The 72089-nt window shown below is 38.9% G+C and overlaps 1 protein-coding gene across 5 annotated transcripts; it reads right to left on the minus strand.

Moving 5' to 3' along the window:
- Positions 1 to 2303: 2303 nt before the first annotated feature.
- Positions 2304 to 52794, minus strand: LOC115435371 (myelin-associated glycoprotein-like). 5 transcript variants are annotated; one of them, XM_030157732.1, is made up of 13 exons: positions 52732 to 52794; positions 32150 to 32280; positions 28288 to 28395; positions 26236 to 26311; positions 24825 to 25193; positions 22535 to 22831; positions 20602 to 20859; positions 12382 to 12642; positions 9116 to 9424; positions 7031 to 7130; positions 6323 to 6419; positions 5974 to 6027; positions 2304 to 3282 (listed from the first exon to the last, which is right to left on the minus strand). In XM_030157732.1, the coding sequence occupies exons 4-13, from the start codon at positions 26279 to 26281 to the stop codon at positions 3124 to 3126; spliced, it is 1950 nt and encodes a 649-aa protein (XP_030013592.1). In that variant the 5' UTR covers positions 26282 to 26311; positions 28288 to 28395; positions 32150 to 32280; positions 52732 to 52794; the 3' UTR covers positions 2304 to 3123. The 5 variants fall into 5 exon arrangements, with proteins under 5 accessions (XP_030013592.1, XP_030013591.1, XP_030013590.1 ...); XM_030157731.1 differs by lacking the exon at positions 52732 to 52794 and adding an exon at positions 43219 to 43332 and having other exon boundaries at positions 32168 to 32280; XM_030157730.1 differs by lacking the exon at positions 52732 to 52794 and adding an exon at positions 43219 to 43332.
- Positions 52795 to 72089: the final 19295 nt, after the last annotated feature.

Consider the following 72089-nt stretch of genomic DNA (forward strand, 5'->3'; position numbering starts at 1 on the left):
TTACATAATGTTTGTGCTACAAATACATATTGTGTCATTTATTGACCTTTGTCACACTTGTTGGAAATACGTAATCCTCGCAGGAAAAGGACTTCCTGCCAAGTTTCAACACAGTGAGACCAAATGGATAAGAGTGTACACAACCTGCCTGACCGATTTGCCAAATATTACATTTGCTAATGTTGCAGGGCTCGTTGAAGAAAACCCCATTACCAAAAAGAGCGATATCAATAAAGGGTAGATATTTTTGGGTGATGAATTTGTCCAGAAATATGAAGTTAAGCAGAGAGTGATCAGGCTGTTACTGAACTGCTGGCTAGAATGACAAGTCATTAGTATGTTTACTTTGACATAATTTGTGCATAATGTACAGTTGACCTGTACTAAAGCATCATAATCTGCTTTGAATGGAGAATTATGGCAATTTGTCCTGTTTAAGGTTGTCTAAGTCTTCTACGTAGCGACAGTAATGTTAGCCCAATGCTATCATCAGTTAACCTTTTTTTCAGGTAATGTCCTTTTTCTGAACAGAAATAACACAGTTCCATGAGAAAAGGCTAGGAACAGCCCCAGGTTCCAGGTGGTGAACAGTGATTCCCGGCACGTAATATTCAGATGTGAAATGTCTGCTGCAGACATACATACTGCCCTTTTAATCACAAACTTTGGTCCCTCATCCCACAGGATCGCCTGAATCCATTTCCGCCTAACCGCACTGTCCACAAGAAAAGAATGAAAGGACAGATACGGCAGCTTTTGGGCAAAACAAAAGTGACCTGGAATGCTACAAAAATCTTGTTCTTCGCTTGCACCATAGTTGCCCTGATAGGCGAGGAAGTAGAATTCTGCGACGATTGTGTATTTCTGGTCAAAATTACATAAGTTGAAAAAAAGGTCTACTGTTAGCTACATCCATGTGTGAGCTAACACTAGCTTGTCTTACATATTGTTGCTTTTGTATTGGAGCTCCAGAGCAGGGATGTACTGGAGCACCTGAAAGCAAGCATAAGGATTTTCAAGCAAAAATTATGAATTTCACACATAAAAATCAGTTTTTAGGCGAGTATCACAGATGAAGACACCACAATAGTCATTAGCTTAGAAATGGACTTAGCTGTCAACAAAGAACCAGCTCAAATGATTTTGTTATGCAAACAGTTTGTGACATTTACAGCTTTACAGTTGCGTTAGCTAACTAAAATGCTCTTGTGGTTTTACACTTCACACTTTTGTCCAAATATGGTCCCCTCTGGGATCTGGGAAAGCAAAGATAGTGACGGCTAAAACTCAAGTCCTTTGGATGATTTTTCACTCTTCCTACAAGTTCTTCACAGCCTTTTCTGCTCCATTGCAATGGATATATTAGCTACCATTAGCTTAGAAATGGAGTCAGCTAATGTTGAGGACAAAGGACCAGCTCACAGTACAACACACACTCCAACACAAACTTCACATTAACACATGCAAATCTTACACATTGAACCTTTAACCCCTGATAAACTCTGGTATATGATTTTTATAGAAAATATCTTGGGATTTCATCCCTGACTATTGTTTTAAAGGAGAAATGGCACATTGTGAATCAAGCGGAGTATTGTGTAAAAAAGTTACTCCATGCATGTAAACAGAGTTTCACATAAACTTCTCAATTGAAGACCAAACATAGTTCCAGGTATTATATTCCAAGCTCATATAAAGACAAAGTTCAGCCAGACTTTTCCCTCCTGTCTTTTGACCATAACATTTTCCTGCTGGAAATATAATCATGCAGGGTCTTTGCTGTACATATAGCTTCCTTTTCCCCATCAATATACATTTTATTAATATATATTATTGACACCATCATTGTTAAGTTAGACAATTAGTGAGTTTTGATATTACACCAGGGGTCGATCAAATGATTCTGAAAGCAAAACCAGCTGGTCAGCGTCACTTTTTGCCCTTTAAACATTTGATACAACCCTGTAATAATAATAAAGTATCATCAACTTCTCATGTGAAGTGATGCTTGAATTTTCCAAAGACCTCAGAGATCAGTGTCCTGCGATCTTTCAGCACAATTTGAATACACACACACACATTTACACACACCCACATTGTCTATAACAGATATAACACTTTGGCCGCTCACCCAAGTATATTGTGCTTTAGGTCTGAATTTTTCAAGGTTAGGAGATGCAACACTTGCTTTAGAGAAATGGGGGGATTTTTGAAAGAAAAATACATTTTGTTGTGGTCAAAGTGTTGGAAAGTTCCCCCCAAAACTCCAAATACTCTACCAAAAAGATGCTGGAGCTTAGCTGTGACTGTTCAAATCAGGACATTTTCTGACAGTGTCATAGGCAGTTCAACACTTAAATTTACAAAACATTGTCACTCATTATCTGTGACAAAATCTCAATATATTTGTCATTTATTATGAAGAGGCTACTGAGTCACAGCACATATTAAATGCAATTATGTGGAAACAAAATACTGAGATGAGTTTCCATCTCTCCCCTCATTCCGCTATCTGTTTGGGTTGTAATTAGCTGAACAGAAAGAGGGCAGAGCCTTCACACTCAGCTGCAGACATAAAGACACACACATAAGATAAAGAAACAAAAAGCCCATTACTCCTTGCCCTGATGCTTCAACTGGCAGCAGACACAGTGACAAACTACAAGAGACAGATGTAGACAAATAGTGAGAAGGATGCAAGCACTGAGTGGATGTCTGTCACTTGACGTCAACAATCACACAGAGTAACAAAAGGATGGTTTCTGGTTTACATGGCGTGTTTTAGAGCCCATTTACTACAACTGAGGATGGAAAATTAAAAGAACTTTTTACATTGTCCAGAGGATTTGGCTCCGACCCAAAAGAAAGTACCAGTTTTCCCAAACCGTGGCTTGTGAAGGGGCGTCCAGTGGAGGGAGGGGCAGCATGAGGGGGGAAATATTGGTATCAAGAGGATCATACGTGACAAATCTGAAGAAATGAGAAAGGAGGAGTCATCAAACGTGAAGTTAAATCCAGTACAGGAGAGGGGAGGTTATTACAGTTTATGGGGCAGAGGATCTGTGTGATACAGGGCTTGCCACTGCGTCTCGCATAGCTGAGGGATCAGGGAAGGATTGCGATTCATTTGGCTTTGATTTCCGTGTAGTTGCCGCCGTCATCCCCCCTCCCTGTGGCCCCCTCCCTGGACCTGGCCCCGATAAACTCCAGAGCAGCATAATTCAGCTCTTGCCTCTCCAGTCCTGCCATAGAGCCCACAGGTTGGTAATCCCCGTCTTCTCCCTGCAAACAGAAGGGCCAATCAGTGCGACACAAATCACTGGCGAGGCGTATCAGACACCATACCGAGGAGATGTTAGTTGTTACTGGTTGACATACTGACAAGGAGATGTTTCCTGTTAGGTTAGCCGTTTGTGTTAAAGATGTGGCAGCCGTGCAGAAGGCAGTTTTGGAATCGAGCGGCAGTGTACAGAACATAGAAGCTGATATGCGAGCGGGGGTCGTATATGTTTGCTCACTGGATTTTCTTTTCGGGAATACGAGTTAACAATAATTTGATTTTCATTTTAAAACACAAAAATCCTTCAAATATACAGTATTTCTCTTAATCATAAAGTGAAGGCTGAAAAATAGAAATCTGTTTTTGAAAAGTAAAGCATTTAGAAAACAGAAATTGTTCGTATTCTGATATGATGTGGTGAAATGTAGTTTTGAAAGGAAAAAGCTCCAACAAGGAAGGTACTCGACTGAAAAAAAAAAAAAAAAAAGAAAGATAACTCAAAGGCACCCCAAAAGGTTTAAAAATTTAATATGTACAATTTGGGTGGGCTTGTCTCCTTACTTAAAGTTTGTGCTGAAGTCTGTTTTGTGTGGGAAGCCAGGCTTTTTTTTTTTTAACATTAACTAACTCCATTTCTAAGCTAGTGTTATACATTGTTGTTGTTGCTGTAGAAGAGCTGAAGATTTGCACTAAAGGGCTAAAGGAGAGTATAAGGACAACCCGAGTTCTCTACATAGAAATCAATGTGCAGACTGTTTTCAGGCAACTGAGAAAATGCATGCAGAGAAATGGAGTTAATAAATGCTAACAAATGACCAGCTCCAGTGGTGTAGTGGTCCCTGGAGAAGTGGGAATACTCAATTTTTGGCTGCTTCTTCTTCTTCTTTTTTTTTTTTTTTTTTTTTAAAGTCCAGAAAAACGCCATTTTAGGAACAGTGACATGTCAGACTACTCTATTTAGTTTACCCAAAAGTCTGTCAGTAGTATCTGCTCACTATTATAAAATGATCATGGCTTGATCAGGAACAGTTTGTAGGTTTTACTGGTCGCATAAAGCGGCTGCATGAATGTAAATGTATTCAATATGAGGCAAACATAGGATAACATTAGTCTTTCATAACGTTAGCCTACTCACAGTTTACCTATTGGTGACAAAACCTCTTCTCCTCTAAATGTGTAGTCATATGTCCAGTAGTTTAAAACAGTGACTCATTCTGAAACCACCTTAAAACTTACCTCAGAATTATGTATTCCATGAAAGTAGGTTCTCTTGATATGTTTCACTCATCTGAAAGACGTTTATTCTGCCTTTTTTGTTCACATTTCCAATAATCACGCATCTTTCAACAAGGCGTGCAGTGACCTGTCAATCAACTGGGGAGGAACTGGCACCTGAGGTGTCCAATCAGGTTCCAGATGTGGCCGGTGCTAATTAGCAATAGTTTCCTCGGCATGACCCGCCCTACTCTGCCTCTGATTGGCTCATCAGTCCTCATGCCAAAAGTTAACCAATCTAATCAGTGAAGGTACCAAGTACTAGCCAATTAGAGGCAGAGTAGGGCGGGACATGGCTTCACCATCCTAGGGGGAAAAAAATGGGCAATTTGGCTCAGATACTACTGAATGGTGCACATCAGAGGGATTTAGAAGTGGGTATATGCAATGCTGACTGAAAAATAAGTAGGTATATGCCGTATACCCCCATATACCCTGGACTACACCACTGACCAGCTCCCAACATAAAATAGGCTGAATCACAGACTTCACATAGGTTGATAAAAATCCTACACATTGAACTTTTCTCAGACTTGGTCATTGGGTTACTAAAGTTTTTCATAGTATTTATGACAGTAGTTAATTAGTCATCACTTAGTGAGAAAATTAATTTTAAATTTATTGGGAAAATGTTGCTTTGGTTAACTGTATAAGACTCCATCAGTTGGCTTTCCCTTCACTTTTTCATCCTAAATTATGTAAAAGAAAATTCATACTGTCATTTACTTTGGATTGGATTTGGTAGCTTTAACACTAAACTGTCTATTGATGCACTTCATTATGGGAATAATTAACACAGAAGTATTGCTGTAGCAGCTGTTCCACACTCATGAGACTGTATTTGAAAGTCACTTCCAACTTTCAAACAGCTGTTTCAATGCAATTACTATAAACTGTTAATTGCACACTTGAAACACATGGGCAGCTGGTATTACTGCAGTAAATACCCAGCTATGGTTTTCTGTAGTTGCACCTTCTTCCCTGAGACACACACTTTTATTGTCTTGCAAAACAATGTATTGTGATGTCTGATGTACTACATGTATTGCAGTCAATTACATCTTGCTCTGCTTTTTTTTTCCAACACAGCCTCATCCTCATTTGTGTTCTTGACTTGTAAATAACCATATCTGCACACTGGTCAGAGAGCATGAGAAAATAGGCTTATTTTTGAGTTTTCTAGTGATTTTAATGTTTATTCTACAAAATGTAGGATGAAAATCAAACCATTTTTTCAAAACAAATTCATTCATCCATTATTAAACATGAAAACATTCAAGATATGTGTTTGTATTTTAAAATGAAAATGATATAATGGCTCATTTGGAAAGAAAATCCAGTGGCCAAATCATACATGGACCGAGGAGATGCACTTTTCAGGCTTGTGTTTTTAATGGGGATTCGTTTAGGAACCTTACCGTAGTCTCTTCTAGAATGGAGTTAAACTTTGAGCCCAACAGCTCTGTCTTAAGCTGTGCAAGAGTTAGGGGAGAGAAAAAACAGACAGAAAAACGCAGAGAAGCGATGAAAGCAAGAGAAAACAGTGTTTGGAAAGGTCATGCTTGGAGCTACTGTTCTAAACTGGTAGTGGGTAGATTCCTTCTAAGAACAAAATGCTTGTATTACCTCGTTTTCAGAGGTCAAACTGGGGTCTCATAATTTAAGACTTGGCTCATTACACAGAACTATAACCCCGAACAGTTTGAGAATGGTCATCCAGCCCATTTACTCATCATAATCATGATCATTGGCATCAGCATTTCTCACCACTTTCTTCCTCAGATTTTGTTTGTCCTTCTTGACTGCGCTGTAGTACAAAGCTGGGTTCTCCAGGACCAGGTCCTGCCTAGGGTTGCCATTCTCTCTGGGGGACGGAGTCACATAATCAGACTCTCGACTGCCACTAACGCAGGGCGACACGCCAAGCCTGGGCATCCATTTTAAAACACCAAGCTCTGTCAGGTTACGGTGGAGGCCAACTGTGGCTGTGAGTGACGTGGTTATTTTATGGGTTTAGTTGCCGAGCTTGCACCCACTTCAGGGGTGATTTACCAAAGAAAGCTTGCAAATTTGGGGGTCCAAATATGCCTTGAGGCTAAAATGAAGCACCTTGGTTAAGAGGGCTACCTGGGTTGTGTTTAGCATAGCAGGTCAAGGATACAGAAGCAGTGAGAGCAGGGAATCGCCTGCAAAATACAAGGTTAGTCCAGCTTGCTAACCCACTCCTTAAGGCAGCCCATGTGGATCTCCAAGGATTTCAACAGGGACTTGTCCTGGCAAATGAACTGAAATCGCTCTGGAGAAAATGATTCTCACGTCCACATCAATCCCACATTCACTCATATACAAATGTGCATCTGTGTGTTTTAGAATGGATGACTAGGCTTAAGTGTTTCCTTGGATTTCAGAAAATACTTAGTGCGGACTACATCTGCCTTGCATTGGCCTCTCCGTCTGTTAGTCGTTGATACTCACTTCTTGTTGTTGTGGCCAACGTATCGTACCGCTGCTATGATGAAGGCTATGACGGCCACTCCTCCGATGGTGCCAACTATAACTGCCATCATGTACTTTTCTGAAAATACATGCAATTAAACCAAGAAAATGAAAACACAGTTATTATTGAGACATATTGGAAGAGAAAGGAAAAAATGTGGCACTTCAAACTACCTTCATATATTTACATCATAGTGTAGTTTAATACACCTTTAGCCATGTTTCAAACATGAGAACCTAAACTAGAAGGTGGAAATGCACTTTGGGGTGTGGCTTTCTGTGCTGAACTTTTACGAGCACTTGGGGCATTTTTTTTTTTTTATAAAACATAAAAAAAGTGTAGCTGTACATGCAGTTTTTCATTGTGTTTCAACCAATTACAGTGGAGTTACAGAGGAAACGGTGAAGGACTTTCTTCAGTGTGATGTTACTAAGAAAGACTCAACAATGGGTCATATTACACCCGTACACCATACATTACACCAGTCATGTATCTAGGAACAACTTGGGGTTTAGTGTCTTGCCCAAAGACACTTCAAGGGGCCAGGAATTGAACCACAAACCTAGTTTACCTGCTCAACCTCCTGAGCCAAGAACGTAGATGGACAGATGATGAATTCTAGTTTTCATTCAACCATTTATTGAATTTTCTGAATGATCAAATGCAAAAATCACCGGTGGAACCTGCTACTGTTTTTTGTTAGGACAGGAACTCATTTGTTAAATTTTTCTAAGTTTCAAGAAGATGGTGAAAACACAATCAGCGGTGAGAGTCTGTGGGTCATTTTTAGCTCCTGGGACTAGAGCTCAAAGATTAAAAGATGCGGATATTGTGGGTGAAAATGCTAATGTTGCTAGTCAGTGTGATCTTGTTTTGTTGCAGTGGCAGACTGCAACACAGTGTATTGAGCTATATCAGATTTTAGCCAAAAAGGCATCAATTATTTCAGTTTTAAAATACACATCCTGGGAAAAAAAAGACCCACACTTTAATATTTATTACCCCCACCCCCCAAAGGAAAGGCAAGGGGTATTGTTTTTGGTTCGGTTTGTTACTTTAGCAGCAAAACTATTGGTTTAATTTATACCAAATTGGGTTTTTAGATTGCCAGTGACCCAGAATAGATGTCATTACATTTTAGGAAAGGTTGGTCAAAGTTCCAATTTTTTATGATTTTTTAAAATCTTCCCATTTACTTATAATGGGCAAAAAATATGCAAGGAGCAGGGTTTGTTGTGTCTGGCACCACTTGTTTGGACTGTTTTTAACTTTGATCATGGCACACATTCATCATGTCATCCTTTCAATAACCTTATGCAGGTCACATTTATTTCCATCATCTTTTGGACACATAGTGTTGCTGAACCCAAACCTGACCAACTGAAGGAACCCCAGATCTCAACACTGACCCATAGACTTGTACTGTAGGCACCGGGCATGCTGGGTAATCACAACATTCACCATTTTTCTCACCACAATGGACCCATCACTCTGGACTCATCAGGCCAAATGAACTTTTTCAGTTGAAACACAGTTAGATCTTCTTACTCTGTATCAAACTGATGGTTGTTTAAGAAAAGAGAAGCTGCTCACTGCAGTAATTAGGGCTAAAGTAGGACTGTCCAAAGGAAGGATCTATGCGCTGAGTTAAATCCAGGCGGAGATCTTTTTTTTTGACCAAGATTGGTGTGAATATAACTTAACTTACAGGTGCAGTATCACATCTGTACATGCTCATGTGCTTAGCGGATGTGAAGTTTGTATTAGAGCCTCTGGTGTCCTAGAAGTCAGTTGCTTGATTTTTGCTACAGAAAACTGGCTCAGGTCCTCCAGTTAAAAATCAATGTTATCATGAATGGCATCAGCAGAGATAGTTGGAGAGGGTGCTAACTTCTCTAAGGTACATTACAGTGTGTTGACACCTTGCAAATGAAAAAATGTGTTTTTTTTTTAACATATGTTACATATTGTGTGCACTTAGACAAAGGAATCCAAATTGTGCCCAAAAGGACTGAAGGAAATTTACTAAGCAAAGGCATAGTGATCTAAAATACATGACTCACTCTCCTGCTGCAGCTCCAGAAGTACACTCTCTCTTCCATATGTGTTGTAGATGCTGCAGTGGACATTGACGGCAGGGCCTCCATTATCGACCCGCTCGCCTTTCTCCCGTAGTTTGATCATGCCTGTGGAGGTGTGTCCATCTGTGTGTGTGTAGAAGTTGTAACGTCCATCTGTTTCGTTGATGGTGATGTTCAGGTCAGGCAGGTAGAACTCAATGGTGGGTTCAGGGTTTCCTGTGGCCATGCAGACACACTGGACGCCTTCCCTCACCACGGTGCATTTTGACTCCTCCAAAAGGACAGGGGCATCTATCAAGGAGGGCAGCATACCAAAGAGTATCAGTGAGAGCAGAGAAACTGTACATATATGTTTTAGGCATGTTTTGTTTTCATATTGCTTTGCCACTAATCATGATAACCCACCAGTTAACATCATAAAATGAAATTTAAAAACCAGAGACACACAGTTTACCCATAAAGACTCAGTGGTATTTTGTGGTATTTCCAAAATAAATTTCTCTCTAGATTTCACCTTTTTAAGTGATTTATCACCATTTATTATAATATTATCCTCTATATTTTGCATTTTTTCAATGAAAATCACACATTTTCCTATATTTAATTTACTGATCATGTAGATGTTCTTCAAAGCTCTGATTAAAGCTGAGGGTTATTATATCAAAAACAGAAAACTGAAGAAAAAGTAATTTTCTCATCAAATATATCATTAACTGAATATAAACCCACTGTCTCCATCCACTGTCATTGATCCAACTCCATGGGTTTTACTGGTGAATCCATGTTGTAGAAGATGACGGTGTTTCCACATTCACTATGGAGCCTCTGAACGTCCAAATGGGTCATATCTGATGACCATGAAAAGATGACGAACTGAATATTACACCAATTACTTACATGGATTGATAGAATTAGTGGATCAGCAGTTATTAAACATTTTATATCAGTAGATGATTTTGGTCACCAGTATATGTTTGTGTCTTTATGCGTTAAGCACACAACACAATGAACCCGTTTACATACACACCAATACTCTGATCAATATTTGATTTCTGGAGTTATCAAATTATTCAAGGGATCGTGTAAACAGGATAATCTGTTATGTTTTATCCAATAACAGCAGTAGTCTGATTATGAGAAACTGGATTAACACACCTGGGTTTCACCCCAATACTACGATGTCTTCCTGCATGTATACAGGTTAATCTGATTTTATTTCATTTGTTAACATCTGTGCATGTGTAAAAATAATTAAATCATAGAAAATGGATGATACATAGTCAGACATGAGCTGAAAACAACAGGAAGTTTGAGTCTACCATCATTATGTATGTACGAATTCCAAAATAAATTCAATAATGGACTGGAGCATCTAAACCTGGGTTTTTAATTATTGCATTACTTGCGTGTTTACTTGTGCATGTCAATGTGACAGATCTGATTATTACAATTATCCAATTACTTCCAGTTATCAGATTTTTATGGTCATGTAAACAGGCTCAGTGGCAGCTCAGGCAGCACACTGTAACAACTACCTGGAAGTAAACTGAACTCAACTATAAACTGTACATGAACAGTGGACAGAGGCACCATGGTCTCCATTTGTTTGTTTTTCTACAGCTGATCTGAAGCCAAGAGTGTGTGATTTGGTTGTCAGCATTTTGGCTCTTTAGAACCACAGTCAGAATTCGGGCAAAAGTACAGAGCTAAATAAGCCCATTGTGGCACAATAACTAAGCTGCATTACTGAAATGGAAAAAGTAGAATGCATTAATCAACTGCATTACAAAACAATTTGTCTTGTGAAAACACCTTAAATTATTAAATACAGTGGAGCTGTCGGTTAAGAAAATAAACATATTATGACAACTGTCTGATTTGGTTGGTGAACAGACATCATCCTAAAATCTTAAAATTTAATGGCAGAATAAATTAACTATAAACCAGAACACTGGATAGAAGGTACAATGAAATATATTGAGTCTAGAATGTCCCCTGTAAAAAAAATGCTGAATGTAATTTTCAATGCAAGTCTATGGGAGTCAGGGTTTATGGAAACCAGGATCTAATGGCCCTCAGCAGTATTATACTTTGAAATAATTTCACATTGACTTAATTTTGGAGCCAAGGTCCTTATCACTTATATTTGACTCAGAACCACAGACTGTATGTAATGATTGGATAATGTGTCATCACTTACTGGTTTGAGTACTGTTGTTTGGGAGGCTTGAGTTTGGATGCATACCACCATCTTATTTATTTATTTATTCATTCATTTATTTTATTTCATTTTATTAATTAAGAAGTGCCATATTTGAAAGAGAGGATGAAGCTGGGAAAGAAGGAGGTATGAAACTCTGAACGCTAACTTTCTGTAAACCGAGACCACATAGACTACTGGTCATTTCAAATACAACCAAGTCATCTCACGTACATGATGAATGTTACTAAACAATTCTGTATGATTTCAGTAATGGCAATTTTGTGTCATGTATAAGTACACCAATTAGTTCTAGCTGGCCTAATTGGCTGGCTAGCTGATTACTATATGATGCTGCACAAAATTAATGGTAGCATTAGCTAATGTAGGTAAGTTACATTGTAATGTCACTCCTTTAATTAAACTTAAAGCCTTAACATAATTTAATTAGTTAGTTGTTTAATTAGTTCGCCTCTATGTAGCTGGGATAGGCTCCAAGTGACCCCCGTGACCCTAGTGAGGATAAAGCGGGTTCAGAAAATGAATGAATGAATAGTTGAAATGAATTGTAGATGGCAAAACTATTCTCTGCACGAGGCTGTAAACATTTTTATTTGTGCTGTATTTGTGTGCCATTTTAACATGAGTGTCTCTGACTTGTTATTGGAGCCAGACTCAAGTGCCCATTTGTGGAAGTGAAGGTTTCAGCACTTCACAGTGGCTTTTTTCAGCCCCAGAGGTCGCTACTTGAACACAACACAACACCATCTGAAAGGGAATATGTCTGATAACAGCAGATAAACATCTGCCAAACCCATGAGTAAATGCCATGTTATTAGCATGTATGCTAATGGCACTCATTCAGGTAAATATAGCCTGATGGTTTGTTGTATCCCTAAAATTTAAATATGTTTTTCAATAATCATCTCCTCCTTGGAATAACTATATTAGTGAGGCCCATTACAAGTGAGGCCTGCAGGTCTACATCACCCTCTGTTCCACACGTCCAGGTACTTGAGAGTGAAATGCAGATCAGTGAATCACTCACACTCAACAGTGATGTTCAGTGAGCTGCTGGCTCGGCCGTGCTCATTCTCAGCCAGGCAGCGGTACTGTCCGTCTCCCTGCGGTGTGATGTCTGCGATCTCCAGCACCGACAGCTCGTCAGCAGTGATGGTACCGACCAGCTCCCCGTCCTTCAGCCAGGTGAGGGTGGGTGCTGGGCTGCCCTGAGTGCTGCAGTGCAGGGCCAGGGTGGTGCCTTCTAGTACTGTCAAAGAACTGTTGACCAGTGGCTCACGGGGAGGATCTGCAAAAAACAGAGGATTTTTTTTTTTTTTGACTTCACATTTGGAAAAGTTTTCTTCATTGTTTGGCAAACGTAATGTTAACTTCATTTATGCAAAGGAAAAATTTAGCACATACTCAGGGTTCCTGTGGGGTCTTAAAAAGTCCTAAAAGTCTTGAATGTCCAAATCTGCACTTAATACCTTAAAAAAGTCTTTAAAAGGTATTTCATTTGATATGGTAGGTCTTAAGTTATGTTGCCATAAGCTTATTCATTGTATTGTATTTAAATGTCTGCTAAATGTCCGAACTGCAAATAAAGTAACATTAGTTGATTCAGTTCCACATGTTCCAACCCGACAATTTATACTGAAATTAGGAAGCAATTATCGGTAACTTTGCAGCCCCCAGTGACAAATGACAGAATGGGGGAAATCAAGATGTAAATCAACAGTTTTTCCTAAATTCTAAGAGTAACAAATTTTTTTGCCAGTATGGCCATGGAATGGGCTGTGAAATGGGCATTAAATTCTGTTGTAATTAGTCTTAAATTTAACTTGTAGAAACCTGTAGGAACCCTGATATTGTGCGATGTCAAAAAAGTGAGATTTGCTCTGTTTGTATAAATGTGTGTTTTGATTAATTCAACACCTCTTCCATCCTACACACACTTAAACTGTTCAAGAGGGAGGTTAAAACACTCATTATCTGTGCAGTAGTCGTGTGTTATTCAGTGACTAATTCTGAGCAACACAACAATGACAACATAATATATTCAATGATACATACTGGTACATAATAAACAGCTGCAGAAGAAAATCACAACATAAAACACAGGGTTTTAAATCTTTGGGAAACACTTTTTTCTTAGTTGGTGAAGTTTAAACGGTGGCAGCTTCCAAAGGCTGTGGTTTGATGGTGTCTTGTGTCACTTACTGTTGGTACAAATGAAAAAGATTTATTATACTATTAGTTTGTCATAAAGACTTGGGATGTGGTGCTGTTTTTTTGCAGAGTATTGCTCAGTACACTTCTTTATTGTTCTGCTGTCTCCTCCTTGTACCGTCAAGGCGCTGCAGCACATATGATTTATTGGTGAAGCGAGGATAGTTTGGAAAATACTCAGCCTACCAATCAATAGCAGAGGAGTGATTTGAGAAGTTCCTTCTATGTTTTTTCCTGGTCTGTGTTGGTTTCTTAATGCCTCTTTGTAACAGATGGCATGCTCTCTCTGCCATCTTACAAAGAGACGCCTTCCAAGCTTACAGGAAAAGAATAACTGAGAAAAGGGAAAAACACAATTTTTAGTGCACTATCCCTTTTATGTTCTGTATTATAAGAGCATTTAAGGTACAGTATTTGACAGTTTTGTTCAACTCTGTCACTGGTCAACAGTGATTTGGCTGCCTGTAGAAAAATGCCTAATGTTACTTTACTATCCAAAACACTGATTCGAAATCTGAAATCACATTTTCTCAAGCATGTCAGGATTTTGATACCTGAAAGAAAAATTTGCTTCAGTCTAGGGATGCACTGATACAAGTATCGAGTGTCGGCTCCGATACTCAGTGTGTGTACTCGTATTTGTACTCACAAAAGATATCCAATACAAATGCACCGATACCACTTATGGCCGTGTGACATTCACAGTTACGTGAAGCAGGTACGCGGTGGTGGAATAATGTGTGGGGAGTGTGAAGAGTGTGGAGATTTTTCAAAATAAATGACGGTGATAAAAGTAACACTGACTGCGAGTAACGTTAAAGACACAGACAGATACAGACGCAGCATTCTGTCCATACTCTGCGTACATTCCATCCATTTTCCTGGTGCTGGCAGATGCATACCTAGACGGAGAATACCACCGGGAGTACAGAGTGGTGTGGACCACCGCTAGCGAAAGTGAAAACGAAACTTATCACTCATTCATCTTTTCTCTACCTGCTGAAGCTAAGCTTTTAAACCTTACTAGCGAAAACACTGCAATATTAGTATCACATTAGTGTTGCCTCTGTCATCTCCATGTTTGTTATTACTGACTTTCTTCCTCTTCTTCTTCTCAAAAAACTTTACTTTTCTTCGTGGTATTTGTCCAGTATGGTTAATTCAGAGCAGCACCCCCTGGTGGATTAATTGAGAAACGCTCATTCCAACACATTAAATGTTAGTAGCAGCACTTTTTTCCAGTCAGACTAATGACAACAACAATAAAGCACATTTACAAAAGGAACTAACGACTGGAATGGGATTATTAAGTACTCATATCGGTACTCGGTATCGGCAAGTACTCAAATGTAAGTACTCGTACTCAGTCTGGAAAAAAGTGGTATCGGTGCATCCCTACTACAGTCCAATGTTATGCAACGCTCAAAGTCAATTTTGTCGCACCTCAGATAGAAGAACTAATTGGTGAGTCCATAATCACAAATAACAGTTTGGAATTCATTTGTGCAAGTGGTGCAACATTTTCTGTTCAACTGTGGAACAGAACCACAAATTATGATGAACTAGTTGAGAACATGACGAATTCATATGTACAGTCACTAGTCGCTTTTCCATCGACCCTCAAATTGCACAAATATAACTTGCACATAAAAATTTACCTAATGGAAAAACAGTAATTTTGCCCAAACTCTCATTTTTCAATTAAAAGTTTTTGCGCTGGAAAGGTGTTTTTTCGGGCGTAGCGCAAATGGTATATCATCCAAAACTGCAATGGAAAGACCTTTTTCCGCAACTAGAGTCACGTGAATTTAAAAAAAAAAAAGGATGTTGACACACGTTACAACAAGTGAAGAAGAAGAGTTTTAAAAGAAACATGGTGCGGTATGTGTGGACACACCAGGAAACCAAACAATTTTTTAATATAGTATGGGATAGAGGGGTAATATATAATAATGAATATATCTGTAAATCACCGTGATATTTCCTTTCATTGCCATATTTATGGAATGACTTCTTGTGTCATCTCACGATAATAAACAAATCATCCCTTTTGTGATTTAATGGATAAACCGACATTACGCACTTTTGTTTGTTTTTTAGACATTTAGTAAATATCAGTAAAGTTTTGTGCATATGTCCGATGGAAGTCACTACCGTCACATTGATTTGGTCCACCCAATTTGAGTGATGTAAGTGAAGAGCACAGTGAATGATTTCATCCAGATATGTCTGAAATGGAAACCAGGGATCAAGAGCACGTCGACCCAAACATGGCGGCAGATGACTGTTGGTCTGTACAGTCGGTAACTGGAACAACCCACAAGAACAAGAGACAGTGTCTGAAACATTTGGAAACAATTCTAAGCAGTCCTGATTGGCTCTGATATGGATGATGATTCATATTATATCAAACCACTTAAACTCAAATTATCTTCAGATTGTACACATTAAAAAGTTTTGGCATGTGGTTGGGAGATAAGAGCTTTCTGACATGTTTATGAGTGTTCATGAAAATAATCTGATTTCAGATTTGGAATCAGTATGTCCAATTTAGTCATCATTCTTATGCCTTCCAGTAGCAGATGAAAAGGTTGTCCACAATAACTATATCTGTACAGCTGCAACCGATTAATTGACTCAAAGTGATCCAAAAAAAAAAAAAACATTCAACCACAATTCTCCTGAATCAAAGCTTTGTTTCCTTCATTTCTCTGCTGTTAAACATTGGTTCCACTGTTGTGTTTCACATGGACGCTTATCGTGGCACACAAAGAAGCTTCAGTTCAAGAAAACTGCAATAGAATATTTCCCTTCAATCAATTCGAGTCGATTAATCAAATCGTGACTTCTTGCATTTGCTTCAAGCACCTAATCGATTAATCGGTTGCAGCTCTATATATTTGTAATGTTTTTTGTTGTTTTTTTGGTTGCCTTTTTTTATTACATCATTCTATCTCACCTGGATGGGGAAGTACACAGAACAATTATAATAATGACAGTAGATAATGAATATATATAGACTTTATAAAGAATATTATGGTTGATTATAGTGACCTGGAATCAAAATACATCTGAATACACCAGGGATTATATTTAAATGTGCATCACTTAATTTATTATATTATTTACTTATTTAATTATTGGAATTTAATAAGTATAAACAACTGTGATTCAGGTGCTGAGCCAGTGCAGTCAGTAACAGCAGAGGACAGTTTTCTCCAGTCTCTGTTGTAGTTTGTATTGGTCTTTGTGGATAGTTTTTTTGCAATCCTTGTGAAATAAATTGCACTATTTTGTGTTTCAGACTTCTTGTATTATTTTAGATAATCAATACCATTTCATGTTCTAATATTTAGTGTAACAAATACATACTTGTGTGTGTGTGTGTGTGTGTGTGTGTGTGTGTGTGGGGGGGGGGGGGGGGGGGGGTTGGTGGTGGTGGAATGAACCACCACCTTTGTTATTTTACAATTCTGTATTTCAATTGGTGTAGTCAGTCATTGGAACATCTATCCTCAGTCCAACATAAAAAGTTGTGACAGGAGAAAAAGATACCGACTACAACAAAATATACCCCAGGCTATAAAAAGGTTTTGTTTTGCCTGGACTAAAGAGTCATCTGTGTTCTTATTTGTTTTTGGGGAAAAGGCCTTAGCATGATTGGCTGAAGACCAAGATGAATGCGACAGTGATTGGTTGGCTAAATATGTATACTGACAAATATGGAATGGTTTACATGGGTTTGTCCTATATGTGGAACCCAGCTGGAACCTTGTTCCTTGTTCATGCTGTTTGGAGTGAACCCAGAGCTCTGCAAAGGTATTAAAGAAGGACACATGACGATATCTTGTTTCCTTGGTGATTATTTCTAACATTGTTGTTTGGTTTGGTGAATCAGCTGAACTAACCCTGTACTCTGCTGTGATTAGCTGTTTAAATATGCAGCTGTAATCGGATCATACACGTTACTGTCACCTGCATATTCTGCATATTTAACACTGGACTCTCCTTTGTGTGTGTGTGTGTGTGTGTGTGTGTGTGTGTGTGTGTGTGTGTGTGTATGTGTTTTTCCTTGACTGTTTTATTTTTGATTCTTGACTGTATAATTGATGTGTGTATTTTACCTGAACAGCTTACAATGACAATAAAGCCTATTCTATTCTATTCTATTCTATTCTATTCTATGCCATTCATTTGTTCCAACTACACTTGAATATATGCTAAACACAACTAGCATGTCACTTTAGCACACTACACATTAAGTAAAAATACACTCAGAGCAGTATGCTAAAGTGCTGCCCCCCCTCTGCTGGTAGTAATTATAATTTTTTAAAATTTAATCATATAAATACCTTAAATGTTCAGTGATTATGTTTACAATAGCCCAACAGAGGTATCCCATCATTCATTCATTCATTCATTCATTCATTCTTTCAGGCTTTATTAAGGACACAAAACTTGGTCCATAGGGTAAGATAAAACAAGAGAGAGAGAGAGAGAGAGAGAGAGAGAGAGAGAGAGAGAGAGAGAGAGAGAGAGAGAGAAAATACTCTAAATCCATATGTCGCTTATACATAAAGGCTCGATTGCCAGTGAGACCACACTTTAGATGTAAACCTTACAGAATCCAGGCTTGTATAATTGAGTTTGATGATTTAGTAACTCTGGACATGAATGAATAAATAAAATGCAATAACAGCTATAATGTCTTGGGACCCTCAGCAGTATCCTCATCTAGTCATTATAAACAACCACCTGTTTGTGCATGGATCTATTTTGTAGCTGCACCACAAGTGCAGTGTACACACAGAAGAGCAGAAGGTTCTGATCAGTGCAGTTTTTACATTAACAGAGCACATATGGAACCTACGTTTGCCTGCCCATACAGTTTATATCGCTGCCGGTAAATGTCTCTGTCATCAGTGAGGTCACTCCTAATATCATGTCCAAGATACTTGATTTCATCGGTGACATTGATAACATTTCCACTCAAGTAAACATCCGGAAATGACAGTTTTAGATCATCATATTCATGGCTGTACTTAGAACAGACATTTAAAAGGTGCTGCAGACCTGCACTGTATGGACACAATAAGGCCAAGTTATCTGCATACATCAGATGGTTACACAGATACTCTCCAACAAGACAGCCAGTTCTACAATCATTAAGTTGTACAGACAAATCATCAATGTAGCTATTATGTAACAGTGGGGACAAAATCCCACCCTGATGGACCCCATTACTGACCCTAAAAGAGTCTGAGATAGAGTTGCCCCATTTCACCTGCATGGTCTGGAAAGAGTACCAATAGATGAGTATCCTAATGAGGCAGCCAGGGACACAACGTTTGAATAACTTCTAAATAATTTTCCATGATTAATCCGGGCAAATGCCTTAGAAGCATCCACGAAGCACTTAAACAGTGTGGAGTTCTGGCTGTGATATTTATCCAGTATTTCCTTAAAGGAGTCATATGTAGGATTGTGGCCAAAACTGGTACTTGGTACTGCAATCACATTCAAAATACTGTAGAGCAGTGCTTCTCAACCTTGGGGTCGGGACCCCACATGGGGTTGCCTGGAATTTAAATGGGGTCACATGAAATTTCTAGTAATTGATAAAAATTAAAAAAAACAAAAAAACAAAAAACAACTTACTAATAAAAAATATATGGTAGGTTGACAGAGACAATCACAATCCATAAAAGACATGACAAACTCTGAAGCTGAAGCACTGTGGTACTGTTTATTGTCAAATGCTCATTGTGGTCAGTTTCAGATGCTGCAGCTCTTTCATAATTCATAGTTTCAGTTCTTGTTTGTTCAGTATTAATTGTCAGCCTTGTAAATCCAAGCTGGACTGACTGTACATATCCTGACCAAGGAAAATCAAATTCTCACTTTGTGCAGTAATCTACACCTGGCTTTTCTGCCTCCGTCCATAATAATATACATTATATAGACTAAATGTCGTCTAAAAGTAACGTTTATTTGCAACATAGTATAGCAAACTATTACATGATCAAAAACAAATAATTTTAGCAAAAATAAAAGTCTCCGTTTTGAATGTCTGGAGTCGCCAGAAATTTGTGATGTTAAAATGGGGTCACGAGCCAAAAAAGGTTGGGAACCACTGCTGTAGAGCACGGTATCCTCTCCCCCTCCCCCTAGACTACGGGTTGCCAGATCAAGCATGAGCGTCTACTACAAGGAGCTAACATGGCAAGCGACGAGTCCTACACCAGTACTTATACCGGGTCCGGTCTCTTCACCTGGTCCCGGGCCACAGTCTCTTTACTGAGTCTTGGGCCAGGAGAAGATAATGCGGCATAGGTGAAGAGACCGCGACTGCGGCCCAGGCCCAGCTCTCAGTGGCTCAGTGGCCCGGGCTGCAGTAGACCACGGGAGAGTCTGCATCAGTCTTCAAATTCTTCTCTGCTTTCAGCCGTCTCCATGTTTCCAAAGCATCTCCTATACATATCCTTGTTTTGTTTCTCACTTTGTCACAACGTATTTGGGAATAAAAAGTAGTAAATAGCAACATCAGACATTTGTGATCAGAAACGTTCCAGCTGCAGCTCTGTGGGAACTGCTGATCAGGAGATAGGTGGAGTATCAGACCAAAACACAAAATGACTACATAAACATTACTTGTGGGCCGACACTTAGCTTTTCAAATGCAAATATTCTGGCTGGACTACTACTGTCAGTGATATCAGCATTTGAAATGAACATGATTCCTTAATGTCTGGTGACAGTCAAGGCCATTTAATGATTACTTGGAACATAATTCTTACATACAGCTCCTTTAAGTGCAAAAATACAGATGTCAGTGCCATGTTCCTGCTTAAAGCCAGACTGATTAGATGTAGTATACAGATATGGCTCAAGTCTCATCATCATTTTATGAAATTTCACAACACCAGCACAACAGAAGATCACACTTTTCATTTTATGCACAATTACCATTTTAAGAAGACTAAATACCTGCTTAGTAATGTGTAATATGAAACTAGGATATGTGTTAGAGACTTACATTTGACAGCCAGGTACAGTGAAGTGTTCATCAGACCGTAGCCGTTGTCCCCGACACAAGTGTAGATTCCTTCGTGTGCAGGGGTCATGTCGTCCAAAAACAGGGAGATATTAGACGCCGTGTCCCACTGCAGCTCCTGGTCTCCAAACATCCAGGAGATCCTGGAAGGAGGGTTACTGTCCACCTCACAGTGCAGCATCACAGAGCTGCCCTCCATCACCTCAGAGGACGCGTTCACCCAGACAGAGCGAGGAGCGTCTAACAGAACAGGCAACATCAAGTATTAAAGGTCATGGGCTCATTTTTACTGGGTTTCACCAGAATTCAGTCTACATCTTTGAAAAGCGCAATATAAAATTGATGTATTACTATTATTATTACTTATAATTGGACAGCAAAATAGATTCACTTTGATTCTATCTAATACAGGGGTGTCAAACATGCGACCCATGGGCCAAAACCAGCCCACCAAAGGGTCTGATCTGACCCAAAGGATACATTTTTTACACTGAAGATATTACCAGTCAATGGTGTCGAAGTCATTTTAGTTCAGGCAGACAGACATACAGACAAATATGATCTCAAGTAAAATAGTAGCATAATAACCTATAAGTAATGACAACTTCAAATTTTTCTCTCTTTTAAATTATGAAAATATTTACATTAACAAACTATCCTTTAAAAATGAAATGTGAATAACCTGAAGTAATATGAACTCCCTGAAATGTCTAAAGAGAATTAAGTTTCATTTTAGCAATATTCTGTCTGTTACTAAATGTAAATCTAAATACTAACTGGTCCAACCCACTGGAGATCAAACTCGGGTCAATGTGGCCCCTGAAAGAAAATGGAGGAGTGGTACAGGAGTGGTAGAAAATATACTGACAGTCAATAGAAACTTTGAGGTAGAAATGTATGCATATTTCTACTTGTACGGGGGTTGTAATTATTCACTGTGGATTTATTGACGACTTAGTGCTCAGGTAGTTGAGATAATGATGAGTTGTCATGTTGTCACGATTCATTGCACATGGGTTGGTCTCTTTGCAAAAGTGGACCAAATACACATTGAGCAGTACTCAGTGGGTATGTGCACAATTTGAGGATTGGTTTTGAAGGCCTATATAAAGGCCCAAAAAAGGCCACCATTGTTAGTCCAGTGAGCGGCATCATGCCACGTCTATCACGTGAACATCGTCTCCAGGCACTGGGTATGGTGGAGGCCGGTTTGAGCTACAGTGATAGAGCCAGGCCTATGTATGGACTGTTCCCAACCCACAATCAGAAACCTGGTTGAACGCCACAACACGACAGGCTCTGCTGATGATAGACCACATCCAGGGCGAGAGAGACAACTCCCGACCAGGACCACTACTGTTGTGACTTTGTGTTTGGCAGGTGCCATTTTCTTTTGTTAAGTTTTTTGTTTTGAAACTTTAGATTTTTGTTTCTGTATACCAATATCCTAAACAAATGAGTCATATGAAAAAATTCCAGTTTAGGGTTTCAAAATGAAAATTATGTTGAAAAATATGGTCTCAAAGTTTTCACTGATTGTGAGTGTACTAAAAGACTAAATGTCATTTAAAATTAACGTTTATTTGCAACATAATATAGCCAACTATTACATGATCAAAAACAAATTAATTTTAGCAAAAAAAGAAAAGTCTTCATTTTGAATGTCTGGGGTCACCAGAAATTTGTGATGTTAAAATGGGTTCACAAGCCAAAAAACCATTGGTGTAACTTCTCAATCACAATTACAGGAAAGCAGCTTATCAGGATAAGAAACTGTTTCATTCAACCAGCAGTAGCACCAAAAGTCCTAAAGTGACCATCTGAGAAACTGTAGGTCTTGTTTTTCTTCACCAAAGTTGCCACTAGTGTCTACCTGTAGAGGTTAAACGTGGTCGTATGAGGTGTGTTCACTTACACTTGATGTCCAGAGAGATGAGCCTCTCATAGACCAGGGTGGTGTTTGGGTAGTAGACCCTGCAGCCCAACAGCTGCCCATTGTGCATGGGTCTGGGTGTGAAGGTGAGCGTGTTGGACAGCACCGCTGAGTTACTCTCCTCCAGATAATCTGTGCTGAACTCAGGGTCGGGCAGGTAGTCGGTGTACATCCATTGGATCTCTGGTGTCATGTCAGGGCAGTTATCAGGGGCGTAGCATGTCAGTTCAAGACTCTCATCGCTGACGATTTCTTCTGGGACGTCAATGTTGGGTTGTTCTAAGGAAAATGATGCTTATTAAGTTGTAGTAAAGCAGCATTTTATTTTTATGAACAAATCCTCACATAAAATTATACAAAATATCAAAGAATATGAACCAAGACGATAAAGCAAATTTAGTTTCAAGTAGCTGTGAGTAATCCGAGTCTGCAGAGTACCCACAGTAACCTGATCCAATCATGTTATGAGTTTGGTTTCTCAGGTAGGGTTTTGAGAATAATGCATGAACATGTCTGCCCCCTACCCTGTTTCTGTCTCCATCATCATGAATCATTTATCCATATAGTTGTGATAGTGTTTATTATACAGGTTACTATTATTTGTACTAACCAGCTGCAGTAGTAGTGTATCCACTGTTAACCCTCTATCAGGCAAGTGACTATTTTTGGTCATTTCCAAATACGTAACAAGACATTACATTACTCTCTCTTCTCTCTCTCCCTCTCTTTAACTCCAACTGGTCCAGGAAGACGTCCATCCTCCAAGAGCTTGAGGTCTGCTCCAGGTTTCTGCCTGTTAAAGGTGCCCCGCCACACGTATTTCATTACTTTTATGCTAATGTCCGAAATTCTACTATGGACTGTGTAACATTGTTTGTGGAAAAAAATGCCTTGGTTACCAAGTTTCAAGCCATTCTAATGTGGTATAGAAAGCCTGCTGAAAGACTCAGCTCGATTTGCACCAGTTCTCATGAATATTCAACATGCTAATCTGCTTGACTCTGATTGGCTAACAGCTAGCCAATTAGACCCTGGCTTTTCAGCTTCCTTTACCCTGCACAAGTAGAGGAATGGGGTGTAAACTGAAAATGAAACTTAATATGCTTTGAACATCCGACCCCCAGATTCTATGCTTCTCTAGTACAGCAGACCTTTCACAACTTCTAACCTATATCCACTGGGGCCCCCGGGAATGCTGGGCCCCAAGGATTTGTCATGCCCACCCCCCTTTATGGCACCCCAGCTTGCTGTATACAAAAACTGTCACTGAGCTAGATGAATTTTGTGGGTGTGGTCTAGAGCTGCAACCGATTAATCAACTCAAAGTGATCCAAAAAAATCATTCAACCACAATTCTCCTGATTCAAAGCTTTGTTTCCTTCATTTCTCTGCTGGTAAACATTGGTTCCGCTGTTGTGTTTCACACGGACGCTTATTGTGACGCACAAAGAAGCTTCAATTTAGGAAAACTGCAATAGAATATCTCCCTTCAATCAATTCAAGTCCATTAATCGAATCGGGACTTTTTGCATTGACTTCAAGCACCTGGTCGATTAATCAGTTGCAGCTCTAGTGTGGTCTCAACCGGGCAGGCTCATGAATAGTAATGAGCTCAGACAATTTCTTCTCAGTGGCAACAGCAGACAGAGGAGGTAGTGGTTCATTTTCAAATTCACTACATAACACAAACACCTATGGACCAAACATATTTCAAAAAATACAAGTAAAGATGGCTTTGTGTGCAGGGCACCTTTAAAGGAAGTTTTCCTTCCACTGTCACCAAGTGTTTGCTCCTGGAGGATTCACATGGGTTTCTATAAATTGGCTCAAGAATCTGGTTTAGACCAGCTCTAAATGTAAAGTGTCATAAGATAACGTTTGTAAGGATGTGACACTATAGGAATAAAAACTGATGATTGATTGAACATTTTTGAGGATCTTGTGTGAGTATTTGTCAAGCATCTGACAAACCGACAGACCCACTTTGTATCCGTGCTGTATCCACATGATCAGTTTTATATGATTTGGAGCAAAGGCATCCAATAGTACCTCATTAATGAAAATCATGTACATTTTATGGTTCAAAATTTACATGCATAAATATACCTTCAAATCTGAAGTTTTTTTGTGTTAAAGTCCTAGACATAAACCAGAGGACTGTCAGCCATATTTACTGCATGGTTCTAAGGGCTGATATGGCCAGGACGTGAAGGTGGAGAAGTAGAAATACGACACCATTTAACCCCCAACTCAATTTTTACCTGTGACTTACCCAAAACTTTGAGCTCAGCGAAGTCTGGGTACGTATACATATTTGCTCCTCCCAGATCTGCACGAAAGTAGTATCTCCCTGAGTGCTCTGAGCCGATGTTGTTGATGAGCAGAGTGCAGTTCCTCTGGTGCAGGTCGCCCAACAGCTTAGTGCGGCCCTTGTAACTCTCATGTACAACGTCTGTGCGTGATTTGAAAACTACAGGAGGGAAGAGCTGAGGGTAGGGCTGACCGAAGTACCAGATACCATGAATACCACGATGTGGCCTGATACCAGACGGATACATAAAGGTGCAGGGGATGACCACACAGGAGTTGGTCATGGCTGAGATGTCCCGGGGTAACCATACATTCCACTGGCAACTGACATCTGAAGGACAATCACAGACAGACTCAGTACAATATGACTACAACAACACTGGAAGGCCCAATCCCAATTCACCCCTTGGCCCTTTCCCTCCATTTTGTGCGTTCATGTGAAGGGGTAGGGGTGTACCGATTCTCGATGAGTCGGAGGGGAAGGGCTAAGGGGGAGGGCTGTTTGGTCCTGGAAACGGAGATTTTCCAGGACCACCCTACGAATGGAGGGGTACAAGAAATTTCCCATAATTCTGTTAGAATCATCGGCAATATGGAAGTAAACACAACAAAAAGTGCAGCAGTGTAACGAAAGAAAACTACAAATGTACGTACTTTCTTTGTAAATAACTTAATCATTTGATCGTCTGTTTAATGCCGTTTCAATGTGTTATATATTGCATTTCTGCGTTTTGCGATTGATAGCCACAAAAAGATGGCTAAAGCCCATGCAACAGAGACGGTCACAGCTGCTGACAGCATGGTAAATTCTTTCACAATCAAAGTTGTTGTATCTGTTCATAGCGCCATTGATAACTGCTGATGATGTAACAGGTTTCAAAGGGTTGTCTCCTTTCATAGGGCAGTATTTCAAACACTAACCCTTGCAACTGTTTCAAGGAGTAGTGCCAAGTGCAAGGGCCAAGGGGTAGGGGTGAAAATGAAAATAGGGATTGGGCCTATTTCTTTCTTTCTTTTTTTTTTTTTTTTTTTTATAACATTTGTAATGGAGAATTTACGTTTTATATTCACATGCACATATAACATTTTACAATGCTGTTTTTCTGTATTTCTTTTTTTTTTCAGAAAAGAACAAAACTATCTATTCAATTGTTTTTCTATGTATATCTCCACTGCTTTGACTTCTTTATTTCTTTTCCCCCCTTTTATTTAAAACAACGAAACAATAAATAAATAAATAAATAAAAATACAAATGACAGTAATAGTAGCTAAACTGGGATTGCTTGGGAATGCTTGTATGAAAATAAACGTTGAACTCTATAAAGTCCAGTGAAAGAAAAGTATAAGAATGTGAAATGCAGAAATGTATTACCACTGATGATCAACAGCAGTGGTAAGAGCAGCTCCAAACACCACATGGTCTCTGCTCAGTGTTGAACCATAGACCTCTGGAAAAGCAAACATCCTGTCAGTTACAGCACATGCATCATCAGAGGGAAAAAAAACTCAAATGTCTTGTTTACAGCATCACTGCTGCTGCTGTATGAGTCACAAACAGCACCTCTGAAGTATCACACAAACACTCATCTGAGAATGTGAGCTGTACCAACAGGACTAAGTCTTTGGGGCTATAAATGACTGTATAAACCCTTCTGTCGTGGTTTTATGCACATCAACCAAAATCCCCAGAATAGTCGCCTCTTCTCAGCCCACAGAACAAACATGTAGTGCTTCTTTTAAATACCATCTCTGTAGAAAAACAGCATCATACTTGACATTTTCTGAAAATAGTATCTTAGAATTGCAAACAAGCACATATTTCTCATAACTCATCAGAGTACTTTCTTCTCCTGCAACAAGGTCACTTCATCAACTAAAGATAATACTGAAATGTGTACAGAAGAAAAAGTAGCATTTTAAGAGTGAGTGGCCTTATGTGGATTAAGAATAATCTATTTACAATTCAGATTTAAGAAGAATTTTTAATATGTTACATAATTTCTTTTGTTTATTGAATTTATTTTTAATGCCTTATTGTTCTGTATATTTACATTGTCCCAACAATGTGAACACTGGTAGTTTTTCAACTGAGTACAGTGTTTGTTTGCTTTACTTAAAGTATTTGTTTGAAATCTACACTGAACACAGTTTTATTCATTCACTTCAACTTTTCTGCTAATTTGACCAATCACAGTAGTTCTCCACAAGTTTCATTAATCATAGCAGACCTGTTTCTGATTGTGAAGATATCAATTCACTTCAGAATTATTTAAACACAATTTATATTATTTTCATTTATTTTGCCCCTGCTGTTTTCACTGTGAGCCAAGCTCCAAAATGATTTTGTTTTCTGTTCTGGTCCAGCCTTTGATTTTGACATAAAACATATTTTGTTAAAATGTTCTGTTCTGAGAGTTTTCAGAAAAGCACATTTTTATTCCAAATGGAACAACTCGCCTTTGACTATTTTTATACCAACTATTTTTGCAGCTTTCACTTAAGCCTGCGATTTCACTGCAAGGAACACTTTAAACATTGTGCAGTGTTTTGTTTTTTAATTTAATCTTTTATTTTTAATTGAAATAAAATCAAGCAAGTTTGGCCACAATCTCCTAAAACTGCTGGCAAAAATCTGTTTTTGTGTAATTTAATTATATGAACTATATCCTCCTAAGACCCAAAAATGCATTTTTGTCCTCCGTAGTGGACAAGTGTTTCACTGCTGTACTTAAAAAAATACTGTCCACTGTAAAATACATTCCATTACAAAAAAAAAGAAAGAAAATGTATCTGAAAACACTGTTGCATTATGGTGCTTCCAATCAGTGCAACTATTTAATGTAAAAAAAACCAAAACTTACTTTCCTTGGTGTCAGGAGGATCTATTTATTTTCATTAGTAACATGAGACTCAAAATAAATATTTATGGAAAACAAGTATTCGTTTTCCATTTGTATTTCTGCACATCTCGATAGTTGCAAAACAGCGCAAAACTTCTATAATAACATAATAAAATATAATTACCCTTTTATTGTAATTGCAGTGGTCTGATAAGGACCAGGCATCTGAGCCTTTTCTCTGAACTGTGTTTGGGCTGTAGATGTGCAGACAGATGGGGGTTGATGGCTCTAATAAGTGATCACTGTTTAGACAGAACTCAGTTGCTCCCAGCTCCACACATGAATGTGAAAAAGTGGCTTCAATTTGTCTGTGTGAAATCATCAAAATGTATATTTAATCTTTGGATTTGGATTCAAGAGCTGCAGAAGGAAGGTGTTTCAAATCATAGCATTATTTCCCTTGATTTCAGCTGCTGCAGCATCAACCTAATCATATATAACTGTCATAAACACACATTACACCTGGTCTAGATTCAGAGGAGATAAAATGTTTGCTTCATTAAATTAGAACTGAACTGTTTTACCTCAAAAAGCTGATGGTTAGAAACAGACAGAGACTCTGTAAGATAACTCGTCAGCAGCTCCACTACAGGGTGTTCAGTCACACCCAGACAGCCTGACAGCCTTCTTCTCTGTAAAAAAAAAAAAAAAAAAAAAAAAAAAGAAAAGAAACAGAATTGACATCAGCAGCATCAGGCGATGACATCATTCCAAGCCTCGTTGTAAGTCACAGCGTCAGTCAGTCAGCACCTGTTTACCCCCCACCCTCCACCCCTCAGTGGAGTCACTCATCATGGCTGCCATACGTAACCCCCTCGGCTGAATGACCGTCAGTGTTGGCTGAGCTCTGACACAACACCAAACCCCAGTGACCACACATCCTGACATCAGCTAGAACTGTGGAGCTACTGATACAATCAGATAAGATAAGACAAGAGTGACCATGCAAACCTACGATCACTACAAATGACAATACAGCAGGATGAGTCTTTATGTGGGACTGGTTGACTTTATGACTTTTCTCTTCTTTTCCTCCTTTTTACAATAATAATGAATCATACACTGCAAAAATCCAAATCTTACCAAGTGTATTTTTGTCATTTCTAGTCAAAATATTTCATCACACTTAAAATAAGACATAATCACCTAAAGAGTAACTTTTCAGTGAGATATAAGAACTTATTTTTAGATAAGTTGAAAAACTTATTTAAAGAAATCTTACCAAGATAATTTTCACTTGTTCTATTGGCAGATTTTTTTGGTGTGAATTAAGGACAAAAATCTTGAATTAAGGAAAAAAAAATCTACCAATGGAACAAGTGAAAATTATCTTGGTAAGATTTCTTGAAATAAGATTTTCAAGATCTATTGCCTAAAAATAAGTTCTTATATCTCAGTGAAAAGTTACTCTTTAGGTGATTATGTCTTATTTTAAGTGTGATGAGATATTTTGACTAGAACTGAGAAAAATACAGTTCGTAAGATTAACATTTTTGCAGTGTAATAATACATTTTATTTGTAGGTGCCTTTATCTGCCTGGAAAATGGATCCTTAACAGTGACAGTTATAATTCACTGCTAATGTAGGATGTATGACACCAATATGAACAAAACAAAACATTTTATTTTCCAGGTTCTGGGATTTTCACAATTGCATGTGAATGAGTGAAATGTAGGGAAAAAGTTGTGGCTAAAGCAAAGGTTTAAAGTTTCTTGACCTCTAAAGTAAAGTAGACCTGATTTCTGTTGCATGTGTTAAATATCTCAATTGTCAATTTTAACAAAGCATTTCCAATAATTTCCTGTTACTCAACAGCTCATTCATCATGTTATGGTTTAAACTCCTTACAGATATGACTACAGTATACTGGTTCTGTCCTTCAGTATGAAACTGGTGAGCCCAGTGGGTTTACTTGTATTGTTTTTTTTACTTGTTATAAAAAGCTGAACATTTATTTAACACTGTATTGTATTACAGGCTTTTTCTGAGTATTTTTCTTAATCATGTAATTTTAACCCATTAAGACCCAAACAGCCACTGGGGACCAAAACCATCTACTGATTTAAACTGTTTAATACCTGTTGATCCACTAATCCAATCAATTCATGTAAATTATTGGTGTAAAATACAGTTTGTCATCTTCTCATGGTCATCAGATATGACCCATTTGGACGTTCAGAGGCTCTGTAGTGAACGTGGAAACAGTCATCTTCTACAACATCAATTCACCAGTAAAATCCATGGAGTTGGATCAATGACAGTGGATGGAGACACATGTCTTTGTGTTCAGTAAATGATATCTGTGCTGAAAAAGTACATTTGTCTTCAGTTTTCTTTGTTTTTGATATAATAACCATCCGGTTTAATCTGAGCTTTTATGAACATCTACATAATCAGTAAATTAAATAAAGTAAAATATGTGATTTTCACTGGAAAAAAATGCAAAATAAAGAAGATAATATCACAATAAATGGTGATAAATTATTTACGAATGGTTAAATAGAGAGAAAAATTCTCTTCATTCAAAAGTAGCACTGGGTCTTTATGGGTTAAGATTTAATACTATGATTACACTAATATATGCACTGGGAGACTTTGAAGATTTTAAAGCCAGACACCCACTCAAAAGACAGGATAATGTGTCATAAGTTTTTAGTCAAGGTTCAATATTTACTGCACCTTCATAAATGTAACTGTCGTGTATGGCTGATACGGTCAGATTTAACTCATATATGCTATAGCATTTCCTACGGTGACACATTGTTTTAAGTTTATATACATCACCCTCTTCTGAACTGATGCTTCAGTATCACTTTTAGTCACATTGTCAGCACCACTTACCCTCTATGGTTTATCATTTAAGCAGTTTAAAGATATTTAACAGTCAACAACATAATGAAGCACATTTGCATTCAGATCCTCTCCTGTCTGCAGTCTGACAAAGGTAACAGCAAATACAATCTGTAAATTATTTTAGTGCAACAGTCTGTCAGAGATGTACCTGTGATAGTCTGTTTTTATGTTCAGCTTACTGACTTGCTTTTATTAATTTTACTTGTTTGCCATGACTGTAGCTTGCACATTGGAAGCAGAATTCATACATACAGAAGTAGAATCAGAGGATTTAGCCTCATGTTGCAGCAGCCGGTGTGTGCAGATGGCAGGCCTAAGAGTGGATTGTGTTTTAGAGCTTCGTGATTAACACGTCCCAACATCCCCCGGAGAATCTACGACCAACATTAGCTGTGTTGATAGAAGGGATGTGAAAAATTCTGGTGGTCTCACATTGCAAAAGGCCACAGACTTGTCATCATGCTCTGTGAAATGTGTAGATATTTATACGTATAAAAGAATTCATGTGGCTGATTTCTGCTTTTACCATTTCTCATGTTTAAAGGGGTCATATTTCGCTAAACCCACTTTTATTAGTCTCTGGTACATTTATTTGTGTATTTGGACCCTAATAGTTCAAAAAGTTTGAATTTGAACACTCCAGGCGCTACAAAGCTATCTTTATATTCATTTTGGCAAAAATCGAGTGGATTTCTACAACCTGTTTTTAATTCCTGCTTAATTTGTTACGTTTTATTACTAGTTACATCACAACACTTGTACATGTAAGGTCAAGTCTTCTGACAAACATTTCTCAGAGTATGACATAATTGTTTATCAGCAGCAGCGGTTGTAGTCCATACTGAAAATATGTCCAAACTTTGAGCCAGTTACCTAAAATGTTCAGTTGTTGGTTGTATTAACGAACACAAGCGGTTGAATGGGACAGAGCAGCACAGTCAACAACCTGGAGGGGGTGGAGCCTGAAGTGGCTCATGCATTTAAAGGGCCAGCACTCAAAACAACCTTTCTGGTGTCATTACTCAGAAATAGTGTTGAAGATGGACCTGTGGAGTTGAATTAATGAAGAATTCAGACCCAAGCATAGCATTTACAGTTTATGTAGACCACAGAGAAATGTTTTAAAATGCACAATTCCACTAAAAAAAAAGCAAAATATCACTCCTTTAAAAAAAAAGAAGATGCAAAGTATTATGTTTGAGACATCCTGGCTCTTAATGCCACCCTGTGGGCTGTGCCATTCTACCTTTTCTTCAATGTTGCGTCAAGCTCCACCATCTGCACTGCAACAAAAGGCCAAGAGCTGGATAAATGTGTCCAGGCCCAGAGACTGTGCATCAGCACTGACAGGAGAATATAAAGCCCAGCAGCCATGCAGGGCCACTGACACCACCACCGACCCAACAGGCAACAACAACAGGCTCATTGATGGGGCAAACAAACGGCTGGCACAGAGCACAGAGCATACGTGTGCACAATTACATACACGCGCACACACACACACACACACACACACACACACACACACTTACAAAACACTTGCCTCATACCAGCCTCAGCACCAGGCTCCTGCTCCCTCTCAATCCTGTCTCGTTCTTCTTCTTCTTCTCAGTGTTTTTGTTTTCTCCCTGAATTTGTCGCTCTGAATCCTAGAAGTCAGACTCTGTGGGATAGGGCAGTAGATAAAGAGAGATGTGAGAAGGAGACAAGGGGAAGTGGAAGACAGGGATTCTGTGTGAGCTCTGGTTTTTACATGTGTCGTGGGCAGCTCTGAATATGCCTTCAGACATTTCTCGAGCTGTTCTTTGGCCCACTCAGCATTCCTCTCCTCTGTTCCGACATTTCCCATGTGCTATGCCATGTGTCTTTATGTCTTGAACTCAGAGTGTGGATCATACTTCTCTCTGAGGTCACATCAAGTCATGTCAGGTGATCTGTTTAATACTAGTGGTGCTCATGACATGAGGGCAAAAGCTACAGCAGGAATAAATCATCTTGCCGCTATACAGCAACATGCGGCGAGTAGGAGGAACATGCAAACTTGTGAGATGAATGTGATTATGTAAGTTACAGAATAGTTTAATAAACTTAGAAAACTGCATTTGTTACAAAGTATTGGGTTAACAAATATAGAATGTAATATTTCTACTTTGAAACATTAAAGCTGTGGATGACTTTCATCACCAATTTTTCATCAAATCTGTAAAACCCCAGTGATACCCTAAGTATCATGAATCCTTTAGTCTTTGTGATTACACACCTGAATCACTTCCCTCACGGTGAACAACTTCAAAGTGTACTCCATCACAAGCCGTCACTCAGGCATTTTCGGAATTCCATACAGCCGCGGCAGCAAGAAGCAATGAAGTTGTTTTCGTGTTTGTTGCAGCTGCGGCCATACTGCGGCTGCGTGGAATTCCCATTCCCACAATGCACTTCACAACAAAATTTCCGAAAAGGCCCGAGTGACATATCGGTTTGGTATGTAACACTTCAAAGTTCTTCACCGTCAGGAAAGAGATTCAGGTATGTAATCATGGAAAAACGAACAGATTCATGATACTTAAGCTACCACTCGGGTTTAACAGATTTGATGAAAAATTGGTGACAAGAGTCATACGCAGCTTTAAAGCTATACCTACCGATGTGGCATTTCTCACAGCACTTTGTAAAAGTTTGAACATGAACAACCCACCTCCCTCCAAAGCCCCACCCGCTTCCTCCTGCCTGAGCAACACAGTCTCATCCCAAGTTGTCAGAAATCAACGCATGGTCAGAGCCCCGTAGCGGCACTATTTGACGCAGGGGGTATCCCTTCCACGTCAAAATCCTACGCGGAGGGCGGTCTGATAGAACTGCATGTAAACCGTCAGTGTTGTTGAGCTCTGATGCTCCCTTCTCTTAGCTGATGCGCGTGGTAGAAGCGGAGGTGGAGGTCCGGTCCGCTTTGGCGTGTCCGCGGACCCCTCCCTCAGTAATCAGATACATCATCCACCTACCGCAGCCCCTGTTCCATCAGTAGACCCTGTATTTAAGGGTCTGGTCTGTGCAGCGCTGGGTCACTGTCTTCAGCTGATGAGGTGCCCAGGCGATGGGCACGTGCACTGTGAACACACAGCTTCCGCGAATTTTCCGTGGACATTTGAAGTTTCATAATCCATACATTTATCATCCTACATTGTGTGACACCAAGTACATGCACCTGTTTGAGTCCCACGGTCATTAAAGCTGAGCTTTGTGCAGACCTATCTGTGGAGTCCAGTACACCAGACTTCCGGACTTTTATCCCCATCCTTCATTCATCTGACTCCTGTTTGTTCCCCTCAGTTGTTTCTGTTAATAAATCCATTTTTTCCCTTCCACATGTGCATTTCAGTCCTATCCAAACACATCCTAGACAGTAGACTGTGGTCAGTGACAGGAGGAGCAGCGCCAGTGAAGTGTCAGATTCAGAGGTACACATCAGATGCAGAGACGGCGATAATGGACCGGATGCTGGACGGCCGTAATGGATGACTGACAGGAGGCTCAGTCCAGTTCGGCCAATTATTTCATTCAGACCAAATAAAATGATTGGTCAGAATTTTATCAGAAATATGAGCAGTATATGAGAATTAAACATTTTTGAGTTTCAAAACCTAGTGGATTTCTTTTACATTCTAGTTTGACACTCGCTTATTAGGAGCATTTTAAGATGACAAAAGAAAAGTGTAAAAATGCCACATCATACGGTATAGCTTTAAAAATGAAGTAATTTTTTTTTTTTTTAAGTTTGAATGCTAACTAGCTAGCATCTTGTCTTGTAATGCTGCACTAGAGTGAGCACTGAATCAATGTATTCTGTCCTCAGTCCAACATTGAGACAAACAAGAGGTAGCACTACTGTTTTTAGTCTTGGCCTGGATGTGAAAAAGGTAAAATCCTATCCTTTCTCCATGCCTTATGGATTTAAACAGGGAAAAAAATATATAGTATATGGAAAAAGATTAATAATTGAGCCACTAACTACATATCTGAGGTTTGTCGATGTAAAATAGAATTGTACAAGTTAATAAAGTTGCTATTTGTGATAAAGATAGTAAAGTAACATCTAGTTTTGTGTGGAAAATCTCAGTAGACTGCATCTCTCATTTGTCATCAACACCAAAATGACTGTTTAATAAGTATTAAAAGAGATGGAAATTCCTACAACAGACAGGAGAGACTATGGAGAGAAAAGGTTGCTATGACATCATTTGTTTCAACAGTTCCACAGTTTTACAAAAAAACATTTTCTTGATTAGTTAAAACTGATAAACAACATATGTGTAAATGATGGGATAATTCAAACAGGATAAAAAATCACTTGTACATTGATGGTTAGTGTTAAAAGTGCGATGCTCTTCTCGGTTCTTCTGTGACTAAATGTTGAACTGCTTCAGTTTATACTTAAATATGTGCAGAAGCGGCTAACACACTTACATGCTAACCACAATACACTTTCACACAATACATCCTGGTGCCTAGAGCTGCACATACAAAGGCTTTAACCATCTTTACTTTGTAATATGTTTGTTAATATTCCAAATATTGTTGTTGTATAAAAAAAAAAGTTACTAAATTAATGTGTTAAAATTACAAAGTCACACAGAGACTCACATAACAGACAGGCTATAGTCCTGTGCACTACACGGTAAAAACAATTTTTGTACAATGAGTCTTATAGCTTTGAACGCAACAATATACTTGAGCTTAGTTTTTATTAGCAATATATCAACATCCTTTAGTATGTTAATGAACAAACTACAACCTGGAAAAGGTAAATGGCTTTGTGTGTATTTTTGTATTGTGACAGTGAGAGGCTAAATGCAGTTAGTATATCAGACCACTAGCATACATTAGCAAGGTAAAACATATCATGGATATATTAACCTGCTTTAGGTGTTTGATATAGACAAGAGGTGAAAGCTAATGTATTGTTCACGAAGCAACAGAGAAGAGAAACAACACATAATTTGGGGCTAAAAACAAGTCTCAAAAAGCAGCACTGTTCACTCTTTTTCCTTCAATTTCCCAGTGTCTACTCAGTGCTACTGTCAAACAGCTTATATTGATAAGACGTAAAGGCAAACTGTTTCATGGCAGGAGCTTTACTGCTACTATGTTGGACAGAAGGCTGTTGATAAAAACTTTTACATCTTTGCTTCTGTACTCTTGGACTAACACCGTCACTTTGTGGTTAAAGCTGATACTGTAGGAGTTAATTTTTTAATCTTAATCTTACACATTACACAATTAAAAGAGTTTAATCACAGTGTTACAGACAAGAAACACTTTGTATCTGATGTTAACTCTACATCATTTCAGAGGAACAGCCTTCAGGCCATGATCATTGATTTTTATGGCCATATGCAGATTTTTACAATTTCCCTGCCAAAGAATGTTTGTAGGCGAAGGGCACAAGCATGGATCCACTGAAGTCCACCTAGTTTACATTTAAATGTAACAAAGGCAACTTGTCTCACAATGTGGAACTTTTTCTCCACCCTCATTGTTACATGTAGGGTGAGTCAGTGTATCCAAAAGCTGTTAGGCCTCCGACCAAGTGCTGGCATCATCAGCTGCAGACAACCTCAAGGGAATCCCTCAGTAAACACAAGAGGGTCTGGAGACAAGCTGAACAAGAGAAAGACACATTGATGCTTTGGAGACATGTACAAATGAATACGCAGCATGCCATACGCCCCCTACACGCATGCAGCATAAGGCCTGCCAACACACTCCATAGTGTGGGGTGTGCAGCTATGTGACCTTCCTCGTCATTCGCTCTGTGCTGTTTGTAAGCTCAGCCTACTCCATTGTCCTGCTGGGACTGCAGGCATTGTATAGACGGGACATAAAGACCAAATGAGCGTCCAGCTGAGCAAGATCAGGGACATTACAGAGAAATAACTGCTTAAGTAAACGGCACAGAACAGAATGTAGGGGAGCTCGGGGTTGGCTGGTACACCGATATATTCTGATCCTTTGAATGTGACAGAAATGTTTTCTTTCTTAACCTGCCTTCATGTCTCATGTCTCAACATCTGAAAGTCGTTTTTTTTTTTTTTTTTTTATTAAGGATTCACTTTTATAGTATCAAAATATAAGTTAGTGATTAACATTGGGAACATTAAACACTGTTGTTTTATACTGACTGTCAATAATACTGTACACTTTAAGGTTTAATATGTAAAGGGGGGGGGGTAAATGTGACAAATTCATGGGGCCTAGCATTTCTGGGGGGTCCATATAGCAGTGGAGGGGGTCCAGTGGATACAGGATAGAAGTTGTGAAAATTTTGTGTAAGATCCACTGTATAATAGAGGCACAGAAGCCAGGAGTTGGCCCTTGAAAGTATGCTAAGTTTCACTTTCGCTTCACGCCAATGTTAGTTACATTAGTTATGGACCGCACCCCCAAGTATATAACACACACACACACCCCTCCGACAAATCAACAAGATACTGAATTTTATAAAGGATCCACAATATTTAGCTTTCATGGGGCCCACTATTGCTAGCGGCGCCCCAGTGTAAGCGTTTGCGTTGTCGTCTGTCTTGTGCCGGAGTTGGTCAGTTGTTGACGTCAGCTGACTTCATTCCTTTCTTAACAGTAGCCAGTGTTGTACAATATAAAAGAGTAAAAGAGGAGCAAGGAAGAACTCAGGGGCTCAAGTACTCTACATCCAGGCTATTATCATGGATGTTGGTGACTGAGTTGTTAGCTTGGAAATGGAGTTAGCTAACACTAACACACAACAAACTCCATAACAGACTCCAACACCTAAACACACTGGTGTATCGTTAGCCTTCTCCCCTGACACCACACTGTCATCATCATAATAAATACATGTACATAATAACAATTATCATGGTATATTTATTACTATGTGGTGCTATTTCTATATAGTTAAAATGTAATGAAAATGGAAACTCATCCTTTCACAGTATTGAGTTATTTGATAATAAAGGTTAATTCAATGTCATTTGATTAACCTTTATCAACCTTTATGTTGTTATCATATCATATCACATTTGCTCCCAGTTGCTTAATTTTATTGTAGTTATTCTGTAACATGGCCTGTGATGGAGCTGCTTGGCACAAATATATATCATGAATTTAATTGTGAATCAGTTAAATTTAGAAAACATTTGTATACTTTAAACCATATTTATATATAGCCAATACCTTAACCTTTCATTTTCTGTTGGTTCTACTGTAAATTATACTGCAAAGACATGTCAGAAAGTAAAACGGTATGCCAACTAATCCCAGGCTCCTCTATGAATGGTACATGATGGGGGAAAAAAATAGCATTTAAAAAGCAAGTATAGATCAGTCTAGACATGAAACTCTAATTAAAGTTTATCCATTGTTCTACCTTGTGCCAATCTTCATCGTCTGCAACCAAAGCTAATCAAACGTCAGCGCAATCTCTTATTCCACATCACGCTTCAGGGATACAGATGCTACTGAACAATCAACTCTGCTAAATCAGGCCATGACACCTTTTATGAGTCATTTTACATTATTGAAAGTGCTCACACAAACCAAACGGCTCGCACAAACAATCGACTGTGCCAAGAAGAACATTTTCATTGTGGATATCATCTGTGGCCCATGTACAAGAGCTTCTCAGGGGCTCTTGGAGGCAGGGGGTAGGGGTGGTGTGAAGAATAGAAACCTTGTATGCAAAACACTGCCCATTGTGCAAAGGAGAAACTGGAGGAATTTTTCCGGAACAGGCCCTGCTCACAGCTTGGGCTTTGCTGTTTGCCTGTGACGCGCGTTGGTCCACCACAAGCTAAGGCCCCCACTAAAATACTCAGAGGAGCAGATGGTCTTAAAACATGACTGCTCAACCTCCCACACATGGTGCGCAGAGCTGTGATAAGCCCAGCGCACCACACACACACACACACACACACACACACACACACACACACACACACACACACACACACACACTGAAATGCACATAGATTCAAACATAAACACAGAGTTATGCCAATATCCAGTCACACAGTCTGTCCAAGGTACTGCAGAGAGCACTGGCATAAATAAAAGATTCAGACTGGACATGGAGGCTTCAGAGACAACAGAACCACAGTTGTTTACTTTTTTACACTAGAAACTTTGAAGTGAATCTAAGGTGTATAAGGTCTTCATACAGTATGTTGTATGCAATATTTAGACTTTCAGTTATATAATCAGTGGTGTATAGTATTTATGATGGGCCCGGGTGCATAATAGTTACGATCACGTAGTCTAATCACATGATCAAAAAGAGACTTTGCATCAATAAACACATTACCCATTAGTCATAATTTTTTTTATCTATGTTTGACAGTATATATAGCATCATATTACAGACTGTATGTTTATGGTAACAATGTGAGTCAATCAATACTGAATTCACTATGTGTATTTACACCCCTGTACACAGTGCATCTTTTGTTTATATATATAATCTATTATCAAGCTAGTATTCTGGTGTTACTCTTTGTATAGAATCTGTGAGATAACATTAGTATTGCACTGTTGTATTGCATCTTGCCACACAATCAAACAAATACTTAACATTGCCACTGGGAAAAATCTAAATCTTACCAAGTGTATTTTTTTCATTTCTTCTCATCACACTTAAAATAAGACACAATCACCTGAAGAGTAACTTTGCAGTGAGATAAAATAACTTATTTTGAGACAATAAATCTTGAAGGTCTTATTTCAAGAAAACTTACCAAGATAATTTTCACTTGTTCCATTATGGTTGAATTAGGCAAAAAAAAGGCAAAAGCAAAATTTGTTTTGCTTGAATTAAGCAAAAAATCTGCCAATGGAACAACTGAAAATTGTCTTGGTTAAGTTTTAGATTTTTTCCAGTGGACTACATTAATAGACGTATTACTCAGCAATCAGTGCCCATCTGTATGTCACAAATACAAAGACAAATATGTGGTACATCATAGACCAGATTATAAACTGATCTGACATCTTTTTAAGGTGATAAATAATGAAAGGGATGTAAATAAAAATGTAGGGAACTCCAGTTGCGTCCATGTAGTCAAATGAAGTTACTTAAATGTCAAACAAGTCATCTGAGTCATCACAGACGTAGAAACGTTTTTCTTTTTACTTGTCATCCTGTTCACCTCCCTGTCACGTTACATGACGCTGATATCTGTGTTGAGTTTTGTTTTTACCTGATGTTTTCGATTCAAACATCTTGTGAGGGTGTGTTTTTTTCAGTGAAGTGCGAGTTTCATTTTTAGTGGACGCAGATGTCCTTAACAGCAGTAGGCATTCAATACTTACTGGCTAATTTTACTGCCTATGTCTGTCATAATATATATATTTGTTTTTGCTCCAGTATTTTGTTTTATGTAAATATTTGTTTTATGTAAGAGCCTTTGTTTCATTATATCAACACATATGTGATTCAATAACTTTTGTACCAGTACCTCCTTTGCATAAGGCCCATGGATCACAACCACCTCCAGTTCAACACTTCACACCCAACTTTGCACAGTGCATGTTTTTGCATTTAATACCTTTCTTGTCAAAGCATTTAATTTTTTCTATATTATCACCCATTATTTCAGCAAATCTTGTGTGTTACTTTCATTTGAGAGAGAAAAAATGGAACGAAAACCGCAAAACACCAACCACAGAAGACGACTTCACTCCATCAGAGTGTTTTTCTTGGTTTTACATGCATCTGGGGGTGTTTGCTCCACTGTGACTGCACTAGAGATGCAAAATGAAAGTGTTACCATAAAAGAAAATCATCTGCATTTTCCTACGTGGCTGAACTTTAAATTACCAGGTATTTTCTAATGGTTTCCAAATACCATGTTCTACAAAATGTGTGTACTATGCATCTTTTACTACAGAACAAGAGACCAGCAGCACCAATAGCTTAGTTCTGTGTTTTGTACCTGGCACACCCAATGACTCTGGCAATCCCCCTCTCAGTGGGCAGATGGTAAACCACAGGCCGTCGCTTTCATTACAGAGCTTTCCCTTCCGCTCTCAACAAAAGGGGGCGACAAACAGAGCTGTCACCTGTTCGGCCACAGAGAAAAATAAAGCGTATCCCCATTCCAGAGCTCCCCGAGCCCTCCACTTGACTCCACTGTCCTAAATTAAGACAAATGTGGACAAATTATGCAGCTATTATCTATTAATCCATTACATATGCCGGTATATATCCTTATTTGTTGTACATATTTCTCATCTGTAGTATAGACCGCTTTTATATATATATATATATTTTGTATGTATGTATGTATGTATATATATATATATATATATATATATATATATATATATATATATATATATATATATATATATATATATATATATATATATATTTTATGTATAGACAGCTTTTAAATATTTTGGTAGTTTTAGTAGCACTTTAGTAGTACATGTATATTTAATATTTTATCCTGTAGCTTTTTGCACATGCCCACATCTGTCTGTACTATGTGTGATAGTGTTTTTGCTGCTAAACAGAACAGAGCTGCTAAACTGATGTTCACTGTTCTGTGACAGTGACAATAAAGATCTATTCTATTCTATTTTATTCTATCCATCAGAGCACAAGACCAGCCTGAGACGGGTGCATGTCTGCATAGAAAAATGACTAAAGTTAACATTTATCTAGTGTCACGTTACACAATCTGAGAACATTTTAATTAAAACTGAACTTTTTAAATAAAGACCCCAGTTCCTAAAGTCGAGATCCAAACTGGATTAAAAATAACCCTGCTGATTTTCACAACATAAATTAATTGCCTAAAGGCGAAGCTAAAATGAAAGGTCAAAATTTGAAACTCTAATGTGACACGACGGATGTAACCTGAGGGGACGCCGCTGTTTCTGACACGGATCTTATGCAGAAATGAACCGAGAAAGTAAGACTTTCTTACTAAAACAACACAGCTACTGGAAAAACATGCTCGTAGCTGCAGTTTCCTCATCCAGTGTCATTAAAGGGAACACTATCTTTCGCTCTATTTAATCACGCAGGCTAGTGTTAAATTGCTCGCAAATGTTTGGGTGACTGTGTAATGGGAGACTCTTCTACCTGGCATCAGATATCTGTTTGGACACAGTAATATACTCCAGCAATTACCGGAACTGTTTAAGCACTAATGGCACAGGCAGCGAAATCTGTCCAGTAATAATTGGCCGAGCTTTTAGCAGCCCCTTTCACACAACACAATGAAACACACACACTTACTCATGTGTACACGTTTACACATCATCACAGACACGTTCACTCATGCACGCATTCATTAACGCACACACACTTATTCATTATCTAACAGTCTAACTTATGACTCATGCAAATCAAAATCTTTTTACATGATAAACACTCACACAAACTGACACACACTCACTTAATGTTTTTATGTGTATTTGCACGTTTAGATGTTGAAACTAGATTTGGTTCTACCTCTAAATTCATAAAATGTGTTTTTTCATGTTTCGACCATAGATAACCTTTTATTTTTAACAGCTAACTTTTTTTAAACACACAAAAATAAAAAATAGAAATATTGACATTTATTATGATAATTACTGTTACTGACTGTGATTTTTGTTAATTGAAATGCAATTTTTGTGTGATAAAATTATCATCTTCAAAGCCAAACCAAAGAGAAGGTTTTTAAAGTAGCCACAGTTAATATTACATAGTTACCTCATAGCAGTGCCTTTATGTCCCTGTCAAATAGATAAGAAATAAAAAATAAGATAATTTACATTATTTTCAGTAAAAACTTTTGTTTCGAGTGTGTAGAAAATAGCTGCTCACAAGACAAGTGGCCGTGTCATTGGACAAGAATGCCTTAGAACGCCTTTCAGTGCTGAAAACTCAACAGTATTTTCCTTCTAAAATTACAACACCTTTAATATTACTGTACATTTATGTTTTTAGGACTTTTCAGCTTTATCGCTTGATTGAGAACATATTAAAGGAGTAATCACAAAGAATTATAAACTTAAAATCATTAACCAAGACCCAGGAATGCATTTTTTTCTGTAGGAGACAAGTTTCAACAGCTTTACTAAAAAAAAAAAAAAAAAAAAAAAAAAAAAAAAACACTGTCCACTGCAAAGGACATTCCATAATAATTTTTTTTTGAAGTATGTGACTAAACCGTTGCTTTATGCTGTGTCTGATCAAGGCATATATCTAATGTAAAAAACCCTAAACCAGGGGTCTGCAACCCTGGTCCTAGAGAGCCACTATCCTGCATATTTTAGATGTTTCCCTCTTCCAGCACACCTGACGGTCGTTATCAGGCTTCTGCAGAGCTTGATGATAGGCTGATCATTTGAAGCAGGTGTGTTGGAAGAAGGATACATCTAAAACATCCAGGATAGTGGCTCTCTAGGACCAGGGTTGCTGACCCCTGCCCTATACTGTTACTTTCCCAGCTCTCAGGAGGTTAAAGTATTTACATTTCTTATTACACGTTTAACCCTTTAACTAATGCACCTTGTAATGTACCCCTCCCAGCCCTGGTGGTGGTGGTAAACCCCAGCAGACTGGGGAGCTCACCTGTTTAGGTCACTGTGGCAGACCTCCAAACGTTGAGCAGATCCAGTCCAAGCAGCGCCAGCAGCGTTCCCTCCGACACTCACATGCAAAGCGTCACAACAGCAAAGACCTCTCGCCACTCTCTGTACCAAGCCCCAATGGAGGGGGAATAAACTGCCCCCCTTCCCCCACCACCACCACCACCATCCTCACCATCCTCACCCCCTCCTGTATGAAAATCAGTCTGTCAGTGTAGCAGTATTGTTCTGAGCCTCAGCCATTCATAAATACACACGGGGCCACAAAGGGCCACACTGTTCCCACTCGCCCCGACAAATATGGGTGAGGCTTTGAGCCCCGAGGCCCTTCTGTCCACTGTGGACATTTGGTTTGTGTACGATGGAACCCAGCATACTTGACCATTTTGGATTGATGGAGTGCACTTTTTGATTTTATTAGGGCAGTGTCACTGAAGAAGGCAGGAAGTGACTTTAGAAGGGGGTGGGGGTGAAGATGACCGATATGAGGGAAAGGACAATAAACATGTCTGTTGGTGTCTTTTAGTCTAAATAAAACCAAGAAACCAACGCTACAGCGGTTGATGAGCTCATGTTTGAGCCCACTGACTGTGACGCTGCTTTTCAGAGCACAATGTGGTGATTGTGTATTTTTAGACATTCTAGGCACTGCTGTCAAATCATTTAGTAGCTAACAAACATCAGTATCCTGTATACTTTTACAGTATATTTACATGTACTTACATTATTGTGTTCCTATACTGGCTGAACTGTACAGCAAATTCTAAACAGGGAGACTAGTGTATTTTAAATGGAATCAAACACCTGTAACTTGTATAAAAATGGACAAAACTGTAAAAAAAAACTTCAGTTACACGATATAACACCTATAGAATGAGCATTTCATGGAGTGTTAACACACAAAATGTATTATATACCATAGAAAAGGGGTCCCATGGTTTCTAAAATGTTAACATAACATTAACATACAACTATATATATATATATATATATATATATATATATATATATATATATATGTGTGTGTGTGTGTGTGTGTGTGTGTGTGTGTGTGTGTGTGTGTATATATAGTATTGTAAGCAATAAGTGCTTCTGCAGTGTAGAGATAAACTTAACTTTGTGTCTCTGTGTTGTAGAGTAACACAATATAATATTTGGTCCACAATAAGACCAGGAATTTACAGCAGTTTACTTACTCACAACTTAACATTATTATTATTATTATTATTATTATTATTATTATTATTATTATTATTATTATTTGTTTTTTGCACTCTCTTTATGCATGCACATTTTTTTCTCTTGCACTTTAATCTGTTGCTGCATTGACAAATGAATTTCCCTGTTTTGGCATCAATAAAGTCTAATCTAATCTAATGTAATCTAACTAGCGCGCTGACCCATGGGGATCCACAGGTTCTAGATGTGGTTGTTTTATGCTGTTGTGTATTTGTGTATGCTGTACTGCATTTGTCCAGCAGTCACCCTCAAAGCGTTCTGGGTATAACAACGTAATTGTAAGGCTATTGTATTCCAAAATTGTTAATATCTCCCATAGTATTGGTCCCATCAACTTGTCCTTTTCACTACTGTCTTCCTTGACCAAAAATACACAAGTATGCCAAACTGCAGCAGCCAGCTGTTTCCAGATTTTGTGTGATTCCTGGGACACACACGCACACACACACATACACACACCCTAGCACGCATGCACGCACACACACACACACACACACATGCACACAGAGGCCAGCCTACATCATGAACAGCTATAATAAACAGACTACAACAAGGGTGTCCAATCCTGGTTCTTGAGATCTACTATCCTGCATGTTTTCCATGTATCCCTCTACCAACAAACCTGATTCAAATGATAAGCCTATCCTCAAGCTCTGCAGAAGCCTGATAATGACCGTCAGGTGTGCTGGAAGAGGGAAACATCTAAAGCATATAGGATAGTAGATCTCTAGGACCAGGATTCGACACCTCTGGACAAGAAGACGCAGGGTATTCCATTGCTGCTTTCCTCCTTAAATGGATGTGTCTTCTTGGTAGTTTTTCTCGGTACAACTGGACTAACTTAGCTCTTTTTGAAAATGTTTCATCTCTCAGCCAAGAGTCCAGTTCTTGAACTGAACTCTTGGCTCAGTTTGGTTCAGTTTCGTCGAGACGTAAGATGAAACATTTTCAAAAAGAGCTAAATTAATCCAGTTCAACCAAGAAGAACAATGACCTAGGCAAATGAGAACCTACGCAGACTTAAATGGATGTGATTTTTTTTTTTTTCTTTTTTTATGGATAAGACTCATTTCAGGAATGGTTTGGTCTCCTCATCAGTCCACATGAACTTGTTGTTACCAGTCAGTCCATTTAAGCACTACAGTAGATCTGATAAGATGCTGCAGAGACGACTGATCAGTCATGTGAGTTGAACAATCATGATGTCGCAGTTGATGATACAAAGTACTTTTCATCTCCTATATCAAATACCATAAAAGACACGTGAAGTAAAAGTTTAAAATGAACTTTATCGTGCAATAAAATGCAGTAAAATGTGTACTGGATGTGTGCACATAATGACAAGAGAATTCATCTAAAGCATCCATGTTTGGATCAAGGTACTTTGCACCGTTCTGAAATGCACTGTATATATTGTTACAATGCATTATATATGAGCACATCAACAGATTGTCCCATCCATTGTATTAAACATTTCTCCATTTCATTAAATGTGTATTTTGTAGCATCTTCCTACAAACCTGCTGGTGTTCTGCCTGTTTTTGCTTTTCCCTCTATCAGCGAGGAAAACAACCAACAAACAAAACAATAAACTGAGGACATTCTGAAAGTCTTTCAAGACAAAAACACTCCTCCTTTTTCTTTTCCTCCATCACTAGTTTTTCTTTGCACTCAGACATCAATCATCAACTCCTGCTCATCCACATATATTCAGTAGGTACAGAAAGTCAAATCGACTTGCAAATAAGTGTTACAGTTAAAGCCATATGACACTGAATAAAGTGTACTTATATCTTTGCTGCATTGTGATTTAGATTTTTTTTGGCAAATTGTAGTTAAAATGAGTCATAGTTTGAGCTGTACAGAGACATGTAATAGATTTAAAGTGTATTTAAGTGCAGTTTTAGCAACTATCACTTTCTCTAAGACCTTATATTACTACATCTGTGTTGTGCTGTAAAGACAGTGGGTTCCTGATCTGAGCTGTAGTAACCTGTACTAAACATGTTCTCATTGATCAGACACTGCTCACAAGTTCTAAATACAACAGAAGGTTTTACTAGTCATCAGTAATAGACTTTTACCCTTACACTGCTGTATTGTATTTACTTATTTTGCACATATGCATATTTTTGCACATATTTAGATTTTATTCTGAGTATATTTGGTTCTGTTTTTATTGTTGCAGGTGTTTTATCTTATTTTAATCAAACAATTAATCACTATCAATGTTTTTAAGCCTAAATACGGCATTAGTTGTGTTCAAATATTTGCCTGATGCTGCGATCGTGTCATAAATCCTCAAGATTTGTTAACCCCCCCCCCCCCCCCCTTACACACACATACACACACCACCCACACCCACTCCCTCCCCCTGACACAGTGGCCATTGTCTCCAGTGGCCTTGTGGGACAGAACAGCTCAGGCTCGAGCCTGACACCGCACAACACTGGGGAAGTCGATGTGCACAGATAATTGTCTTTTAATCACAACAATCCCCTTTTCTCTGGCCTCGTTTGTCTCTGTTTCTTGTTCGACCTTTTTTCTTCTCCAGTTGTAACTCTGGTGGATATTAGTAACTTTGAGCAGCCTGATCGAATCTGCGAGCTTTTGGTGCTGTAGAAAGCAACTATAGGTCCCACACAGGAGGGGACATGAGCACCTCAAACTACTGTAATTATAAAATACAATGAAAACATCTGTTTAACCCATAAAGACCCAGGGCTACTTTTGTGGTAGTTACCAAATTAATTTTTCACCCTATTTAACCTTTCTTAAGTGATTTATCACTATTCATCATAATATTATCCTCTGTATTTTGCATTTTTCAGTGAAAATCAAGTATTTTCCTATATTTAGCCCATAAAGACCCAAACAGCCACTGGTGACCAAGACCATCTACTGATTTAAACTGTTTAATACCTGTTGATCCATTAATCCTATCAAAACATGTAAATAATTGGTGTAAAATACAGTTTGCCATCTTTTCATGGTCATCAGATATGACCCATCTGGACATTCAGAGGCATCTTCTACAACACTGATTCACCAGTAAAACCCACAGAGTTGGATCAATGACAGTGGATGGACACACTTGTTTTTATGTTCTGTAAATGATGTATTTGACTGAAAGTCACTTTTTCTTCAGTTTTCTCTGTTCCTGATATTATAACCTTTGAATTTACTCTGAGCTTTTATGACCATTTACATGATCAGTATATTAAATATAGGAAAATACATGATTTTCACTGAAAAAACTCAAAATGAAAAGGATAATATTACAAAAAATCATGATAAAACACTCAAGATAGGTTAAATATAGAGAAGAAATCTTTTGGAAATTACCACAAAAGTAGTATTGGGTCTTTATGGGTTAATTTACAGATCATGTACTTTAATCATCATGCTCAGATTACATTTGAAGGTTATTATATCAAAAACAGAGAAAGCTTAAGAAAAAGAGCCTTTTTCAGTCTAATAAATTAACTGAATGTAAAAACAAATGTGTCCATCCACTGTCATTGATCCAACTCCATGGGTTTTACTGGTGAATCAATGTTGTAGAAGATGACGGTGTTTCCATGGTAACTACGGAGCCTCTGAACATCCAAATGAGTTATATCTGATGACCATGACAAGATGACAACCTGTATTTCACACCAATTATTTAATGTACTGATAGGATTAGTGGATTTAAAGTTACCAAACATTCTAAATCAGTAGCTGCTTTTGGTCACTGGCGGATATTTGGGTGTTTATAGGTTAAAACCAGTCCAGGTATTCTCAGCGTTTTATAACTCATGGCCCACTTGTGACTGTTAAAACATTTCTGAGGTCCACAGTCTCAAATAAATGTGGAAAAACGTAACATGACAAGGCAAGTGAAACCTGAGCTTGTCTGCTGCCATCAGCAACATAAATATTCTGCTCATCACTGTCTACCTCTATGAATCCAGATGTAATGTGTTCAGGTTATAGTAGCTCAAACTGCACTTAAGAGCTTCTTTCACTGCAGAACCACTTTTCACTGAAATAAACGATGATGATATTGACTTCATCACAGTAAACATTAATGAGCAACGGTGGTAAAACACAGTCATATCTAAACACAACTGTCAGTGGAATTATGCATTTTAATAGGATGCCTTTGTTTATGTATTATTACCATGTACATGTAGATCTCCTGAAATAATAATGTTTACCAGAAATAAGATTAAGATTCTTTATTTTGTCAGTATATAGATCCCACCACATACCAAAATTGATGGGCTAAATGTAATTTAACCCATCACTAGAACATGCAGGAACACATCACACACTGCAGACTGGGAGCAGTGGGCTTGTTTGTAATATCAAGAGGCCGGGGTAATAATAATAATAATAATAATAATAATAATAATAATAATAATAATAATGATAGTAACCTTGAATGCTGCACATCTACAGTATGTGGTAAAGAATTCAACTGGGTGACCTTGAACCCAGATATGTTTGTATATGTATATTTTTCCTGACCTTGTTTTTTGACCAACCTTAATCATCTGTAGTCACTGTCAATAGGCGCTCATGCACAACAACTCCACGTAACTACTACACATGTGCACTTTATGATGACAATAATAAAATGATCCATTGTGCTTCCTTAATTTGGCAGAACCATTACTTCTGTTTCCCTATAAATGGGTGCTCTCTTACCCATTAGTAGGTTAAGGCCCACTGTCTGAGAATGGCATAGTCAATCAATCAATCAGTCAATCAATATGTATTTATATAGTATCACATCATAACAAAAGCTATCTCATCACACTTTACCTTTAGAGCTGGTCTAAACCAGACTCTTTGTTGTATATTTTCTTGACATAACTCAAATATCCTTCACTCAGAATCTGAACTGTTGAGGCAAAATGTGTTTTGTGAAGTTATAGCGACCTTGAACTTTGACCTCTAAAATCCAATCAAGTCCTTCTTGTGCCCATTGGATGTTGGTACCAAATATGAAGACATTTCGTCCAATTATTTCAAAGATATTGCATTTTTATTATTAATTATAGAGCATTATAGAAACCAATGCCTCTGACTGTAAAACTGATGGACAGACCTTCTGACAGAAAAGGCAAAAAAAAAAAAAGATAAATAAGAAAACAAGGTACTATTGGATGCAGACAAATGTCACTGGATTTGATGCCAGTGCTACGGTAAGCGTAATACATTCTGTCTTTGTTTTTTTCTTCGGCCAATTTAACCTAAAGATAGGGGTGGTCTATCAGTCTGAAACTGTATTGTCTGCGCTGTCATTTCAGGTGAGTTATACCAAGCAACAACAGGCATGTGTGAAACTGAGGTGTAGAATTAGGCCGTTATCACGTCCTACACCTTTAAGGGCGGTGTGGTGGCGTGGTGGTTAGCACTTCTTCACACTAAGAAGAGTTTGATTCTCACTGGAGCCTTTTCCCCGTGATTAAAAAACAAGTACAGGTTAATTCTGATGTCAATGCCATAGACCAAGATACTGATGAGCGGCTGGAGTTGGTCGCCATATGCCTTCAGTGGCAGCTTACTGCTACTAATGTGTGCTATATGCTAAAGCCAATGCTAGGTACTGTGTGTGTAGTGGGATGGGTAAAATGCTAACACCAAATTTCCCTACAGAGACATTAAGTCAGTTAACCATTGACCTTAATCCTCTGATTTCCATGTCCACATGGATGCACATGAACTGGAGTCTCACTCTTTACTGTGGAGGACACTGTAACCCTTTAAACCCTAAGCCTAAAATCGTCTGCCTGGACTTTTGTCTTACTTTGACTATAAAAAGGTTAGAAAATATGCTGTGAGTGAGTCCTTTTGCCCATTTTTCCAGAGCACTTTTTCCCCAGATCTTTCAATATCTAGCAATCCTTTACAATTCACTGTATGTTATAATTCTGCTAAAACAGCTTTTCTCCAGCTTCTAGTACAGGTGTGAGTGAAATTTCCGTAATGACCCAATAAAGCCTATGAAGCACAACATCCCAGGTTTCAGAAACCATTGGAATTTTTCCAATTGCACAAACAGTGAAAAAGTTACAGCCATCCAAACCGCATATGCACAGGGTATATCAGCAATGACACGTCAGGTTTTAAAGAGTTAAAGAGTTATTATAACGAGTTAATATTTACCGGCATCTAGTGGTGAAGGGGCAGAATCTGTGGAAGACTAAGCCCCTCTATAACTATAAATGTCTCATTCAAAGCCACGGCAGTTCTTACTATTGCATGGTTATACACAAACAAGACCATAATTATGAATAATGTATTCCAATTCCTGAATCTAAAACACAAGACCTTTCAAAACCTTTGTATTGATGATTCCTGAAACACTGTTTGCGTGTGGATGAAGGGCTTAAACACAGAGAAAAATAAGTGTGGACAGTAATTTACAACAGTAATTTACCACCAATCCCACCAACTTTCCAAAACAACAGCGGATGATTTTGAGGTGTCAGTTTATTATTAAAGTGGCCCTCAGAGGGGAAAAGCATCTGAAACTCCATTCCAAACACACACACATTTCCAACATGATAATTGGAGGGGATGCAATCACAATCTGACACCAACTTCAAGCGGTGACTAACCTGTGTGTGGAGATGAGAGCGTATACTCACTGAATACTCCATGAATACTTAATGAGAATGACTAACAAAAAATGATTAGAGTATTACAACCAAAATGCTCTGGCACCTATTTCTGAACATCACACCCAAAGCTTATTTAAAACCAAGATTAACAAGGAAAAAACAGGAAAAAGAGACTAAACACAGCTTCACTATCAAACCAAATCCACAGATGTGGCTCTGCCATACTTTTATAACAGTTGGCATCACTACTTGGCTTTATATCTACAATAAAAAAAAAAAAAATTAAAAAAAAAAAAGCAAAGCAGCAGAATCCATAGAAGGTCAACACACACGTTTTTACAGTGTGACGGGTACATACGGAGGTGTGAAAGCGTGTGTGTGTGTGTGTGTGTGGGGGGGGGGGGGGCGCTGGTATTGTGCTGGACAGAGACGGTGACAGAACAACACACTGAGAATAGATCCATTGTCCCTCTGTCTACTTCACTGGACAGAAAAGAGGACAGCTACCATTTACAGAATCACTGGAGAAACACATCTAGGTTCTGTTGCACTGAAAAAAAGGTGCTTATATCATTTTTTATACATACTTTATCTGTTACAAGCTATAAATTTTATCTTAAAAATGTAAAGATAGAATTTGGCCAGCACATAACAAACATGACAAACATGATAAATGACAGTAAGATGAGGAAAATAATGACTCAACTGAAAAGAAATTTAAATGACAGATTTCCTCAACATTAAACTAAGATGAAGCAAGTTTCTGCAAATTTCAATAAAACTCAATAAAAATCTGTCATTTCTTTCCTTCCGATTAAATGTACTGTATTGTATTAAATTCCAAAATGAGCAGTATATGTCAATGAGGCGATATTAAGTCCTCAATATCCATAGCTGTGACACACTGCTGCCCCTGTGTTCCACTGGATTTTATTCCCAAAGGTGTCGCTAATCTCAAATTTGTCCTACTTGGCCTAACTTCCCACACTGATCTCCAAATGTCACTGTAGTGGATTCTGCAGATCATTTATCAGGGCAGACTTTTTAGACCATGTTAACAAAAATCCCTCTGTGTTTTAGACTAAATGAATTTCTCTAATGTGAAAAATAATGACTGGATAATCAGTGCAAGTACTGACTGTCATATATTTGCACAAAATGAACATGCTGATTATTATTATTATTATTATTATTATCATTATTATCATTATTATTATGAGAAAATTTACTGACAAAAGATGCATGTTTTTTTCAGTCACCAATCTCTGGTAAATGCATAATACATATTTTCTGTCATCCTTTGCTGTTTAAAATAATAATAATACCACCACCCCCAAAAAATAAATAAATAAATAAATAAATAAACAGTGTAGAAATAAAGTCCACTATAAGCAGCAAAGACACTTGTAACTCCTGGTTTATATTCTGCTCTAACATGTCTCCCTCTTTAGTGTCATTGTTAATTGACCATAATATTCTAGTCACTGCTGTTCTGCTGCGTCTCAAAGTAAGGAATGTAAAACCACAAAAGAGCAGAATAAAATGACTCAAGAGTGGAGCAAAAACACCATCACGATGATAGTCCCCACAAACACAGAAAGAAACATTAAATGTGTAAGAAGCAGAAGCAGGTGTCTTACCTTCTCAGCTGAACTGAAGTCAGTGAGCGGCTCAGAGTCAGTGAGTCCTCTCCTCTCTGTCGGCATCCCTCTTCCACCGCTCTGCCTCCTCCCTCCTCTTCCTCTCTCTCCGTCAGCAGATTGGATCGCTGGCATTCAGAACCTGTGAAAACAGGAGGACGTCTGGTCTTTCTAAAAAATCTTTAGGTTTCCTGTTTTTTTTTTGTTTGTTTTGTTTTTTTCAACAAAACCCAACTGAGCACAAAATATATTTATATCCCACTTTATCTAAACATGTTTATTTGCAAACAAAACCAAATGGGATACATGTGAGTCCAGCACTACTGTGTTTCACAGTGTTGGTATTACCCAGCATTCTCAGTGGAAGCCAACATTGAATTACCAAAACCTGCAGTTCCTCAAGTGGCCACTAAGGGCTGGCTCCAAAAGTGAGTCAATCAAGAAACTTTTATATTTAAAGATGCCTTAGATTTAAGTAATTTAAAGTGTACCTGTACTGGTCATGCTTACAACATTAATTGTGATTTGTGTATCAGTAAAAAAAAAATTGCCATAAAGGCACCACACAGAACCTTTTTATTATGTGTATTACAGACGGGGCCAGAACCCTGGGGCGCTGTAAAGGGAGGGTAAACATAACAAATTCATAGAGCCCACCATTTCCAGGGGGCCCAGTGGATATACACTAGCGGTCAAAAGTTTCAGAACACCCCAATTTTCCAGAATTTCATTGAAAATAATGCAGTTTAATGTCTCAGTGTACTGTGAAATCAAAGCATAGAACAAATAAACAACTGAAATTAAAAAAGAAATCATGGAATCAATTTAGAAACCAAAATGTATTCTAAACTTTTGACTCATCAAAGTATCCACCTTTGGCAGATATAACAGTTGAACACACTTGTGGCATTCTTTCTACGATGGAAATCAAGTATTCTTCAGAGAGTTCTTCCCAACTCTGTTGCAGAAGTTCCCATAAATGTGTAGCACTTGTAGGTTGCTTTGCTTTGCTTTCACTCTTCTGTCCAGTTCATCCCAAGCCAGCTCGATGGGGTTTAAGTCCGGAGACTGTGCTGGACACTCCATGTTTTCAAGCGTACCATCTTGTTCTTTTTTCTTAAGGTAGTTCTAGCATAGCTTGGACTTACGTTTTGGGTCATTATCTTGCTGTAGGATGAACCCCTGACCAACTAGGCACATCCCAGAGGGTACTGCATGGTGCTGCAGAATGCTGTGGTAGCCGTTTTGGTTCAGGGTGCCTTTCACTCTGTACAAGTCACCGACCCTGGATCCAGCCAAACAGCCCCAGACCATCACACTTCCTCCTCCATGTTTGACAGTTGATGCCACACGCTGAGGAACCATCCTTTCACGTACTTGATAGCGTACATAAGTCCTGCGGGATGAACCGAAGATTTCAAATTTGGATTCATCAGTCCATAACACCTTCTTCCAGTCTTCAGTAGTCCACTGGCGATGTTTCATGGCCCAGGCAAGCCTCTTTTTCTTATTCTGAAGTCTCAGCAATGGCTTTCTTGCAGCAACTCGACCCATCAAACCTGCAAATGCAAGTCTTCTCTTCACAGCTGAAACTGAGACTTCCTTACTACAACCACTATTGAGCTGTGCTTGAAGCTGTTGTCCTGTGAGTCGCCTATCATGCAAGCTGTTGACTCTCAGAAACTTGTCTTCTGATTCTGTTGTGGCTTTGGCTCTGCCAGACCTCTTCCTGTCAGCATTTCCCCCAGTTTCTGAGTGCCTTTGGATGGTTAAAGAAACTGTACTTACTGACACCTTGACTTTCTTGGCAATTTCTCTGTAGGAAAGACCTACCTGTTTAAGTGTTATGATGGTCTGTCTCTTTTCTATCATTAATTGCCTTTTCCTCACCATTTTTATAGTAACACACTACTTTCTGCAGCACAATACTGTTCAAATAATGCTCACAACGGTATGGTACCAAAGTGTGTTCCAACACTACTTTTATGTAGACAGAGGGGGTTGGAAGTAATTAAAGGTGGGGTCTGAGATGTTTTTCTGGAGCATTTTTTATTCTATTCCTTAAAATCCCCTTCACAACCCAATTACAACTAATTAATTAAATGCTCTAACACAAAAATTTAAAAAATCAGTCACCTGTGGAACGGGTAGGACTGAAAAAACACCATCCAATCATTTTGAGCGCGCACTCGAAATGATTGAACGGTGATATGTCTATCAAACTCAACTGCCATTCACCCCTCCCCCCTTCCCCCTCCCCCCTTCTGCATGTAACCCTCTTTGCGTTCCCAGAGGCTGGAGCCTTGTACAGGCAGCGTAGCCAGAGCTTGGCTATATTAGTTATATTAGGATGGAAAGTTCACCTGCAAACTGTGTTGTCACAAACATAAACCACTAAGAAATGTCACATTAGTCACATGGGTCTGAAGTAGGGCAGTTCTGGAAGAGTGGGGGTGTTAGAGGAAACTGAATGAGCTATGCATGGATACGCGAGTCGGAGGCTCAGCCGGGGCCGTAGTCGGGGTAGGAGCCCGAGGCGTACGGGACCGGAGCAGGGAACGGAGCCTCAGCCGGTGTCGGAGACGGTTCGGCCGGACCGGACCGTAGACGGCGTCGGAGCCCAATCCAGGTACGGAGCACAGCAGAGCCGGCAAATTGTTGCTGTGCAGTGCCCATGAACCCTCGGGAACAAGCATTGCACGTGCCACCACTCTGGAGGCGTGGCTTTAGAGGGACGTCTGAAGAAAGGGGTTTGGACTTTTGAACTGAGTATTTTCAAAATGTAGCTTGCTCAAACCGTTTTTCCAAGATCTCAGACCCCACCTTTAAGAAAGGTTGGGGCACCTGTAGGAATTGGTAGCACCAACTTTTGAGGCTTGATCAACCTCTATTGCTGCAGAACTGCTTTAAGTTGTTAACCCATTTTTTGTTTGCTGAAAAAGGCCTTTTTGTATAATTCTGAAATGTTTATTATTTTTCAGTTTTGTTAACCTTATTTTTTTTATTTTTTTTTTTACCTCTGGCAGTTCCCCACTTACCTTTGTACCATTTCAAGCTGTTCACTGGACTTGAACTGCTTGAATTTCAATACAAAACTGGAAAAATTGGGGTGCTCTAAAACTTTTGACCGGTAGTGTAAATACATATACATATAATAACCCTAAGCTGGCACTAATAGTATGTACAGTCGTCCTCAAAATTATTCATACCCCTGCCATTTTTTGTAACTTTTTGTTTTTGTGATGAAATGAATGAGTTTTGTCAAGTTTGTTTGTGACTTATATGTGATACACAAGTGAGGAAATAAGAACAAATGATACTTGGAGAAATACTTTATTTCAGGAGTATTTTATTAGAGGATTTCTAAAAAACGCCATGTTCAAAATTATTTATACCCTAGGTTTATTAAGTCCAAAGTCTTTTCTTAATAGTCAGTAGAGTAGCCTTTTTTCTTGATAATGGTTCCTATAAGTGTCCATAAGTTCTCTTCTGTCTCCTGTGGGGTTTTGGTCCACTCTTCCTGGACCAAAGCCTCCAGCTGGGTCCGGTTGGATGGTCTCCTACCCATCACTCTGGTCTTTAGCTCCCTCCACAGATCCTCTAAATGATTTAGGTTAGGACTTTGACTGGGTCATGTCCTTGAACCACTACTGCACTACCTTGGTGGTATGCTTGGGGTCAGTGTCCTGCTGGGACATCCAATCAGGACCAGTCTAGAGTTTCTCAGCACTTTCACGCTGTCATCCAGGACGTTGATATGATTATGTTAAATTCATGATGCCTTGTAACTTCATGAGGGTTCCAGTGCCACTAGCAGAGAAGCATCCTAGCATTATAGGTTATAACCATAGCATTATGTTGCCACCAAAATAACCGAGGTATGAAGGTATCACAGACAACCATCCAGCCAGTATTGCACAAAGGAGTTCTCCATGGATGTAGACACAGGAAGATGGCATGACTCAGGATGAAACATCAGGAGGCTAATCTGGCATTTCCTAGAGCTCTTCTTAACCAAGATCCAAGCTTTTGGTCATCAATCCAGTGATGTGATGAAACAAAGATGGAGTTGTTTGGCCACATGGATGTTGACTGCATCTGAAGGAAGCAAGGAGAAGAACGCAAGCTGAACACAGCCCCAACCATCAAGCATGGTGGTGGCAACATAATGCTATGGGGTTGCTTTTCTGCTAGTGGCACCGAGAACCTCATCAAAATACAGGGCATCATGAAAAAGGAGGATTATATCAACATCCTGGATGACAATGTGGAAGTGTCTGCTGAGAAACTCTAGATTGGTCCTGACTGGACGTCCCAGCTGGACACTGACCCCAAGCATACCACCAAGGTAGTGCAGTAGTGGTTCAAGGACATGACCCAGTCAAAGTTCTGACCTAAATCATATAGAGAATCTGTGGAGGGAGCCAAAGACTAACATGATGGGTAGGAAACCATCCAACCGGACCCAGCTAGAGGCTTTGGTTCTGGAGGAGTGGACCAAAACCCCACAGGAGACAGAAGAGAACCTGTGGACACTTACAGGAACCATTATCAAGAACAAAGGCTATTCTACTGACTATTAAGAAAAGACATTGGACTTAGTAAACCTAGGGTATGAATAATTTTGAACGTGGCATTTTTTGGAAAACCTCTGATAAAATACTCCTGAAATAAAGTATTTCTCCAAGTATCATTTGTTCTTATTTCCTCACTTGTGTATCACATATAAGTCACAAACAAACTTGACAAAACTCATTCATTTCATCACAAAAACAAAAAGTTACAAAAAATGGCAGGGGTATGAATAATTTTGAGGACGACTGTAAATGAAAAGAAATTAAGTTTCAGGCCTGAATGTCTTTGTGGTCTCCACTCAGTTGCTCCTTTGTACCAAATCCCTCTAAAATGGCGGATAGAACCTCCATGAAGTTCAGGGCCGCCTTCACGGTGGAAAAAAAAAAAACTCCTCCTGGTGACAGACAGACGGCAAAACAGAGATGTCCTTTACTTACACAGTGAAGCAGTGGCAGAACCCAACCAGTGTCACACCAGTTTCTCCTTCCGTGGTCCAGGTTCGAAAGGTGAAAGGCTGCTCGAACCGTTAGCTTTGGAACGCCATGCTGAGCTAACAAGGCTAACCGCTAAACAGCTACTGTCCCTCCGTTGGGCTGACGGCACAGCACCGCTCCAACACACACTCAGTCTGCTCCATAGACAGCGTCGGATAAATGGTCTCACGTCCTCCTCCATGTGGTTAGCACACTTAAAACATGAACTTCTGAACTCTGAATTATCTGCTCTTCCTCCTCCTCTTCACCGGTGAGCTCCCCCTGCTGGTCACTTCACTACACAACTCAGGTACAAATTCAATAAAACTGTACATTCTTTTAACTGTTAACATAAACATTATCTGTTATGTCACATACACAAAATAAAAATAACTTCCCAACAATGTGCAAAATAAGAAAACACAAATCTGTCATCATAACACATGAAACATGGACCATAAAATATCTTATTTAACATTTATAACCCCAGTTCCCTTTTGTATTATTTCCCTCACTGGTTACATAATTCTAAAATTGCACAGCCATTCTGCATCTCCCCATGCTATGAGGACGTGTTGCCACCATACACCAGACCTCTCATGAACCCAGATAGGATAGGCTCATGAAAGAACAAAGAGCACAGGGCCATTATTTCAACAACATGACCCTCTGGCACCAGCTACATCAAAATAAAATAACAGGTAACACTTTAGAACAAGTGTTACCAAATAATGTTTTCAAAACAAATCATTGTCACTAGTCAGAAAATGGCACATTAACGACGCTCAACATGCAGATGTCCTCAGGCAGCACTCAACAACTAGAGTGGTGAACAAACTCAACTGTTGTTTTCTTCTGAAAAAGCCTCGGATCCGCGCAGCACAGGCTCCCCTTATCGACCAAACCGCTCGATAATATAACAGGGACAACGGAGGTCATTCTTCTTCTCTTTACCTCAAACAGGCTTACAGATAGAGAAGTATTGCCTGTCTTGCTGCAGAGCCATGGAGGAAGTTCACAAGTACCAACTGTTATGATAACAGAGAGACTTACGTTCTTAGGAAGTCCATTCTCTGGGACCGTTCTTACCAAGGCCATAACTTGATATTGAGAAGATAAAGGGGTGGGACTTCAGTTGTCTTATCATTAGTGGCATTTCACCATAACACCTGTTTGTTATTCCAGTGTGGTTGGAGTTTTCAGTGAATGAGCTTTAGCTTTGTGAGTTTCACCTTTCACTCTTCTCTAGCTCCATCTTCCCCATGTAGCTTAAAGTCAATTCTGGCTCCAAAAACCCACACTGGAAACCACCGAAAAGCTTTAAAACCACAGTCCACAATGAATGACATCACAAAGGCTTCATTCACCATTTATAAACAGTCTGTACCTGTGAATTTATACCATGTTTAAACCAGATAACCCCCCCCACACACACTGTAAAAAAATAAAAATAAAAAAAAAAGAAGTAAAAATTGCACTTTGAAAACTGTCAAACTATTCTGTTGTTTGTTTTAATTTATTATTACATGTGTTTTACACCTGAATGCTTTCATGGCGTGTGCTGCTGACCTCCTGACCAGGTCGCCCTTAACGTAAAAGAGATGTCTATCTTAATGGGACTTTATATGGTTTAATGAAGGTTTAAAAAAGGAGGCAACAGCCCACTTACCTCCTTCTCAGCAGAGGCCAAAATACAACATAAAAGAGATACAGTACAAAATAATTCAGCCAGACAGAATACATAGATACATGAGGACACAGTAATAAATACATACAATATGAGTAAAAAGAAATAGGAATAAATTTCCGTTATGACTCACAGTTGTCACTACCCGTCTGCCTACACTAATGAAGTTGTTACTGAAAACCACATTGTAAACGACTGTTCACACCTCTATCAGACTGATCAAAGCTCAGCGGAGTTTTGGTTTGTACCACCCCCACTTTGGCTGAGAAATGATTCTGTTGCCCTACTTTTTTGTGGGATGAAACTAAGCTGAAAACTGAAAATACTATTGAAGAGTTCCATAATTATCTGGACACACACACACACACACACACACACACACACACACACACACGACATGTTATGTTGATTGAGAACAAATTCAGAGTAAATGGCATTAATCTTTCTCTCTCTCAGTGTTAGCATCAACTAAAAAGACTTTTTTCTTTATTCATTAAATCACTTATTTACATATATTTGCACAGTTAGTCTGATGTTGAGACCTCAAATAAGTAAGTCATTACTGTGAGTCTGATGTTCACTGATCTCCTGTTTATTTACAACATTGACATAGGTGTTATTGGATATCAGCTGATTAATGGGCCATCTAGTCAAATATCAGGTAAACTCGAATAGTATAATTTTGTTTTCATGTTTTTGAGACATGTAAACACTATTAATCAGTAATTCAGTGTAATTTTCTTTTCATGTTTTTTGGAGAACTTATTGGAGGCAAATCAGTAATATAAATAAATAAAAAATAGCAGGTACATGCACTAAAAAGTGTGGAGACAGAACTCATTTGTGTGATTCAGTAGATTATAGTGTCATTTCACACAGTACAATGAATTGAACTTAAATTCTACATTAATTTTTACAGAGAATATTTCTTACCTCCATCTCCCACAATATTTCTAAAAATGTAGATTCATCCTGTTTGTAGGAGCCGATTCAGTGCAAAAAAGTTTTTGACATCACTAGAAACAAGAATTCGGCATCAAACTCTTGGCTGACTTTTCAAGTTGAAGAAAATCTAGCCCTTGACAGGAGGTTTTGGTTGGTTATGGGTGTTTTAGACAGGAAGTGGGTTAAATATGTGACTGACAACTATATTTCCAGATCATTGTGATTTAAAAATGTTTGACAAATTTTTAAAATATTAAAAATGGTCCATATTTTAATGGCTTAAAACATAGAAATGCTTTGAGATATCAGTGTAGTTACTATTGAGCACTGATAGGAAGTCATGTATGGACTTTCATTTGGGTCCATGACCTTTGACCTTGAGTGACCTTGAAGGGTCAAACCCAAGGTCACCAATGTCTACATTTGAACAATCTTCTCCAAAACTACTGGTTGGATTCATTTCAAATTTTATATGTAACTTCCTTGGGACAATGTTTACAAAGTTTGTTCACAGTTTTGAGATACTTTGATTTTTGAATTTTTGAAACATTAAAAATTTGCCTTTACTTATAATGGTCCGTATTTTGATGCCTTATAACATGGCCACAGCGGTGAGAAAAACACTTTATGGTGGAAGGACTGAGGTGATGTTTGATGTGAGAGAACACACAGAGACATAAAGGTGCATATTATTTTTTTTCACATTTGGCCTTAATCTTTTCAAATACTATGAAGACCTTCCACCATAAACTGTTCTTGTCGCCGTTGTCTGTTTCTCAGGTGAAAACTCAGCGCTGCCCCCAGAGGCTTGGAGCACTTCCGTTGTGAGTGGATATGCAGCATTTTCTTCTTGTATTTGTTTTAGTTTCTGCAGCACACTTGTCTTACAGCACATTTCTGTATTTGCAGCGCTTTTCTGCACCTGTTACACTGGATAACTGTAAGTATAAACCTCATCTGCTGACTGACAGAACAGTGGGCGGTAAGTAGATGCCAGAAACCACAAGACTTAGTCATTTTTGAAATATCTCTGAACACGTGTTTGGTAATTTCAGCTAAATCAGTTGAAGTCCACTCATCTTGAGAGTTCACACACATCTGACAAGCTCCTGCAAACAAGTCAGGGTGTGTGTAGCTTTACTATGATTGTTGCTTTAAAATTTTTATAATTCACATATTACATTCTCATGAAAGTCCACATACAAGTAGTTATAATTCAAGAATAAACAGTGAGAATACTTAACTCTCTGGACTTGTTCAAAATCACTATCCACTCAACAGACAGGGTCTCGAATTTGTATTTATTTATTTTTTAATTTGTTTTTGCTTCTTTTACAGCATGACGTTTTTAACTAATCAGTTTTTGCCGTAAGTATAGAATATACATTCCTCTGTCATTTTCAACACTTCAAATGCCAGTTTGCACTTGTTGGAAAACAACCTTAAAAATGAACATTTTCCATATACTCAGTGCTACTAGTTTTTCTTGTATTATTATTACCAATTCATGACAATTATCATTGTGCATTGTTATTTTTGTGCAGGGAAAGTGAAGTAGATACAACTGCACATTCCTGTTTGCATTGGAAAAATGCTGTAAAATTATTTTAAAACATTTTTCCTCTTTCACCAACTTGATTTCTTAAGTTTGCATTAGTATTGGTCACAAACATCAACATTTCATTCAAATTCAGAATTCACAGACCCTGATGCTAAAAGAACTGAAGTCACAATGTGTCTATTTTGAGAAAATGAAATCCAAAAATATATTTGATTCATAAAATCAGCAAGTACAAGTTTTGCTGTTTTTATGTATTGTTTAGTAATCGTTGATGTTTGAAGTGTATGCAGACCAGTTTTCAACATTTTGAAACCTCTACGAATGTGCCATTTTTGTTTTTGGACATAGGTACTTTTTGCACCTGGCTAGGACTTAGATACTCCTGGCATGAAAACTAGGAAAGGACACGGTCACTATTAGTCAGACAAACTGTTTATTTAGACAAACTGTTGAGTGCAATAATATTACAATCCACCTTAGTGGAATGAAGTTTTCAAAAGCAGGAAAACCTCACAACTGCAAGTTGGAAGCATTCAATTACATTGTTATGGACATTATCAGATGTCAGACATAAGCATGACAAAATAATAAACAAAAAATCTTGAAGACCATGGATACTTCAAAGCAACCAAATCACCCAATCAAATACTTGACATCTTTATCCTGAAAAATAAACCCTGTCCTCGCAGAAGACTGTGGAACAGAAATCTCTATTCAAAAACTTCTTCAGCCTCACGACCCTCCTCATGCTCCGCAGCATCACCTTGGCTGTGCAGGGTGTTGTAAGAAGTGACCTCTGGGGGAAGGTTTACGTGTTTCAGTAGAGCAACAACATCATATTATTTTGCCTTTTTGATGGCCAGGAAATTTAAGTAAGCTGTTGGGGGCTTCGCTAAAAGTAGTGATGACATCTTCTTGCCACGTTTCAATGTACTGAAAGAGTCAGAGCAGTCATGGGAATGCAGGAAAGGGGTGTCCATCCCTGCTCGAACTTGACACCCCTTAACTCACTAAGGGTACGTTTACACAGCAACACTAGGATCTAATTCCGCAAAGATTTCTCCTTTGCGTTATAAAATCATTCCGCGTTAAGACGAAGCCGCTATGATAACGATCTGCGTTAACATGAGTCCGCGAGGACGGCTGAATACGCTGTAGTGGCCATGCCAGACCAGTAGCTGGCGATCTCCTAACTGTCCTCCTTCGATGGTACGTTAGGGATTGACTCAGGCATTGGCGAATATAAGAAATGCGTCTCCGCTGGTAAGAGTGTAGACGCAGTAAGTCTAACTTTTGGTGGAGAAGCGACAGCAAACTGAGCACAGTTAGCAGCACGTATGTTGTTCTGAAACTGGCCATTGTTGTTGTGGTTGTTTCTTCTTTTTCTGCAGCTTTATTGTGTCATAGAGGCTGGCAAACCAGCTTGGAGGCGCATTACCGCCACCAACTGGCCTGGAGTGGGTTAACTGGCGGTTCTTGGCTGCACGCGCATGCGGTGACATCATATTTTACCCCGGAATGCTCCGATTCGCATTAACACGGAGCTGAAATGCGGAGCGTATCGATAACATTCCACCCTGGACCCTGGTATCAAAAGTTTCCGGATTCAGGCACTCTAGGCACCGTTTCCATGTTAACAGAAGGCTAATCCGCGATGAAATCTTCCCGGAGTCGACTGAATCCCACGCCGTGTAAACGGCCCCTAATACCTTATAGTCCTTGACTTGGACCGTTATTGTTCCATCTGGCATCATATCATTGGTCAGAGGATGTTCCACATAAACAGTCTTGAATGGCTTCTTTTGGTCTGTGTTTTTGACAAGTGTTACCCATTCTGATGGCTTGATGACCTTGTCTTTTTTTCTCCTTTTCTTTTCAATCCTTCCAAAATCACGATTGCATAGCATGTGACTGTGATCTAGAAGTGGAAACCTGAGGTAAATTTCATGCAGTGCAGGGCAGCCGTTAACTGTGCGATGCAGGTATGAAAAGAGATATTTGTTCTTGTTTTGGGAAAAGTGGTTATTTGCGAAGATAATAAGCTTTGTTGTCATGGAGGGAAGTGTAGATATAAAGTGATCAAGACACGAGATCACTTCATTAGGTCCCTTGGCTGCAAAATGTTCAGCATAGAGGTACATGGTAGCAGAATCATTGACATTGTCATGAATACACAGGTTGTGGATCCATAACTGGTGCTTGTAGTATTCCTGCCCCACTCTAGTTAATGGCAGAGTGTTTTCTAAAGCACTATTTTCAGCTAATTCCGTGGGTTTTATTTGTGCTTGTAGCTTCTCACATTTATCGGAAATGTCACTTCGAGGCAATCCAAATGAGATGTTGAATTCAAAGTTGAATAAATCATGGAAGGCCCAGTCTTTGCATAGTTCTGCAATATCAGGATTTTCCACAGCTGTGCCAGAGGTATCTAGGTAGATTTTGTTTTCATTTTTTGCTGGGTATAATGGCTTTCAAGAGCTGGAAATTTTCCAAAGTGGTCACAAATACAATTGCGTATATTTTCAGCAATTGTTGGATGGTTTCCATGCTTTCCACGTTGATCAGCGATATCAGCCCTGAAGTTCAGCACCTTGTACTTCAGCTGTGATTCCTTAATACCATGTAAATCCAAAGAATGAGGCTTGGCACACAGGAATAGTTCTCTCATGCAGCTTCACAGAGTTCTTTAGGATTTTCTTTCCTTGGCCAATGACAAATTTTGTTCGTGAGTGTTCAGAGACGCAACCGCGTAGGTAGATATTTTTTGCCTCGTGGCCTTTGAAGGAAACAAATGATGTATAAATGCAATCTCTTTCAGCCTCAGTCAACTTTGTGTAGCATCTACATCGGCAGTTAACAATGGCTGGAATGTCCTTGTTATTGTAAGTTTTGTGAGCTTGCCCTGTTAAGAAAGGAAAAATACTTTTGGTTATGTTATGTTAATGAGCATTGTAGCGTTGCATTACAAAATAATATTTATACCATAGGACCTACATGGCTGTGGAGAAAAATCTAATAAAAAATTATATTGCTTAGGCCAGATAAGGAAGTTTTTGACACAGTGCCTCTGCAACAGTAAAAATGATAAAGGATAGTTTAAGTTCCAAAAGACTTACAAATATACCAACAAACAGAATCTACACACAAATCATAAGTAAACTGGAACTGAAACGTAAAGAAACTCAACCTTCAGCCCTCTATCTCAGAGTCTTTCAAGGCTTCTGGGTTTAGTCCAGTCAGATAGCCCGATGGAAAGACGGACAGACAGTTAGACAGATTGACAGATGGATCTGGATCTAGATTTCAAATCTATGTGTCCAATTTATATAACAGAGGGTAATCCTGCAAACCCACTGAACTGAAGATGTGACGTATTGGACTTGGATACTTCTAGCGTACCAATGTTAAGCATGATATTTTGACATAGATCTACTGCAGGAAAGGCATATTTAATTTAATCAAGAAATACTATCATGGTCTTACCTTGAATCTTTGCAACTTTGTAGCGTTCGACATCACGCAGCAGTCTATCGTGTCAGTTACCAATCGTGGCTCATTAGCATAGGCTAATATTCACGGGAGAAAAGAAACACAGACCGCTATCCATTTTGGTCAGGGAAAACTCACAGACCGTTTTATTCTGCGCATGCTCATAACATTCCAGTTACGCAGGTGAACGCGCTTTTGTGTGACATCATCACGCACGCTATTTTAACATGGCTTTGTAACCATATTAACAGAATATGCTTAACACTCCCACTCAAAGACATGTTTATAGCTCTCTATACTGGTAAATAAAAATAAAGTACATATTTCCAAAAATGAAACATTTGGTATACTGGCAGTGTTCTGAAAACCTCAAAAAAAAATTACATGTGACAGTTCACATTCCTCTCCAAAATGTACTTACATACGTCAGTTCCTATTATTCTCCAAACAAATATCCCTTGGACCTCTCAAATTTTGTTTTTGTCACTGGTTTGGTACAGACATCTGCTACCATATTCACAGTAGGGCAGTATTCTATGAAAATTTTCCCTTCTCTGTGTGCAGACCGTACAAAGTGGTATTTTATATCCACATGTTTGCTTCTTTGCCTGCATACTGGGTTCTTAGACAAAGCTATCGCCCCCTGGTTGTCTTCATATATCTTGACAGGTACATGTTGATTACTACTATCTATCCCTTTCAACAGTTGTACAAGGTACATACTCTCTTGAGTAGTGGCTGCTAGTGCCATGTATTCGGCTTCGCAGGTGGATAATGCCACCGTAGGCTGTTTTCTACTCTTCCATGATATGACTGGACCATTTTGAGTTAAACTGAAACAGTACCCAGTTGTGCTTCTTCTATCATTTTTATCAGCTGCCCAATCAGCATCACTATATCCCTCAAGCTGTAGGTTTTTCTGACATTTTTGATAATGTAATTCTTGATCTACGGTACCCTTTAAGTACCTCAGTAAGTGTTTTGCTGCAACCCAATGCTGCTGCTTTGGTTCTGTTCGGTGCTGTGAAAGTTTTCCAACAATCCAGCTCAGGTCAGGTCTTGTACATGTCATAATATAAATCAAGCTACCTATTATCTCTCTATATCCTGTTGGATCAATAATCTCACCCTCATTGTCAAAATTCAACTTTTGCTCACATGGGGTGGATCTTGGTTTACATTCAGACATTCCGAATTTTGTCAACATCTTCTCTATGTGTCTCTTTTGAGTCATTTTGATCTCTCCATCACTATGACTAAAATCAATACCTAGGAAGTGTTTAAGTGGACCCATATCTTTCATCTTAAACCTTTTCTTCAACATTTCTTTTACCTCGCTGAGTAAGGTGTTGTTACTTGCTGCTATGATTAAGTCATCAACCCATACTAATAGTATGACTTTCTCATTCTCAGATTCTCTGGTATAAACACAATGATCAGCATCATTTTGTACAAAACCATTCTTTGTAAGGTGATCATGTAGTAAAATATTCCAGTTACGTCCAGACTGTTTTAAACCATACAATGATTTGTTGAGTTTACACACTAAGTGTTCTCCTGTTTCTGATTTGATCTCAAAACCTTCCGGTTGTTCCATATATACCTCACAGTCCATCGTAGCATGGAGGTAAGCAGTCTTCACATCCATTTGATGTAGGGTAAGATCCTCCTGTACAGCCACCTGCATCAACGCTCGGACAGAGGTCATGTTAGCTGTTGGTGAAAAAGTCTCTTTATAGTCAATCCCTTCCACTTGACCATACCCTTTTGCCACATATCTGGCTTTACAAGTCTCAGAACCATCTGGGCCCTCTTTCACTGCATACACCCAGCGACCTCCCACTGCTTGTTTGCCTTTTGGCAGTGGGGTCAAAATGAAAGTGTCATTCTCTGTCAAAGAGTTCATCTCCTCTTTCATTGCATCAGTCCACATTTTTGATTTTTTAGAGCTCATAGCCTCTCTGAATGTTTTAGGTACATCATAAGTCACTCTGTAGAAATAATCTACATTTTCCATTACATCATCATTACACTCAACTTTGCACTGATACTCATTTAAGTATTCTGGAGCCTTTCTCTGCCTCATTGGATATCTCCTTTCTTCTTGTTCTCTCTGAGTACTATCTACATGGGATGGACCTGTCTCAGTAGTTTCTCCAACACTGGACCCTTGACTCTCTTTGGGCTCTCTCTGGCCCTGATAAATCATCTTCTGTGGTGTATTTCCATAAACTTCAATGTTGTCCCCCATGTCACAATCTGTCTGAGTCTGGCTATCTGCACTACCTTTGGTGATGAATTTTACCAGCCTATGTTTTAGGACTCTTCCTGTCTCAGGATAATACACATTGTATGCCGGACTATATTTATCATAGCCCACAAAGATCCCCTTTTCACATCTAGAATCCAGCTTCTTCTTGTCCTGCTTATAAACGTAGCATTCAGAACCAAATATGTTCATGTTAGATAGGTTAGGTGTTTTTCCTGTGAAAACATGGTAAGGTGTCTGCTCTAGTCGCCTACTGTAACATCTGTTGCGGATTTGAGCTGCTGTCTGTACAGCATAGGTCCATAATTGTTTTGGGAGGTTCCTCTCTAATAGCATACATCACGCCATCTCAAATAAGGTTCTCCAACCTCTCTCTGCAGTTCCATTCTGATGGGGTGAGTAGGGCGCACTTGTCTCGTGCCTTATCCCGTTACTCCTAAGTAAAATCTGGAACTCCTGCCCGGTAAATTCTGTACCATTATCAGACCTCATGCATTTTATCTTTCCAAATAGAGCTATGTCTGCTATGAATTTTTCTGTAGCTTTTGTTGCGTCACTCTTTGCTTTGATAAAGTATGGAAAAATCATCCCACTGTAATCATCAGTAAATGCTATTGCATATCTGTATCCATCCTTATCTACTGGTTCTATAGGGCCACACAAATCTGTGTGTACTAGTTCTAGTACAGTTGTAGCTTTAGCATCTGCCTGTCTGTTTCTACTTTGTGTAAATTTGCCCTGAATGCATATTTCACAGTTTTGATTGGATTTGTCATTTTTCCCTTTTATGGACATCCCTTCAACTACTTTTTCTAATTTTGCAACATCATCAAAATTACAATGACCAAGTATTCTATGCCATGTTTGAATATCATGACAACCACACACTTCATCAACATTTTCATCTTCCACTGTGCTAAGGTAATACAGCCTACCATACACGTCCATTTTGAACTTGGTACCATCCTTGTTGACCAGCCAGTCATCACCGTCCCTGAAGCGGACCTCTGCTCCATTGGCTGTTGCTGTTTTGACTGAGAAGATGTTCTGTGGAAACGATGGGATGTAGAGTGCTTGCTTGAGCCTTGCTTTTACCCGTCGTCCCTCGCTGTCCAGCAAGCAGACTTCTGCGTCTCCCCTCATCTTTGCCATCCCGCTTACCTTGGTTCCATCAGCAAGCTCGATTATGTGGTCCTCTGGTCTGAAGCTCTTGTCAACTGTTTTGAACTTTGTGGCATCATTAATCATGTGTGATGTGGCACCACAGTCAACCAGGAGACCTTTCTTGTTTCCTTGTGTAGGACAGTCACTTAACTTGAAGAAACAGAAGGACGTAGGCTCTGCTTCCGTCCCTCCATCAGCTTTCTTCACATGGTCACGGCCTCGTCCTCGACCGCGCTCTTTTCCTCCTTGTAGTGTGTCCCACCTCCGATCGTCTCTTCTCTTGTGCGTGTCATCAGGACATGTTCTGGCAAAGTGTCCCTTTTTACCGCACGCATAACACTCGACATCAGCCACATCCACTTTCTTTCCTTGTCCTCTCCCACGTGACCTTGTTGCACCGCTAGTTTTCATCACATTGTCCTCTGCATTCGTGTCACTTCTTCCGTATTTTTCAGTACTTTCGTAACTTCGCAGTTTCGTTTTAAACTCGCCGAACGTTACAACATCATTTGTCTGTGTGATGTGCACGACGAATGGCTTATATGAATCAGGTAGCCCCTTGACTACCATGGCTATCTGAAGTCCATCACTAATTAGCTCGTCTGCTCTTCTCAATGACGTGAAAATAGTCTCTGCTCTGATAATATAGTCAGTGACAGTTTCATTACTAGTTTTGTAGAGTGAGGAAAGTTCACAGTACAAACTTACAACGCGGGGTTTGTCCTTTCCCGCATAATGTTCGCGAAGAATCTCCAGTGCTCTTCTTCCATCACGTTTGGCGTCCCTCATTACTAGTGATAAACTCTTGTTGTCCAGACATTGCACCAGCTCTGCATATGCCTCTCCGTTCTTTGCCTCATCCTCTGCGAGAGCTTCCTCGTCTCCATCGTCTATCTCCGGCTCCACTGAGATAACTTCTCTGAGGCCGCGCAACTCCATGTGCGCGAGGAATCTCGTTTCCCAAAGTTCGTAACTTTTCTCATCACCGTCGAATAAAAGTCTGAGCCACCTATGGCCTGCTTGACTGGGCCCATAACCTGTAGCGTTCGACATCACGCAGCAGTCTATCGTGTCAGTTACCAATCGTGGCTCATTAGCATAGGCTAATATTCACGGGAGAAAAGAAACACAGACCGCTATCCATTTTGGTCAGGGAAAACTCACAGACCGTTTTATTCTGCGCATGCTCATAACATTCCAGTTACGCAGGTGAACGCGCTTTTGTGTGACATCATCACGCACGCTATTTTAACATGGCTTTGTAACCATATTAACAGAATATGCTTAACAAACTTTAATCTTGTTCTTTTTCCAGTTTGAAGGGGTTAACCTTCTCTTTGTGGCTCATTGAGTGGATTCAACCTGACTGGGTTCTCCATCATCAGCCATTTAGTCACCTGAAATGTTTTGTCAGTTTGGCGATAGTAGTCACAGTGGACCCTTGTGTCATGTCCCTTAAAGAGAGCCACTTGTTCCAGTTCTTCATTGTCAAGGTCAAGAAGATGGCATTAAGTAGCAACATGTTTTCTCAACTTTGTTGACCTTAGAAGTTCTGGATTATGTGACTTTGATTCTTCAGCAAATCATCGGAGACAGTCTTGCAACCTTGAATATTTGTTAATGTACCCAGCATTGCAAGTACACCAGCTTCAGTTCATTTTTCTACCAACACGTCAAAAGAGGCTTTAGTGCTGCTCAAGGAGGAGAAGGGGTTCTTTCTGTCCACTCTTTCCTCCTGTGACTATGTGTGTCAGTTTGTGTCTCAGCTGTTTTCAACAGTTGACAGAGTTTCATAAATGACAGTGTTCACTGGCCCACTGTCAGCCCTCAGCTAGGTTTCCAGAGTTAGGTGGGATGCTTCTCCTTCAAGCTTCTTGTTAAATACAATAATTTGGGCATTCAGTGTTTTGTATGCTGTAGGTGTCACATGCTCTAAAAACTCTGCCTTTGCCTGATCCACAATTTTCCTCAAGTGGTTCTGGAGAGTGACAATATCTTTTGTTAAGGGTATGCTGTCCTCAGTTTCCCACTTCCATTGTTCCATTGTACTATGAGCATTAGTTGACACATAATCTGCCCAGGACCTTTCAAGTAACTCCTTGAATTTCTTAGCTTTGTTCTCAGTAACAACATCTGATGTCATCAGACAATGACCGATCCAGACCTCTGTTGCCCCTTTGAGGGAAAACCCAATTTTAACAGCATGTTGATGACTTCCGATATTCAGTGGAAGTGGGAGTAGGAGGACACCTTTCTTGCTACTTTGAGGGCCAAGTCAAATTTGGTTGGGTCATGTATATCTTTAAAACCTTTGACATGTTTGTTGATCTCCTTAGCAGCACAAAACGTCTCAGCTCTTTCATCTTTTGTGCAACATATCTGTGTTGAGTAGAGTGACCAGGTACTTACGAGCCACATGTGGGACAAGGAGTGTGTTTGTGTGGGACAATGTGGGACACATAACCGTAATGCTGAAACAAAGTCTACATTTTTAAACAATGTCCATCTTATTACCCAGCTTATAAATATGAATAACAACAATTTGATTTAGTTGCACACAGTATGCATATTTTTTCACTGGGCATTTATTTTTTTGCTTTTTTTCCACAGGTTTCAACAACTTTTTTTGCTTGTAAAAACAAAACAAAAAATCTACTTGTAAAAAGTCAAAAAAGAAACCTCAAGTTTCAAATGTTATAATTAAATACTTTTAGAGAATCAGCTTTTTTTTTTTACTTGAGTATATGTTCTCAACCCTCAAAGGTAAACAAATCTATGTGCAATAAAACAAAAAGACATAACTAACAACATTTTAACAACTGTTTCCACTTCCAGCCAATCTAAAGTTACTTGGACCAAAAACCTTTGTACATCCATACACAGAATAGTCAAACATTTTGCATTCTAACACAATAATAAAAATAGAATAAGATGAAGTAAATATCCTGTGGAATTTTGTCAAAAAATAAATATCCACAAACATAACAAAAGCATAGTTTGTCACCTCAAGTCTCTCAGTTCAAACTCCAAACTTGAAAATAGGCAAAAGGGAATATGGATCAAATCTAACCAGACATCACAGTGTGTCACATCAAGTCATACTCGCCTCCATACGCGATGAAGAAATAAGTTTGACACAGTTCGCAGAGTACCCTCTGTGAATCATCCCCCACCGCTTTCGCTGATGTCTTTTCT

This window comes from Sphaeramia orbicularis, chromosome 16, assembly GCF_902148855.1.
Source record: "Sphaeramia orbicularis chromosome 16, fSphaOr1.1, whole genome shotgun sequence".
NCBI lineage: Eukaryota > Metazoa > Chordata > Actinopteri > Kurtiformes > Apogonidae > Sphaeramia > Sphaeramia orbicularis.

Excerpts from the sequence above, each read along its gene's own strand:
- LOC115435371 (XM_030157732.1), bottom strand. The coding sequence starts at position 26,281 with ATGTGGTGTTTGGAGCTGCTCTTACCACTGCTGTTGATCATCAGTG. Across the intron at positions 20,860-22,534 it reads CATCTCTCTGGACATCAAGT|ACGCTCCTCGCTCTGTCTGG; the intron begins GTAAGTGAACAC and ends CTGTTCTGTTAG. Across the intron at positions 7,131-9,115 it reads TCTGGAGCTGCAGCAGGAGA|AAAAGTACATGATGGCAGTT; the intron begins GTGAGTCATGTA and ends ATGTATTTTCAG.